This window comes from Gigantopelta aegis, chromosome 9 (genome assembly GCF_016097555.1).
Source record: "Gigantopelta aegis isolate Gae_Host chromosome 9, Gae_host_genome, whole genome shotgun sequence".
NCBI classification, from domain to species: Eukaryota; Metazoa; Mollusca; class Gastropoda; order Neomphalida; family Peltospiridae; genus Gigantopelta; species Gigantopelta aegis.
This window is the reverse complement of record NC_054707.1, coordinates 3146817-3218905: the sequence shown is the minus strand read 5'-3', so window position 1 is coordinate 3218905 and position 72089 is coordinate 3146817. Positions and strand designations below refer to the sequence as shown.

Here is a 72089-nt window from a genome sequence, read left to right as displayed (position 1 = left end):
TTCATTCATTTACCATAGTTTGACACCCAATAGCTCATGTATTTTTCGTGCTTGGGTGTCGTTAAGCATTCATTCATTCATTTACCATAGTTTGACACCTAATAGCTCATGTATTTTTCGTGCTGGAGTGTCGTTAAGCATTCATTCATTCATTTACATGTTCGTTAATAATAGATAACTGTTACTGTTAATTACATTTTTATTTTTATAATTTGTTTGTGGGCTTAACAAGATAACAGTCACCGGTAGGACTGGTGATTATATTACTTAACTTGTCAGTCAGACATTTACCATTGTTCGACACCCAATAGCGGATGTATTGTTCATTCTGGGCTGTTGTTAAACATTCATTCATTTTATTGTCAGTCAGAATTTTCACTATTGAGCTAGTACTTTCTGTATCCCTGTAAACGTTAGGGGATCTATTTTATGTATTTATACAACAAGTACAACTGAAGCATACTATTATTCTTTAAAAATAATTTCACACGCACATTGAACAAGAACAGACATTTTTTATGACTGGCTTGATAATTAAATATACACTTCCAATAAACAATGTATAGCAATTAGTGTAGTTTGTGTGCAGATTAAAATTATGTTTCATGTTCATTAGTAATTTGATACATGTTAACCAGCTCATAAAAGTTTTTTTTTTTTTTTTTTGTCTTCCTTTTTTTTACAGTTAACCCGTGAGCCAAGACCATTTCCAAAACTGATTATTAAAGGGGAGGTGGACAGCATTGATGATTTCACAATGGACAATTTGGAACTCGTGAAATATAACCCTTACCCAAAAATCAAGATGGATATGGCTGTGTAATCAGCAGATGGTTTTTTGTATAAATGACAAAAATCACAACAAATATAGAGCTCTGTAGATCATCACTTGATTGTGTAATGTGGACAAAAATAATCACAAACATTGTGGTTACAGGGTTTGAGCTGCTGCCAATTTCAAATAAGTGTTTGATTTGGTGATGATATTTAACAATTCAGGGATCATTTTGTTTTAAAAATCTTGATTAGCAATATTTCTACTCAATTGAAAATTGATTAGCAACTACTATTTAATATTTTCAAATTGTGTAGCGATCTCTGAAACTTGTGAAGCAAATCGCGACATGATGCTGAACAAAATGTTCCCTGCAATATCATCAATGAAAAATATATTTTCTGATTTTCTGAAGCAATGGCGAACAATCGGACACTTTCCGACAGGTGGCGCTCGTGCACTATACACCATTCCTTTTTCTAAATTTGTATTGTCGTAAAGCACCGATCGGTATATCCCTCTATTATTCCCAACCTAATTGTGAGCATGTATGATGACTAAAGCGTAGAACGGCTAAAAATTAAAGTAAATAATAAAAATCTATGAAATTTCGCAGTTGGTAGTAAAAAAAAAAAAAGGAAGAATAAAAAAGAACAAAATAATGTCCAGTCATTTCGTGGGTTTTCCCCAACCATGTAGGTTACTGCCTACCGTTCTTACAACTTTCTATCATATATCCACCATGCCAAAACCATTAAATGTGTACATATTTGACTGATAATACTTGAGTGTTTGCAATAAAAAAAAACCGGTAACAGCATTTAATAAAGTTTTAATTTGTAAAATGCCACATTCCATTCTTCGCTGTTTACTTCCGGGTTCTATCAATGTTATTTGTTTTCATTTACCATAGTTTGACACCCAGTAGCCGATGTATTTTTCGTGCTGGGGTGTCGTTAAACATTCATTCATTCATTTACTAATCATAGTTTGTTATCGCGATTTAATATGAACATATACGTGTTTAAAACCACAAATTATTCATTTGCAGAGTAGAGTAAATTCAACCAAATTTGTCAACAATTATTTTTAATACATTATTTCAATGAAATAAAAAAAAAAAAAAACCCAACCCAACCCAAACAAAATAAATAAATAAATAAATATATTCAATGTAAAATAAAACATTTAAAAAATGTATATATGTAATAAATTTTAAAAAAATCAATCAATAACATACATATATAATTACAGAAATAAATATAAAATTTTCAAATGATGAAAAATAAATAGGAAATTTAAAATATTAAATATATAGTTTTTTTGTACTTAATTTTCTTTTTCTTTTTCACGAGTAAGTAGAAATATAACAATGCTTTTTCATACACATTTACATGAAATTAGAAATGATAGTGGTATTGTTTTTTAATATTTATAATTTGTTAATGTAAATAATTTAATTTGTGTGTACATAATGACATAATCTGATAGGAATTCTGATTTCACTGAGCCGGTTTTAACATAAATCTATTTGACATACCAGTATCTAAATTTTATACTTTTCAGTACTTATATTAAGAAAAGTCCAATGTAAATAATCTTAATCATGGTTCATACACTTATTTACCAAGAAAATTCATGACTTTCCATGATTTCCACTGATAATGAAATTAACAGCAATTGAAAACTGCTTTAGACATTATACTATTTTTGTCTCTCCAAAGTCTGCAAGAGTAATAAATTATAAATTAAAGAAACAAAATACTGCTATTTTACAAATGTGGATTTCTAAAACCAGATGCAGCAAGAAATAATTATGACTATATATAAAAGTACACTTATGGTTTACTAATAGTTTAAAGTGAATATAGGTACAACACCAGTTAACTTAACACAAATTACATTAATTTCAAGAGATGCATTACATGCAGTATTCACACATGGCTTGTTTCATGTTCAATCTATGATGAGTTACTTGCTTAGCATGTACATGTATTTGATAAGTACATAAACAATACCTATCTGGTATTTATATTTTCAGTACAACAGTCCAACAGTTATATTATATTTATATTAGTCATTTCTTCGTTGCATTCTAATATTCTAATTTCATCAGATATTTGTTTTTCTAATTCATTTTGTTTCTTTTTTCTGTAAGCAGAATATGAAATCGTTTTGCCTTTTATTTCCATTAATAAAGTTTCATAAAAAACTTGGTCATTAAATAATACCATTTATTACGAATTGTATCGCTTCATTGGGTATTGTACTTATACTTTCTCTTAAATAGACAGGAACTGCATATTGCGTTTTAACATTTTCAATTGTATTTTTAATAACTTTTACATATTCTTTAATTAATTAATTAAATAATCGACAACAAACATGATCAATGCCATGGGGGAGGGGGGGGGGGGTAGGACGAACTCACCTAAACCCTCCCCCTCACCAAAAAGCTGAACAAAACACACAAATAAACAAATGTCCACATAGCATACATAAAAGGAAGAAAATATAATATTTCAACTAGATTTTATTCAAATAATATATAAATAATTAATTTTGTTTTAAATCCACACCGAGAATGGATAGGTTTTTGGCAATTACACAAATGCTTTGTTTTTCAGCGATTAACTTTTTGTTTGTTTTTTGGGTTTTTTGTTGTTGTATTTTGTCATATACTAGATCCGTTATGCAGTCCAGACATCATCGTCTGAAAAAATATGACCACTTTTTCTGTTCGTACGGAGGTGGACAAGTAATTTTATACGACCAGTGGCTTCAAATCACACTACCGAACAGCTGTTTAAAGCGAGACTCTAGGGTGTATAGTGACGACGCGACCTCTAAGGGGGAGATAATTTCTGGGTGTTCGCCATTGTATAAATCTTACATTTTTTCTCTCAAATAATATAATATAATATAATTTTTTAACAGCAATGTGGAAGATATGAGATAAATGTAGATAACTTATCATAAGAAATCAGATTCTCAAATGGAATGCAACAGTGAGAGAGGTTGGATCTAACTCAGACGGTAGAGCACTTTCCTGAAGTGTTTTGGTCTAAGGATCAAGGCTGTGGTATGTGCTGTCCTGTCTGGGAAAGTACATAGAAAAGATCTCTTGCTGCTAATAGAAATATGTAGTGGCTTTCCTGAAGACGTGCTTAACATCCAAATCAATGTGCTCTAGTAGTGTCGTTAAACAAAACCAACTACTTTAATTATAAGGGTCTGTTCCAGAATTGATCACAGGAGGCAAGCTTTGTATTTTTTCGTGGTAGAACTATACACCACTTACAGAAAATATACATTTATTTAAACAATGTATGCTTTGAAAAAAAAATTATGGTTTAAAAAAAATGTCAACACGCCCACGTGACCTGTGCAGGAATTTTTGCAGGGTGTGTGTATTTAGACTGGCTAGTGAAATTTATAGAGGTGGTCCAAGCTTTTTCCTTGGGGAAAATATTTTTTAAATTGTTTGAGTAGAGGGATTTTAACCGCCCATGCACATACCTAAATATGGTGCTTTCCCTTACCCATGTGATCAGTTTTGAAACTGGCCTTCCCCGTTGGCATTTTTTCACGCATGTGTGTAAGGGCAGTTTTCAGCGTGCACAGGTTTTGACATGGTGCGGGCAGTTACCAAAAAGTGCGCCGCGCATATATTTGTGCATGAAACCTGAAGCAGGGGTGGCGCAGACCACTTTTTCTTTTTGGGGGATTAAATATTTGTTGTATCTGATAATATCCTTCACATGTGAATTTGAAAGGCACATCGAGCCGTACCACTATTTATTTTACACTCTACGCCCCTGAAATTGCAGGTAAAACCACTTTTTGGTAAAAGAGTAGTGTTTTATTAATTAAAGGTTAATACAAACGATATTTGTGTTGGTTGTGATTATTATTGTGAGGAGGAGGTATGCTTAATTTAAACTTCCATACGTGTGTGCAGGGAGGTATTTAAACTTCCACACGTGTGTGCAGGGAGGTATTTAAACTTCCACACGTGTGTGCAGGGAGGTATTTAAACTTCCACACGTGTGTGCAGGGAGGTATTTAAACTTCCACACGTGTCTGCAGGGAGGTATTTAAACTTCCACACGTGTCTGCAGGGAGGTATTTAAACTTCCACACGTGTGTGTAGGGAGGTATTTAAACTTCCACACGTGTGTGCAGGGAGGTATTTAAACTTCCACACGTGTGTGCAGGGAGGTATTTAAACTTCCATACGTGTGTGCAGGGAGGTATTTAAACTTCCACACGTGTGTGCAGGGAGGTATTTAAACTGGTGAGAGCGATGGTTTTAGTGAGGTCGGGTCATGTCACGGAAAACTATTTTGCTTATGTTTCTACCAACCCCTCTCCACGATAATGTTTTGTTTTGTAGTTTGCAAACAATAGACAATAACCGAATTTAATTGATTTTCGAATGCTATGGGATGGGGAAAAGAGAATATACGAAAAAGGACTGAATCTCCGAGATATGTCAAAAACATCCGATGTTTATGCAAGGTGAGAATACTTAATTGGAGAAGCAGTGGTTGAAAATACAAGTGTTTTAATGGAAATTACTATGAAAATTGAGATAATTTTAGTTGAGTGCGGTGTTTACGTTCTATTGTGTTATTATTATTACATTAGTTTTAGTTATACTGTGGAGGTTTGAGACCAGGCCCGTACGCGGGGGGGGGGGGGGGGGGGGGGGGGGGGTGCGACGGGTGTGTACGCACCCCCCAATTTTTTTTACTAAAGGTCCACTTTTCTCTATTAAATTTAAATAACATTACGTAATCGTTGTTGTTTTGAGGGGTTATTTTTATGTTGATTTAAATATAATTTTAAATTTGACTCATTGCAACGTTCAGCCCACATAATTTTTGCAGCACATGTAGCGTTTACGACTCGCCACAACTTATATTAAGGGAAATTACTCTGTATATCAATGTGAATGCCTTTATTTAGTAAGACGTGAAAATTACTGCGTCGGAAAAAAGATAGCGTCCTATACGAAATGTAAATTCTCTTTGTATTTACTATATTATTTGTTTATTACATTACAGTTGCACTGTAAAAAAATGTAGATTTTCATTTCATACTGTTTTCGGACACCTTTGTTTGTTCATGCTTTTTAATGTGTAAAATGAAGAAATGACGTCAAAAATCGTCCCAATTTGACAGAAATAATCTATGTACGGAATAAGGGAAAATACTGCGTGTAAAAATGTCTTCTTTCAGTAAGGCAATTAAATTTATGATGGATAGCGCAATTTGCCATTGATAACGTTTTGCATAAATAGTAAAAATACCATCATGTTACAAAATCTTTAATACAACATTGCATGGTTACCACCTGCATTTGAGGTGCCGTCTGCTCGGTTTACAACTAAATAAATATGACAATTATACAAGTTATACAAGTCCTCCCAGCTTGAATACCTCAACCAATTTGATTTTAGATATTGATACTTCAATATCCAATATTACATAAGTATAATGGATGTATTGATGAAATAAATACTTACTAAATTTGTGATACTATGGCGGATTATAATGGGGGAAAATGGGCATATGCCCTTGGCATGACATTATCACTGTCCCAAAATGTTGAGGGATACAATTTCGTCAGTGAAACATTGTATATGCAGTTTGCTTTGTTTGTTATATAACACCTAGATATCTTAATAAAGCCCAAAATAGTATTATCCCCTGACCAACGTCCATCCATGGCAGCAGCAGCGATGAAAGAGTATGATGATGACCTGTTCCCTTATATCTCTGTGCTCCTGAGATTGTGCTGCACTATTCCTGCTACAAATTGCGAATGTGAACGAAGTGCAAGTGCTTTACGAAGGCTAAACACCTATCTACGAGCAAGCATGACGCAAGAACGACTTCCAGCTCTCGCGTTAATGCATATCCATTATGACAAGGGCATCGACATCGGTAGAGTGGTGGACATATTCGCTTCAAAATTTGGAACACTATTAAAAGATTAATTCTACCTCCCTTGTTTATTCAAGTGTCCCCGAGTAAACGTAATCTTTTCTTCAGATAAGTACTGCTGGATGGGTCGCTGTCTTTAAAATGTGAAGCCACATAAATAAATAAACACTAGTAATCCATCACTACACTACTCACATTCCAATGATAGTGTTCAGCATGTAACACGCGTGAAATAAACATAAATTGTTCAGTTTCGGTTTTGTGTGTGTGCGTTTATATATATATACTCTTCAAAAGAAGAAACGCAAAACCATTGTAACATTTGGAGAATTGATTTCATTATTGAATGGTGAGTCCGATAATTACCAAATGTTGCAGGATTGTTCACAATTCACTCTAGTCCATTGTGAGTAAGTGATAGGACACACCACCAAGGTCAAGGTCATCTGGAGTCAATACCGGGTGTGGCCTCCGCGTGTGTTGACAACTGCCTGGCACCGCCTGCCCATTGAAGCAACCAGAGTACGGATGACGTCCCGGGGGATGGTGGCCCACTCGGCCTGCAAGGCTGCTGCCAGCTCGGGCAGGGTCTGGGGCTGTGGTTGTCGCTGTCGGAGGCGTCGGTCCAACTCGTCCCATAGATGCTCAATTGGGTTCAAATCCGGTGATATCGATGGCCAAGGAAGGACATTAATGTTGTTGTTCTGTAGGAAAGCCGTTGTGAGACGTGCTGTGTGAGGCCTGGCGTTGTCATGTTGGAACACTGCGTTGGCGTTGGCCATAACTGGAACGATGTGTGGCCGGAGGATCTGGTCAATGTAGCCCTGTGCATTCAGGTTGCCCTGCACGTGGACCAGGTCAGTTCTGCCAGTGTGTGAGATGGCTGCCCACACCATGACACTACCCCCGCCGAATCTGTCCACTTCCTGCACGCAGTTTGCCGCATAACGTTCACCACGACGCCTATACACGCGACATCTTCCATCATGACGTCGGAGCAGAAATCGGGACTCGTCACTGAACCACACCTGTCTCCATCGCAGTTGAGGCCATTGTCGATGAATCTGGCACCACTGCAGTCGGAGTCGACGGTGTTGTGGTGTTAAGATGACACCTCGAACTGGACGTCTGGCACGAATTCCTACCTCACGTAGGCGGTTCCGTACGGTCTGGTCGGATATCCTGCGCAAACCTGGTATTGCTTCGGCTGTGGAGGTGGCAGTAGTCAATCGTTCCCGAAGGTGGCGTACCCGGATGTAGCGGTCCTGCCCGGGGGTAGTGACCCGTGGTCGACCGGATCTAGGGAGGTCACGTGTTGATCCATGTTGCTGGTAACGGTCCCACAGTCTGGAGATGGTGCTTGGGGACACATGGAATGCCCTGGCAACGGCCGTTCTGGATTCGCCTGCGTCTAGTCGGCCGATGGCATTGTTTCTCTGCGGTTCACTGAGACGTGGCATGTCCTGGATTGTCAACTGTCGGCCAGATACAGAGGCCAGGCAAGCGAACACCCTGCACTTTTATACTGTCGGTGTTCATGTTGCACGTGCAGACAACGCACGTGCAGTGGTGACATGGTTTGCACGTGGCTGCGTTTTTGCGAATATTCACATTTTGAAACTTTATTTTACAGTAGCTGCGTTTTATCGAATGTAACCGTGGGAATGTGTTTGGGACATGCAATGACCTTATATTCACAAAGCATGAACCGGTAGGAAACATAAAATCGGAGTTATAACCCATTTGTACCCTTTTGCGTTTCTTTTTTTGAAGAGTATATATATATATATATATGTGTGTGTGTGTGTGCGCTCGTGTGTAATTTCTGGAACATCTGTACTTATTGCGATTTAGTCTGAAAGAAATTTGAGTCTTAGTATACGGCCGTTGTTGGTCCCATCACGAGCAATTCGCACCCACCCATCAAAAATCCTGCGTATGGGCCTGGACCCATATTCACAAAATATCGTAAGCCTAGTTTTACACGTAAACGTAATCTACGACTGAAGAGCTATTCACGAAACAACGAAAACGTAAGTAACGTGTAAAGTTGGACGTAAATATAAGAGTGCCTCAGGTTGCAACTAACGCTGAACGTAAGTTGTGTACACATAATAAATCAAGCACGATCGCCGTTATTTACTATTATTTACGAAAACTAGCAGTATTTCCAATAAATGAAACAGTTTGCGATGGCGAACGCGATATTTTTGTTCGTGATCGAACGGATGTTTTTGACTCTGCCAAATTCTCCTGAGTTATCTTTTCCTTTTTAAGAAATGTCCTCAAGTTCGTACCAAAACGCGGATCCCCACCAATACCAAACTGCCATGGTTCACTGTTCGCAATGTTATTGTTAGCAGACGACAAACAAAATTGCGTTTTGCGCATTTGTTATTTACCCGGTAGCCATCGTTTCTAATGTGTTTTTATTAATTACTCCAGTGAGAGTGTTAAATCGTACGTAAGTGCTAGTCGTAGACGTAAATTTACACTTTTTTGTGAATATGGGTCCTGAGGTCTACAGTCATGCGGAATGAGGTAAGAATCAATGTTGGGCTGCGCACATCACTTGCAAACTCCAGAACCAGGGGCGTAACTACGTGTACGCAATGTACTCATTTGAGTACAAAATGTTTTTGCTTATACACAATTTAGCTATTTGAGTACACTTTTTTTTCAACAATCGCACTAAATTCTCAACGTTATGTATTAACGCTCCACTTTAGGGGAATCCTCATCGTCATTCAAAGCTTGGGTTTTATGAATATATGACAGTCGTAATGACGTCATACGAATTTGACCAATACAAGCGTTTGTAAGAAAATAAGTTTTACAGATTGGAATTACTAGTGACTGAATGGCCCGATTTTGAGTGGTTTCGCTATTTTCTTAATTCTTGAGTACACATTTCAAAAGTCTAGTTACGCCCCTGAGAACCCCTAAAAGCCAGTTTTAACTTGCCGGGTATGGACACAATTTATTTGTAAGGTGCCATACGTAATATCTTGGTCGACGGTGTATTCCAATGAAGACTTCTTTTATTAGTAACCCTATTGTATTTTGGAATACTGTAGGTGCGCTTTTTGAAATGGCACCCCTTCCGTACAACAATCTCGTGACCGCGATCCTGACAATGAAATTACCTTACTGAATTTCAAAATGCATATCTCAAAAGGAAAAGTGCCATTTAACACCCTGTTCTCTAGTACGGTAAAGCTAGATTTATACTTCATCGCCGACTCGTGTCGCCAAGTACTAGTAGTTGACTCGCCCAGTCCTATTGAAACCCAATCCCCATTTTTCAGTCAATTCAATATGATTTCAACACGGTTCATATTAAAGCCGCACACCACATGGGCGGATCCAAGGGGGGGGGGGAACCAGGGGGACGCGTCCCCCCCCCCAAAATTGTTCAAGTGCCCTCAAAATGTCGAAGTGCCCTTTTTGTTTGTAGATTTTTTTTTTTTTTAAGTAAACAATAATTATATTGTAGATAAATGAAATCAAGATTTTCGTGTACATGCGCAAGCTTGCAGATATGTGTCTGTGTTATTGAGTCTCAATGGGGCCCCATTGAGGTTCTAACGCGAGTGACGCCAATTTACTTCATTATTGCTAGTATATTATGACGTAGAACTGTAGGAATTCATATTAATTGTAAATATCAAAACTTGTAGTAAGGTGCCCTTTTGACGAGTCAATGTGCCCTTCTTTTTTGGTCCCCCCCTAAAAATATTTCCTGGATCCGCCCATGCACCATAGTTCCAACCAGCGAAAATAAATTATAATTTGGTTAATCTACAAACCTGTAACACACTTAGATCACGTTTTTATCAAATGGAGTGAAAAAGCAGGTTTTATATCGATAAATACCATGGGAATCCCCATGTCCCAATTGCTTGAAATAAGTTTGAAAGTTAGTATTCTGATGTCACCGGTAGATGTCGCTCGAAGCACAATAATGCCTACGTCACGACAAATTTCACAGAGTGCGCACAGACTTGGGGGTGCGTTCTTTTCACCTCTCCTGGACATGTTCCAACTGTTCTGTCCTGGTTGTATCCCCTCTCCAGATATCGTAAGACTTAGCAAAATTAATGGTTTTAAGGGTTTGTAACGTTTTGTATTGAGACACTTAATTGTCTGAACTTTGTTGTTACTGAAAATGTTCACGAACTGTGAAGAAAAATCTCACAAATGAACAACAACAAATCGGATGTTGATTGCGCGAACCGTGCACGAGAAAACAAACCGAACCAAAATGATAACGGTCACGTGGTATACCAACGTCTGTGACATTGAAATGGAAATATTCCGTCTAAAAATAGATTAGACCTTGTCTGCTCAACGGTTTTTTCTCAAACATGCGGCCGTTTTTAAGAAATAAGAAAAATGCATTTTGTGGTATTACAAAAAACAGGATTACCAGGATTACCAAAAAACACTTAAGGTGAATGGAAATGTATATTCTAAATAATAAACGGTAAGTAAAGTGCAATTTTATTTGTGAAAAAATGGGTTTAATAGCGAAAAACAACGCCGTAATGGTTAACAACTAGCCCGAGTACTCTGACTGTAAGAGAGCTAGACGGACATTTGGACATAAACACGCTCTCATTACAGTCAGAGACCAACCTATGTCTTTTTTTGGCAATTCCTGACTACCAAACGGTAGGCAACGAGTCCCGCTCTAATACCACAACAATCCTATGTTTGACGTCAAATACCTTTACATCAATCATTTTCGAGTTAAGTGATACAAAAAAAATCCACATATTAATCACTAATACACTTACTACAGAAAGAAACCCGACAGCACCCACATTCAGCTACGCTTCGTGACACTCCGTCGCAACAATTGCAAAGCTCGGCGATCTATTTCGAGACGTAGACCACGTGATCGCGCACTGGGCGATTCCGCCTTGTGCAGCAGTTACAGGGGCCGTCTCATATCAAGCGAAGTTACAACATGGAAGAGTTGGCTAATGCCGTTTTGGATGAATTTGGATTTCATTACGTCATTAAACCAAAACAATTACACATTATTGATTCCATTTTGAATTTGAAGGATACATTTGGGGTGTTATCGACAGGATACGGCAAAAGTATGTGCTACGTACTGCCTCCTCTTATGAGACGTCCCCTTAACTGCTGCACAAGGCGGAATCGCCCAGTCTCGAAATAGATCGCCGAGCTTTGTAATTGTTGCGACGGAGTGTCACGAAGCGTAGCTGAATGTGGGTGCTGTCGGGTTTCTTTCTGTAGTATGTGTATTAATGATTAATATGTGGATTTTTTTGTATCACTTAACTCGAAAATGATTGATGTAAAGGTATTTGACGTCAAAGATAGGATTGTTGTGGTATTAGAGCGGGACTCGTTGCCTACCGTTTGGTAGTCAGGAATTGCCAAAAAAAGACATAGGTTGGTCTCTGACTGTAATGAGAGCGTGTTTATGTCCAAATGTCCGTCTAGCTCTCTTACAGTCAGAGTACTCGGGCTAGTTAACAACTAGCCGTAACTAGGGTTTGTCCCTTTAAACTTTAGTGCGCGTTCGTTCAACGCTTTTTAGTTTACCTAATACAAACATGAATTCCAGTTGCGCATGAGGTCGGCAATCAAAGTATGAATTGACCTTTAAGAGTTGAGCAACCGTCAAGAGCAATCTATATAAATGCAGCGCAATCTCTGTTTCTGTCCCGGACAAGCCCCTGGCTATCCAGAGACAGGCTCCGGGACGGACATACTCGAAACTCTAGCGGTAGGCCTATGTGAGCATGTAAAAATTATTCGCACTCGCAATCTCTGTCCACCAAACGGTATTCAAAGACCCCCGCTCCAATACAACAATAATCCTATACTCAAAGGCAAAAGTTATTGTGACACACAAAATGACAAAGATAATTGATGACAAGTTTTTACTGCTGTGTATGAAACGTTATAACATGGAAAGTAATGTATGGAAACAAGCAATAGACCATGGAAAGGGCGCACCTGCCATATGCAAATGAGCCACATCACTAGAGGGGGTCCAGAGTGAAGTTCACACAGTCAGTATAGCGAGTGTGTCCACCTTGAGCATTGATACAGGCCTGGCACCGTCCTCTCATTGAGGCTACTCAACGCTAGAGAAAGGGATGGTACGGGCTGTGAGGGTTGCTGGCTGGAACCTGTTTCGCAGATGCGTGGTTCGGTTCCATGTGTCTTGGCGAGGGGTTGTCACGGTTGGTCGGCCGCTACGGGGACGGTCCCTGACCTGGTTGTTTTATTGATATCGTTGCCATAAGTGCCATATGGTGTTTCTGTGGACATTGAATTGACGTGCGAGGTCCCAGATTCAAGCATCCCTATGACTCGCCATCAGTTATTTTCACTGAGGCATGGCATGACGAAATTGCATAAAACAGTTCACTAATGGTGTTTTTCTGACTTTTGGACTTCTGAAGGCTGCACAGAGTGGCAATGATTTGCAACTGAATGTCTGGCCTGATTCCATGTTTCTTGCACAAAGCATGCAATTGCTGCAACACATGCAATTGCTGCAACAACTGTTTGGTTGCATTTCTTTGAGCTGTTTCATACACATTTTCTCTGGTTTACATCCATAAATCCATTCACAAATTTATTACTGCAAACAATCCATATCACAATAACTTTTGCCTTTGAGTATATATTTGACATTATAAATAGATGTACCTTTATATCGATTATTTACCGTTTGGTAGGCAGAGATTGCGCAGAATTTATATCGATTGGTCTATGGCTGTTAGAGAGCTTTGATAACTGTTCGAATGTCCGTCCCACAGGGATCGCATTTTTTTCATACTATGTAATTTACTACAAGTTATTTATTTCCGAGCCGATTGATTTGTATATTGCACACACAAATTGTATTTCTTTGTTATTTCCAAGACACTTTTACTTTTCTTCTTAAATCAAACCAAAATGACAGTATTTACAAAAAAAACACATTTTAATAGAATATGATAGAACGTTCTATCAGGGCCGTAGCTAGCGGGAGGGGGTGAGGAGCAACTGCCAGAAAAAAATTAATTTTTTTTTAATCTTTTCAACCGTTCAAGGAATTTTAGACTATTAACTACTCAGTTGCCCCCTCCCCCCCTCCCCCCTCCCCCCTCCCCCCTCCCCCCCCAAAAAAACACAAACAAAAAAAACCTAGCTACGGACCTGACTCTTAGCGTCAGAGTAGTCTCGGTTGTCAAAAGTCTAAACTTTACACATTAATGTAAAATGCGTGGCATGACATAAAATTTCATGCAAATAAACTGGTCACTATTTTGTTGAAATTTAATACGCGAGATTTATATTTCAGGAGCGGAAGATATGTGAAACGCTGGTTAAACTGGTGCGGGGAGGGGTTAAGTTGCAACCCCACCTCCCGTTCAAGAAAATATATTTTTGTCAATACTATAGTATATTTTCGTTGGGGAGCATGACTGCACACGCCTGTTGAATTATGTCACCCTAAAAGATAACTGGGTGGGATGCATGGAGTTATGGGGGTGGGGGGGGGGGGGGGACTTTGCCAACTTCTGTGTCACGTGGGCACCGAGATATTCCGAGTGCGAGTGCGAATAATTTTTACATGCTCATATACCACTAGAGTTTCGAGCATGTCCGTCCCGGGGCCTGTCTCTGAATAGCCAGGGGCTTGTCCCGGGACAAAAAAAATAAAAATTAGTGGACAATTTTGAAATTTACATCCAAAAATTAAATAGTGGGCCTTTAAAATTTTGATGCGCATCTCTAATATAATTAATAAAGAAAATTCTACTCATTAAATTTGGTCGCTAGATTAGATCGGGTGGTCAAAAAGAAATTAGATAAGATCGGTGGCCTGACTCGGGATGGAGGGGGGGGGGGGGGGGGGGGGGATATTGGGGGTGGAGAGTTGAAAATGAGCAAAATTTTAAAATAGCAATTAGTAAAAAAATTAATAGAATTTAAAAAAAAGAAGAAAAAAAGGTTACAAGCCAGAAATTAAAAAAATTGATTGCTCGGTCGAATATTTATATAATCTGGAGCATTTTAGAAGGACAGTCCAAAAATAAATAAGAGAAAGAAGAGAGGATCGGACTATTTAATAAAAAAGAAGAAGTAATTTCGACAAACTTTTGAACGAAGGTCTAAAAGTTTAAAGTCCGATCTATATGTCCACGTGAGTGGCCTCGTTAAGGCTGTTAAGGTGCACAGCTTGTAGGGACGAGATGGGTTGCATCCCGTCAAGAAAACCCCAAGATTGACAGTCAATAGACGTTGAAGGTGTAATGCTGTGCTGAAATACAGATCTTGAGAAGCCGGATCCGTCTGAACGAGAGAGAGAATCAGACTAGGGTATAGTCCAGTTGTCATGGGTTGGTATAGTGGTGCGGACGGGCCCGACTCCGAAGGATACGAGATGGTATCACAATAAAACAAAGTAAAGTCTAGAAAAGAGTAGTAGGGGCCGACCCCGCTTCCTATTTCTTCTTAGAGTGGGGCGGTCAATCTTCCAGTGCTGCTAAACGCGAACAACCGTGGCGTTCTGCAGAATGGTCTTCAACGAGTCACGAAAAAAACAAGTCAACATAGTCAGACGGAGAAATGACGTGGAGGCAAGGAATCTCGCTAAAAAAGAATCCAACCTGTCGAAACGAGAAGCGTTCCAGCGTTCAGTCAGTTCCAGTGGCCGCATACATCCCAGTAGAAAACTTCACGTCGTTGACAAAAACAACAAAAGTGAAGGATCCCCAAGTCGAGCCGCGAAAGCACGTGCAGTGTGCATAAACACGTCTTACCGCGACGAGCTGCAGACGAAATATTCCGAATGAAATCGAAATGCTAAAACGAAAATATACGAGGATCTCCGAATGACAGTTAACGAAAATATCCGAACATCTAAATTCTTCATAGAGGGCGCTTACCACCAAGACGAGAATTGTTGATAATTTGTCAGGTAGGGTTCCGTTTTTAATAATTTAGTTCTCATTACTAACACAGCCGAATTTCTTGCTTAATTTTTATTCAAGTTAAATCGTTCGAATTAATATGGACCAAGAATCATACTGGACGAAACTCCGAGAAGGACTTAAATGCAACAGGCCAAGTTTACGTTGAATGTAGTGCGATATTAGTTTTATTATTTGCCGTCAAACTAATATCAGATTCAGTTTGACAGCAGATATATAATTTTATATTGGTCTACGTAGAATGCAGGTCAAGTCGCCACAAAACTGACACACAGCCTACCAACTCGTTCCAATCGTTGCCTAGTTAAGTCTACTCGCCCCATCATTGCTTGGTGAGCTCGCCCGAGCCTCGATCCTACTTTCCTTTCATGACCTATATATTTGTAATCAATAAACAACAACACCGCATTAACTTCAATATTAGGGTTATGCTAGGTTAAAGTTAGTTCACCAAGGCTGGGCTTCTAGAATTTCAATAAAATCCACTGGCACTAACCATGGGATCCATGATTAAAAACAATTAGTAGCCCAACATTATGTAACAATAAATACAAAACCATTCTGTTATAAAAATTATTTAGAAAAGGGAATAATATTTATAAACAATCTTCTTGATGAAGATGGAATTTCTTTACATTTGAGAAATTAAAAAAATATATAACGTAAATTCACACTTTTTAGAATATTCATCGCTTATAAACAGCATTAAGGCATTTATAAATAAAGCAGACAACGTTAGGAATGGCCACTTTACATTGCAAACTAATCCTGTATTTCCGGTAAAATTTAACATTATTCTTAAAAGTCAAACAGGTATTAAAGACATGTATAAATTATTAAATCATGAAATTATTACACCAACATCACAAATAAGATGTAGAAACAAGGGTTTTGCTTTTGACTCAAAAGAATGGGGAAACTATTATAGAGTGCCTTTTATAAGTCTCAAAGATACAACTTTGATATGGTTTCAATACAGAATTATACACCAGATACTAACTACTAATACTTTTTTACATAAAATTAAATACATAGATACTAATGAATGTACGTTCTGTGGCAGTTTACCAGAAACATTAACACATTTATTTTACTATTGTAATAAAGTGACTATCTGTGGCATGCTGTTGTAAATTGGATTTTAAACAAAAAAGGAATTCAAATAAAATTAAATAAAACAATTATTTTATTTGGACAAATAGGCGATATAAAAGACATATTTATAAACTGGCTGTTAATAAAAATTAAATATTATATATACAAGACAAAAATGGAAAAAATTTAAATAAATATAGTAGCTGCTCAAAACTTTTTACAAAACATTTGATCCCCCCAAACAATTCTAAATACGAAATAGGAAAATATATTCTTTTTGAAAACTGTAAATATGAAGAGCATAATACAATCTGGGCACCATGGAAACGACTCTTCAGTCAAGAAAGTAATTTGATGGAAGATAATAGAAACAATTATCAAGCAAGCGGTTGACATGAATTTTGACATTATTACTTGTCACTATAATTACCTACTATCATTTTTCTTTTTAACATCATTTCTTTCTAAACATATATTTATTTTATGTCCCCATTACATCAACCAGCCTATTTAAATATATTTCTATTAACTAGCCATTTATAATACTACTATCTACATGTACGTATGCATTAATATTAAATATATCACCATCTACATTATTTGTACAAGTATTACTATTACTATAATCAGCATACTACCACAAAGTGTATGTACTCCCAGTATTTAGCGTGTATAATCCAATTCATATTCTGTGAGGCGATGAATCAGGGCACCCCAACCCTGGCATTGTCAAAATGAGCTGGGGACAATAAAAAAAAATGAAAAAAAGTTGATATCTACACAATACACTAAACAAATGAAACGAAAGAAAGAAAGAAAAAGTTGATATCTACACAATACACTAAACAAATGAAACGAAAGAAAGAAAAAGTTATATCTACACAATACACGAAACAAATGAAACGAAAGAAAGAAAAAGTTGATATCTACACAATACACTAAACAAATGAAATGAAAAGAAAGAAAGAAAAAGTTGATATCTACACAATACACTAAACAAATGAAACGAAAGAAAGAAAAAGTTGATATCTACACAATACACTAAACAAATGAAACGAAAGAAAGAAAGAAAAAGTTGATATCTACACAATACACTAAACAAATGAAACGAAAAAAAGAAAAGAAAAGTAATTGGATATGTCCCGTAAGAGGGAGATAAAGCTTAAAATACTAACATTTGCAGACCTGTAGCCAGGATTTTTAGAGGGGGTGGGGTCATTTAGGCTTGTGCTTGCGCCCGAGTTGCTTAGGGGGGTCCGGGGGCATATTGAAAACAGTCACCGATGGGGGTGACCGATCCCCCCCATTGGCTATGGGCCTGATTTGGTGGGTGGAGGTGGGGCAGGATATTCATATTTACAAAATAGACTAAACAGAAACATTTGATCCCCCCCCCAAAATTCAATAGCAGTCAGGCATGGCAATAGTAGTTATTTACTAGCCCAACAGAGAATAATACTAGCCATGGGAGTGGGGCTACCATAATCTAGAAGCCCTGTCTGGCATTGCAATAGTAGTTATTTACTAGCCCAACAGAGAATAATACTAGCCATGGGAGTGGGGCTACCATAATCTAGAAGCCCTGTCTGGCATTGCAATAGTAGTTATTTACTAGCCCAACAGAGAATAATACTAGCCATGGGAGTGGGGCTACCATAATCTAGAAGCCCTGTCTGGCATTGCAATAGTAGTTATTTACTAGCCCAACAGAGAATAATACTAGCCATGGGAGTGGGGCTACCATAATCTAGAAGCCCTGTCTGGCATTGCAATAGTAGTTATTTACTAGCCCAACAGAGAATAATACTAGCCATGGGAGTGGGGCTACCATAATCTAGAAGCCTTGCAAGGTAAACTAAATTGTCTACAAATGGTGCATTCTCTCAGTTTTGGGACAAAATGTAAATATTCATGTCTCTTGCTTACGTATTCTTTATCTGTGTGTCATCTGTTACATGACATTTTTAAAGTTAAAATATTTGTCATGCTGAACATGAATATACATGTATATATAGTTTTGTATAGATCTGCACTTTACGACTGTACTGACGACAATTGCTGTCGTTGAGATATAAATTGTTGTAGGTCGGGAGCTTCACCGACGGTACTTTTGTGTTGCTGAATAAAAATTACTGCTGTCATCGACATCAAAATGAATATATCTGGTGTACATCATCTGCCAGTATTTACATCTGAAATACCTGTGTATGTCTACATGTAACAAAATAACCTTTCTATCATATATTTATTTCCTGCAAAAGGTCACTTAAAAACCCCAGAAAGAAAATGCTGACAATGGCCTGTTTTACACACACTGTTTAAAAAAAAAAAATGCAGTGGGTAACAAATTCTTAAGTTCAAGCCCTGTATCTTACCACACAAATAAGTAAATACAGTAGAAGTATACCCGTGTGCAAAAATATAGTCTTGACATGTAATGTAAAACTTTAATTATGTTGTCAGTTGATTATATTAATTTCGTTACTTAGGGTGACCGTGTGCAAGTGGCCAATATTTGAGCATTTTTACCAAAAGGTTGCACAAATTTCAATGTTCAATGATTACATATTTATCGAATACATGTTACAGTATATATACGTATCTCCCAATCTGCGGCAGCATATAATCTCAACATCTTAAATTTACACCCAGAAAGGCAATGTGAGATGAAGTTTTATTTCTGTCACTCAAAAGTTTCTTTTGCCATGTCTAAAGTAGTGTGCTCCTTCAATACTTTGCTGAATACTGCAGTTTGCACTACTGTATTAGGGCACAATATTTCACGCGAACCGCCGTTCTGTTCACGTGTCGGTTACGCAAAATTAAACGTTGTGACCTGTAGATGTTCAGAAATTAAAACTTGCAGACTTCACGATTACAGGAAGTTTTTTCATGCAGACATACTACTAGTATTCTGACCAATGTTTTGGACTGATTTTTTAGATACTTGATGCGCAGAAAACCAGTACACAACGGTATATTGCAACGGTTGTAACTTGTGACTGAAGGCTCAGAATAGAGACGAGCCAAACGTTCCAAAGAAATGTGCACGGACCGCTATGGTGCCTAAATTATCTGCTGCTATTTTATATTTAAAGGAATATATGTAGACATAATATTGGATTGCCTATAATTTTACATAGGTTGAACAAATCCAAAAATGTCGCAAAAGCTGAAAAATACTAACATCGCATAACGTCACTGTAGTATAGAAGTACTATCCATAAAGTGAAAGTAGCATAGCCACTGCAAAATATCAGTGTCAATTTGTGGTCTTTCTTTTTTTATGTTATTATAAGATTTATTTTTATTAATTTAATCTAATCATGCACCAATGAGTAGCCTACAGGGACATTTGTTGTTTGGGTTTTTGGTGGGGGTTTTTTAATCAGCTATATTAAATTTTACATATTATCAGTGACAAATGGTTTTTATATATCTACAATGCTACGATCGTACGAAAACAAAAGAAACATCTGCAAGTCACTTCTTTTGATTTGCAAGTATTAAAGAAACTGTTTTATAAAACGTTTTCTTTTGTATTTTGTTTTAACTTTTATGTTTGAGCTAAAAATTATGTATTTAAAATATAATTTCAACGTAACTTTGAGGTAACCGATCAGGTAATCCACAGGTTACGCAAATATAATTCATGTAACCAAACAATTGGTTACCTAGGCAAAAACCACGTGAACCGACTTCCGGTTACCTCAGATTTCGAAATATTTTCCCCTGTGTATTGAGTCTGTACATGGGTTTATAGTTATTAGTCCCCTAGTGGTCGAACCAGAGAGGACTATAGGTTTCATCTCCGTCCGTCTGTCACACATATAGTTTTCCATATGTTTTTTCTCAATGCCTTCGGGTATTTCAGCGTGACCATTACATAAGATTCTTGTTACTTTGGATAGCTCAGAAAATATAGACACAAACTGAGTGCCACATATAAACACATTTGAAAATGTTTTGCCAGTAATACCACAGCACTTTTGGATTAAACACATTTGTTTTCCTAGTATTCACATGCTTATAATGTTGCTACATACTTAGTGTTTTCTCTAACTTTTTTTTAGCATGGTGCGGTACCATGCCTCAGTAGTCTAGCACCATCTTGCCGTAATCAGCACCATGCTGCCCTGAGATTAAAGAAGCCTTTTTCAGTAATTAATTCTAAAATTGCCTTTATAAAACACCAAAAAAGTTAATATTAATTAATAAAATATGCCTTTTATATCTTTTGCCATTCATTTATTAAAGCAAACACATAAATTACATTAATGTTTATTTTAATTAATTTTTGTCTATTTCTAATGAAATAAAGTGCCCAATTTCTAGGAAAATCACTAATACTGTTTCAGTCCTACGTTTTTGCTGGGCAGCCTGAATGATGTCACATTTGATGTTAGGACATAATGTTTTGAGGCTTATCAAAGGATAACATTCATTTTTTTAGCGACATCGTTCAAACAGAATAAAATAAATTGCATTTATAATAGCAGGAAGTGTGTAATTATACTAGGATGAAATTAACAACAAAATCACTTTTTTAATGAGAAGCACTTACTTAAAGGGACACGCCCTAGTTGTTAACCATACACCGTTGTTTTTCGCTATTAAACCCATTTTTTTACAAATAAAATTGCACTTTACTTACCGTTTATTATTTAGAATATACATTTCCATTCACCTGAAGTGCTTTTTGGTAATCCTGGTAATCCTGGTGTTTGTAATACCACAAAATGCGTTTTTCGTATTTCATAAAATGCCACGGGCCTCTGAGAAAAAAACGTTGAGCAGACAAGGTCTAATCTATTTTTAGAGGGGATATTCCCATTTCAATGTCACAGACGTTGGTATACCACGTGACCGTTATCATTTTGGTTCGGTTTGTTTTCTCATGCACGGTTCGCGCAATCAACATCCGATTTGTTGTCATTTGCCTGTTGTTCATTTGTGAGATTTTTCTTCACAGTTTGTGAACATTTTCAGTAACAATAAAGTTCAGACAAGTAAGTATCTCAATACAAAACGTTACAAACCCTTAAAACCAATAATTTTGCTAAGTCTTACGATATCTGGAGAGGGGACACAACCAGGACAGAACAGTTGGAACATGTCCAGGAGAGGTGAAAGGAACGCACCCCAAGTCTGTGCGCACTCTGTGAAATTTGTCGTGACGTAGGCATTGTTGTGCTTCGTGCGACATCTACCGGTGACATCAGAATACTAACTTTCAAAACCCCACTCCCATGGCTAGTGATATTCAATGCTGGGCTAGTAAATAACTAATAACTACTATTGAAATGCCCAATGGCTAGGAGAAAAAAAGTTGTCAAATGCTGCATTTAAGTGTATTTTGTAAGGTGTTTTTAAGCTCTATCTTCCTCTTTAGGTGATATTGTTACTATTAGAAAAATTGTATTAACTTTTTAAGTAATGTAGGGCTAGTGATTTTTTAATGGTGGCTAGTGGATTTTATAAAAATTCTAGAAGCCCTGGTATGTTCTCTGAGTATACATTTACATGCACACTGACGTCATTGTTTATAATGGAAAAATACTTGTATTAGATGCTCATCAATGTTTTTTTATTATGTTCACAGAATTATTGTTATTCAGAAGAGAATTTTTCACATCATCAAATTGATTGGACTTGATTTTTCAAGATGGGTTTCTTCGCTGGATTTGCTCGACTTTTAGTCATTGTTTTCAACTTCATCTTTTGGGTAAGTTTATTTGTTACACCTGTTGTATATTATGTTAACTGAAATTCTTACCAATCACCATAGGCCTACACTTCAATTCAGTGTGCATTCCACTCTGCTAATGTGGCTTTGTTCAATTTGTTGCAACATATACTGAATACCTAAACAAATGCAAATCAGGTTTATTTTTAGAATTGATGTACTTAACCTTCTGACTACTGGATTAAATTTCGACAAAAACCACGTAGAGGGGATACAAATTAAAAACCTTTACTCACATATTTTCACTTAAAAGTTTTATAAATACGTAAAATAAAGTTTATATTTGAATTGGTAAGTATTACTTTTGTTGGTTTTTCAAATTTTAATGATATTTTAGATCAGTTATTGTTGATTAAAATTAGGAAAAAAATATAAAAAGTTGCATTTACTTATTGGCATTTTCTGGCCAAATGTCCAGTATTTATTTTATATCCATTATTCCCAATAACTGTGTTTCTCAGAACTATGATTCATATATCCCAATATTTCTTGATTTTGGTTGTTGGTAAAATGGTCAAATTTATTATGAAATTAGCTGTCACAATCAGCTATCAATTCCAAAAAATTACTACGACTTTCCACCAGTGTTGTCAAGCTAAAATACTTGACAAAAACCACTTTTTCAACTCAAAATTCCCACATATTTTCCATTGAAAAACAAAAAACAAAAAACTAAATTGGCCATAAATAATAATAAATATATTTCTTGTTCTATTATTATTTTCGATGAGTGCCGTTTGCAAAACGGCGGGAAATATGAATTGGGGAATGCACTCTATACAGGTACAGTATGTCAACTTTCATAATGTTGGGCGAGACATCTCGCCTGCAGTGATCAGACGGTTAATTACAAATGCTTGGTTCTATGAAATGAATCTCAGTGTGTTTAATTTTTACACATTTAAAGATTAATCTATAATGTGATGTGACACCAAGTTAGTTTCGGTGCACCCATTGGGCTATTTTTCGTTCCAGTGGTGTAGTAAAGGTCGTGGTATGTACTATCCTGTCTGTGGGATGGTGCATATAAAAGATTCCTTGCTGCTATTAAAAAAGAGTAGCCCATGAAGTGGCGACAGCAGGTTTCCTCTCTCAATATCTGTGTGGTCCTTAACCATATGTCCGACGCCATATAACCGTAAATAAAACATTTCCTTCCTTCTTCCTTGATATACATTCCTTGCTTTGATATGTACCTTTGGACTTCAAACAATGTTGTCTCATATTCTAGCTTTACAGATGGAACATTCTCAGAGAAAGTTACGTTCTCAATAGCAGTAACTGACATCAATGATGAATGACCTGTTTTGCATGTTTACGACCCACTAGCTATCCCAGAAGAACTTCCAGTTGGAACCATTACTGGGAAACCATATAACCGTATATAAAATGTCGAGTGCGTCATTAAATAAAACATTTCCTTCCTTCCAAATTAGTTTATAGTAGGCAAAGCAATTAATTTCACAGACTTCTTATTCACTTATCCAAACTTTTCAGTCTTAATAATAAAAAAAGAATATCCAAATTAAGGGAACTTATAGTCTGAGAGACTGGGTATGAGATGGACATACCTGAACCTTGATTGGATATAGGCACCAGGGGTGTCGAAAAGCCCTTTTTTCCCGGTCTGGGACCGATTCTCAATCTCCGAGACCGAAATTACTTTTTAAAAACGTGCGTTTGCCGGTCCCACTTTAAACTTTTGTCATTCTAGTCGGTCCAAAGCACCTGTCCATTTCTATTATTGGAACAAATTCCTATCGTCAAGTGGACTGGCCTGCCCTGACATCGGTATCTCGTGCATGATTTAAAATAATAAATAAATAGTTGTCAATATGGCTGGTTTTTCAGACGTTTGTGATTTTAAAGTCTGCCGAAGTATATCGCCAGTCACTGAAGTCTGACCTACAGTAGTGTCAATCGACTGCCACTACTGGGCACTAGGCTACACATTTGTCAAAGTCGCTGAGCTGACGTTAATGATAGCACCATTCTTGGTTTAGAGAGCCATCAAGGTATTACACTCCAATTAAAACAAAGGACCCGGAATTTGCGACTGGTTACAATCAACACCTGCCAACACCTATGTATGGAGCTCTGTCGGGTCGAGTGTCCTAGTCCGAAGCAAGAGGCTTTTGTGCAATACAAACTGCTTAAAATAGCATAAAATATACTGAAATAATCTATAAATGTATTTATTGTTGACTGTTCAATGTAGTGTATCCAATAATTATAAAGGATTTTGAAATTAACAAAAGGTTTCCATCTTTTTTTTTTAATAAGTGGGAGTAAGCAGAACAGCTAAATGTACTGTTATCTCTAGAGCCAGTAGAGGTCAAATTTCATCCAATCAGTGATGATGTTATTACTCTCTTTGTCTAAACATGTGCTAGCTCAGGCTGTCAAACGCTTCAATGGTGCCATCTTTTATTAATTTTTAGGACACAGTACTGAATACTCGTACTTTTTATTCCTTTTTTTAAATTATTTGTTTTCATGTTTATCGTTTCGCGTTCATGATTCAAGATAAAACTATAAATGTCACTGATTTAAAAAAAACAACTATTTGGCAAATATCGTCTTTTAAATGTTCTCTTTTTTTTAATTCCTTTCTCTCTCCCCCCCCCCCCCCCCCCCCCCCCCCCCGGTAGTGACGAAATCAAGTGGGACCGATTGACAATTTTATTTTTCCCCACCCCTGATAGGCACGTATGTAAAATTACTTGGACATGGAACTTACAACATTTTAAAAGAAACATAAAATTCAAGCCAGCAATACATGTCAATCTAATTAAAATTAGCTCCACTATTACATGTGGATCTAACAGCAGCCCGTTGGAGCTCATGTCCAGTTGACCTTTCATTCGACCAATCCAAACCTTACTTGCAAAATCATGCCAGTGATTTGAAAAGAATTTGAAAACATTCAGGATTATGCCGAGGGTATATGAAATGAATCGGGTGAATTATGAAGTATGCCGGAAACTGATTTCAATATAAAATTTTCTATAAAATTCGTTTCAAGACGGGGGGAAAAAACAAAACGTGATGGTATAGCCATAAAATATGTTTATACTAGTATACAATCCAGGGTTTATTACTGCACTTTTTCCCCTGTTTTTTCAATGTTGAAATAGACCAACAAGTTCACCTATTGCATAAATAGTCTCGCCTGATATTTTTAGAATTTGTCTGCTCCCGAATAACGCTATAGAAGGCGAAGTGTATTTGGTCGATATTTAAATTGTTATTTATAGATGAAATGTCACCTAGACATGGGAGTCCACACAATGCTGTTAGATCTACTGGCGAGACCAATAGAACTAATTTTAATCAGATTGCAATACATGTATAATCCATCCGCTGTTTTTCTTACTATGGAATTTACTACAAGTTATTTATTTTTGAGCCAGCTGTCTAAATTGGACATAAAAATATTATTTTGCTGTTGTTTCCAAAACACTTTTACTTTTTTCTTATGTGAAACCAAACTGAAATTATTTACAAAAAACATTTTTGTAGGAGTATGGGACAGATTATAGGTTATTCACTTATTACCAGGCAAATGCAGTCAACATAAATACATGTCCCACCTGGAAATTGCACAGCGTTTAAGGTTTTCTTTTAATCACTGTTACATGTATACAATGTGAACATTAACAGGAACATTCTCATATCATTGTTGCTTTGTAGAAAATCATATGCCATGATTTTTAAATTTCAGCTTTCTGGAGCTGCGATTCTTGGAGTGGGCATCTGGTTCCTGGTGGACCCGAACATGGAGTCTTACCTGGGCATCGTGAAGATCAACGCAGACCAGAGTCTCACGAATGCGGCCTACATTCTCATTGGCTTCGGAAGCTTCATCTTCCTCGTCGGCTTCTGTGGGTGCTGTGGAGCCATCAGGAACAGCAAGTGTCTACTTGGCTTCGTGAGTCATCACCATGTTTAAGCCATCACCATGTCTAAGCCATCACCATGTCTAAGCCATCACCATGTCTAAGCCATCACCATGTCTAAGCCATCACCATGTCTAAGCCATCACCATGTTTAAGCTTATACGAGTACAGTGGCAGGACGTAGCCCAGTGGTAAAATGCTTGCTTGATGTGCTATGGGTTTGGGATCAATCCCCCGTTGGTGGGCCCATTGGTTTTTTTTTTGTTCCATCCAGTGCACTCTGGCTGGTAAATCAAAGGCTGTGTTATGTGCTGTCCTGTCTGGGATGGTGCATATAAGAGATCCCTTGCTACTAATGGAAAAATTGTAGCAGGTTTCATCTCGGAGACTATATGTCAAAATTACCAAATGTTTGACATCCAATAGCCAATGATTAATAAATCAATGTGCTCTAGTGGTGTCGTTAAACAAAACAAACTTTTTTCTTCTTTTTTTGTTGAGTACAGTGTAATGATTCCCTTTGCAAGTTTCAGAGATCGCTGCACAATTCTACAACGTTAACTTCAGGGCTAGCTCTGGGTGAGCAGACAATTTCGCCAAATCATCTATTTAAACTTCAAAAATTACAAACACTAAGTTATTTTCTAATAAACTAACAATTTTCAAATTCATTACCAAATGTTGCTAATACAAAAATTGAAAACAAAATGTTACCTCAAACATTTTGGAAATATGAGTGATAAATCATTCGCCATATACATTGTACGCTTCAGTCAGCGTTCTACAGGAAACATGTTGAGTATATGATACACATTGACAAAAATACATTTTGAACAGTATCAAAGTAAACAAATGTAAATGATCCCAAGTTACAGTAACAATAATAACTTGAGGATGCATCAAATACTGGGGCCGGCTATGGATAAGCCAGCTTCTATTCAATGCACTTTCAACTGACAGGACTGTACATACCACAGCCTTTGATATGTCAGTCGTGGGACATGGGTTGCGACATGATTAAACCATTCTGGTTATAGGTTCACTGAGGAGGTTCGATCTTACGACCCAAGCAACACAGACGAGTGCTCTACTGACTGAACTAGGTCCTGCCCTGGTGTAGGACTAAAGCTCCCTATACCTACATCTTTAAACTGTCCAGCAGTTGTGTGCATTGATTTATATGTTCAGTGAGAACATTTCAGTATTCAGCAAGGATTTGCAAGTGATCATGGCTTTGCCATTCTAGTTTATCTTTCACTGTACATTAAATACATGTGGTAATCTGATCATTTCATAATTTCTATATGTGTTACTGTGAATATTATATATAGGTTAATTAAAATATATTCTTCAAAAAAGTAGGGGAACTCTTAATAAAAATTTACAATTGCAAAAATTGTAAGGTATATTAGCTGTGGGGAATGGATTTATGATAATAGTAAATTAATTGGGCAAACATTACAACCGGTAGTTCATTATTACAGTAGGTTTTATGACCACCAAAGATCTTGAAGGACGATTGGGGTCAGAAGTGAAATTTGAAAGTTGATATTTTTTATCGGTAAATCGCGAACTCAAACAATAAAAATGAATAAAAACAAAACAATAACTATGGTATGATCAGCAGAATGAAAAAGGTTGACAGAAATAATGTTCCACTGTGATTAATGGACCTTCCTGGAAATTGTCAAATTCGAGAATGACACCCCACACACGTGTACTGCGTGATGCATGTGCAAACTACATGTATGGAATGTGTTTCGGTGTGTTGATAAACAGACCTGAACATTCTTTACTAGGATGTCTTTGGTCAAAACATATGTTTTAATATTTCAGGTTCCCCTACTTTTTTTGAAGAGTATATATAACACTTTGTTTTCTTGTTCTATAGGTGAATTACTCAGTCTGTATATTAATTTTGTGTTTTATATCGGTTCCTTTCAGTACATCTTCTTTTTGGTGTTAGTGTTCGCAGGAGAGCTTGGAACTGGAATCCTGGTGATTATTTACAAGTCTGAGGTAAATATATAGATTTTCTCATCATTCATTCTAGTTACTACTTGCTGAAAAATAATCTTTTCATAAGAGTCCATCCTGAAGTATAACATTTATGTTTATTGTTAGAAGTGAGAAGCAATCTTTACTTCTCAAATTCTAATTTGGGAACAAATGTTAGAAATTGAGAAGCAGGAGCCAATTTTACAAAACGTAAAATTTGTCAAAAGCAACATCAAGGCACGCTGTGGACCACTCCTGAAATAAATTAAACTGTTTCACGACATGACTAAAGCACATTGATTTATTAATTAGTGGCTATTGGATATTGGAATCTTTTAAACAACCAATATGTCATTCGTGTGTATTTAGTGTTTACACGAATGATATTCTTCAGTAGTTTATATACAAATGAAAAGGTTAATGGACAATGATAATCAAACAAGAATCAAAGATGAGTGGTTTTCGTAGCTTTTCTCCATCAAATTTCCTATCATAAATACAAAAATATACTTTTTGTGTGCTAGGACTAACTTGAAAACTGCCAGGAGAAAATAAAAATTAAGTTTGCTTGTCCTAACCCGACCGACCCATGAAAATCAGCCCTTGAGGATATGTATTGGCATGCTTTGATAGTCACAAAGTTAATATTAGAGGTCATTTTGTCCGACATGCCATCGCGTTTGCTGTTAATAGACCCGATTCAGTTAGAAAGAAGCTATACAAGTGTCGAACTCATTGGAGAATCCGTAATCAGCCTGTGAGATAGATTTTCATGACACTCATCTATATTTTTTTTTACATATTTTGTTTTTATAAGCATCGTTAAACTGAATTGGTATATAATATAATATTCTAAGAAAGTATCCCATACAAGTTCTCTGACTTTCTTGAAACACCGAATATCGTGGTGTCAAAAGTTTGAGAATTTCATCAAACTTTCATAAATTGTAAGCCCCCTCCCAGCTTTTGCCGTGTCTGTTTTATAATGAAAGTAGACCGTTGTCGTGAAGGAAATAGCTGAACATGTTGAACAATCGAGGAAAAGCTAGTTAGAAAATTACCATCAAGTACATATGACATTCATCTAGGTCAGGGATTTCCCACTGCACGCAGTTTTCCAAAAACATTGATGATATTAGCCAATACACGTTTGTTTTGATTTTTTTGACGAGCAATTACATGTACAGCTTTTGCACAAACGATTCGTTTTTTATGTTGATATTGGTTTTACATAACCGGCAGATGAACAACAAAATCGGACTTGCTAAATTTTATACACTGATATCAAACAGTTGGTAATTTAAAAGTTTAAGTGTCAAGATTTATTTTGTATGTTACTAATTGGTCATCATACTCTATTGTAATTCCTGAAACCATTAAATCATTCACATTTCTTTATTTTGAATGAGTGCTATTGTGTTATATTAAGGCACTTGCAGGCCTGCGCAAATTAAAAATTTGCATAACCTGAAAAGGGGTTATGCCAACAGATTTTGCATAACCTATTTTGGTTTGCATAACCTGGGTTTTTTCTTTATAATTAAAAAAAAAATTACTTAATTTTGAGAAACAAGAGAGTGGCAATGGTAAGTAAAAAAAAAGTATATGTATACAAATGTTTAAGAGATTTAAAAATAATAATAATGATTAGGACTATTGTAATAAATTACCAAAATATAGTGAATGTCAGGCTTGATCTATTATATAAAACACATCATCATGTGTGCATAACTACATGCAAATAAAATAAGAATTCACTGCAAGGCAATCTCTTACCATTAATTTTATAATATTAGTCTTTTATGTGTATATAATGTCATGACATTCAGTCGTGAGTGGGAGACTCGGTGCCATCTTCCTCATCTGAGGAACAGTGGATACTGATACTGTTACTGTCATTATCACTGACACTGTCGTCATAGTCACTGTCACTATCCGATTCGGAATTACAGTTAATAATAGGGTCACTGTGACTCTGGTTTACCCTGGTTGCTGATCCAATTCAAGATTGTAATGACCATCACAATATTGCCATTTTTGATTGGTTAAATGCGGCTATAACACCTAACAAACCAGTGGGAATGCACCTATTTTACAAGATATTTATACAAACTTAACTGGGTACGTTATGCGCTACGAAAAAGCACTGCTTCGGGAACAAGTGTAATGTTTGTACCCGCGATAAAAATATTTTGGTACTTTGCCGGGACTAATCATTAAGTAAATTTTACACAAACGGTAAATCAGTTTTGCCAAAAATAAAATGGCATAACCGATGCACGAATGAAACAGTCGTTCATGCAATTTGTGCAGGCCTGCACTTGTTGAAGTTTGCCTTGCTGCCCTGCTTTCTGGCCATAATCCCCTAAAAATATCTACTTGCCCTCTAATTTGCCAAATTCAGGGCCTGTCACTTGAATTGTCAAATGGGGTTGGACGTAGCCCAGCGGTAAAGCATTTGCTTGATGCGCGGTCGGTCCAGGATCGATCCCCATCGGTGAACCCATTGGGCTATTTCTCGTTCCAGCCAGTGCTTCACAACTGGTGTAACAAAGGCTGTGTTTTGTACTATCCTGTCTGTGGGATGGTGCATATAAAAGATCCCTTGCTGCTAATAAAAAAAAAGTAGCCTATCAAGTGGCGACAGCGGGTTTCCTCTCTCAGTATACGTGGTCCTTGACCATATGTCTGATGCCATATAACCGTAAATAAAAATGTGTTGAGTGCATCGTTAAATAAAACATTTCCTTCCTTCCTTGAATTGTCACATAAAATGTAACTAAATTTCCATGAGAGTGGAGCAAAAGTGATCGGTCGTCTTTCCTGGTTCAGTGGTTGGCAGTCGTGAATACATTTACACGTATTTGGTATAGTTCTGTAACATTCAGAAAACCACGTCAGTGTAGAAGCTGAGTGACGATAAGGGCAATAGAAAGTAACTGATGTATATTTTTAATTATATTATTTGTGCTGCAATTTTAACAACAGGTTATAAAAAGTAATTTTCTGAATCGAGCACACACAGTGACCTACCTGTATAAAGGATTTTTCTTATTATTACAAATTACATTCATAACTATCTGTCAGTTTTACTGTTGTAGGCAGTGGTTTTCAAAGACTGATCCACCGTGCACAACTATAATAATTGTTCACTTGTTATGTTCAGTTTGCAGTGCTATATATGTAGTTATTATATAACATTTAGTGAAATATCTTAAAATGACAGTAAAATAAAAGTGTTAACAGTCACTGAGTGATGATAACACATTTTAGAGTGAAAATTTCACTATTTCACCCTAAAATGTGTTATTGTCACAGGGGTCTCGCTACATGTCATAAGCAATGTCTGGCCCAATACGCCCACCATCCATTGGCAGCGATAGTATTTAGGCCATCATCCAAAATCACAAGTCATGCCATCATCTTGAACTACCAGAGTAATCCGGTTCATCGTCGTTTACAAGACATTTTCGAAGTACTTGTACCCTGCAAGTCTTAGGTACCATCCCTTCCTATAAGTGGAACCAGCTCTACCGATTCCCTCCATCCCTTTCCTGAATACTGGAGAGACCACTGGTCACTGTAGAAAGGGTTATCTTTTGCTGCTGGCAAATATGATTTATACAAATGTATCTCATCTGATGAAGTTTGCAATCATATCATACTCATCATGCAAGTGCGACTCGTGAGATATGAATGCAAACTTCACTCGGTAAGATATAAATCATATTAAAAGTCTTTAATCTCATTGGTTGTTTGCCGTTTGACAAATCCCTTATACCCCTGTGGGCGGAGCCAAATTCTCTTATACCCCAGCCACCCCAGTTAATGCTAAAGCAATAATTAGATTATAAATAACATTGATAATCAATCAAGTATACATAATTAATTTTATTTTTACTATAAAATACACTCTTTCAATACTTTTAAAAGCTGCAATGTTGAACTCGGCCACCTAATTACGGTCGTTGTGTTATTGTATTAATACGCGATTAGCAACAGTTGTTTTTTGTTTTTTATTTTTAATATTTTTTATTTTTTTACTACATACATTTCTGATAAAAAAAAGGACAATTTCGTATTACAAACATTTGAAGTTAAAACCTCGTTTATCGATGGAACTATTTTTCGTCACTGGCAAGTGGTTTCGTTACTGAATTTTGTGTACTTATATGTATATTTGACTCTGCTTACCAGGTTGAAAGTCAACTGCAGGTGGAACTTGTGAAAAGCATTAAAGAAAAATACACAGACCCAGCTACCAAAGAGTCATGGGATAAGGCTCAGAAGGAGGTAATCTTGTGTGCTTAGATCATTGTTTCAGTTGTCATCTGCTTCAATTGGTCATGTCCATAATATTACTAATAGATTTTTGATGACAGTTGATGCATCCACTCAACAAGTATTATGAAGTCTGGATTAATCTGTAAGTTTTTTATTATCATATTAATTTTGAACCAGATTGGTACACTGCTTGAATTTGAGTGTTAAAATCAACTTTAAAAGCACTTGAATTGCATATTCTTGCTGATAAATATTTAAATTTTCCATGCTTAGAATTATTGTGTCTCATAATTTCAGAATATGTCAACAAGTATTGTAATTTGTATTGAATAGGTACTGCCATTTTACCACAGCCATTGGAAATTGTTGAATATGCTTTTATTAAAAGCATATCGAGAGGCAGTTATGCACTACATAGTATGAATAAATAAAGAATAACTGGTTACTGTCGTAAGATATCGGTTTTATCCTGCAAAGTTAGAATGACATTTGACCCAAGTAGGACAAAGCCAATATTTTAAAGCCGCATGCCCTAGTTCCATACAGCGAAAATAAATTATAATTTTGGTTAATCTACAAACCTGTAACACACTTAGATCACGTTTTTATAAAATGGAGTGAAAAAGCAGGTTTTATATTGATAAATACCATGGGAATCCCCATGTCCCAATTGCTTGAAATCATTTTGAAAGTTAGTATTCTGATGTCACCAGTAGATGATACTTGAATCAGAATAAGACGACACTGACCATGTTGACTATACTACAGTGTTTGAAATAATAAATTTTATATATTTTGTATAAACCGCAATTAGCCTACATTTGCTATTCGGAACCGGGTACTAGTGCCTAACCTATTGTTATTAGCAATTAGATGCACCGTTTGTTATTGGTGGTGGGTGGTGGGTGGTAGTGGTGGTGGTGGTGGTGGTGGTGGTAGCAGTAGTAGTAGTAGTAGTAGTTGTCGTCGATGTCGTCAGGGGTGGAGAGGCACTTCCCCTTCCCAGGACGAAAGTGTAAAAAAAAAATGTCCTACTCTATTTAAAGAAAGGTAACAATATAGCTTGTGTCCCCCCACCCCGACCCCCCAAGGTTGTATCCCCTCTCCAGATATCGTACGACTTTGTAACGTTTTGTATTGAGATACTTACTTGTCTAAACTTTATTGTTAATGAAAATGTTCACGAACTGTGAAGAAAAACCTCACAAATGAACAACAACGGTCACGTGGTATACCGTCTGTGACATTGAAATGGGAATATCCCCTCTAAAAATAGATTAGACCTTGTCTGCTCAACGTTTTCTTCTCAGAGGCATGTGCTTCAGGTGAATGGAAATGTATATTCTAAATAATAAACGGTAAGTAAAGTGCAATTTTATTTGTGAAAAAATGGGTTTAATAGCGAAAAACAACGGCGTAATGGTTTACAACTAGGGTGTGTCCCTTTAAGACAGTAACCAGTTATTTTATTGATACTGTTGATAATAAAATGAACTATTTTATTTGACAACTTTAGCAGAAGATAGAAAGTCCACATGTATTGATTGCCTTCTTACTTAGAATATTTAAACACCAAAACAAAATACTCCTTATTCAAATATACTAAATACTGTGTTATATTAAAGCTATTATTATTACATTTTAACACTGCACTGTTTGTTTACATTGTAAGGCTAAAGTAAACATTCCTTTACTGATCATAACTAGGATAAAATAGTTCCATCCCAAAAAGCTATATATATATATATATATATATATATATATATACACAGTCAGACCTCGTTACAACGACCACATTCATTACTGGGTTACTTTGTCATTTTATCGAAATTGTCGTTATATCGATTTATTAATCATCAGCTATTGGGTGTCAATAGTAGCAAGTGATTATTTATATGCACCATCTCACAGACAGGATAACACATACAAAGGCATTTAATATACCAATCGTGGTACACTGGCTCGAAATGAGGAATAGCCAAATGGTCCCACCGACAGAGATGGATCACAGACCATCATTAAATCCTAAGTATATTATTATTAATCCAAGCGCATTTACAGTCAATCTAATCGATTGGTACAAAATCGTTTACAAAATGTCATAAAACTAGTAGACTTGATTGTTTGAAGTTAATCCTATAATTGAAGGACTAAAGGCTTATGTTGAAAAGCAATACAAGTCTACATAGTTAGCCGACATCGGAAACTCAGACATCATGTGACACTGTCGGTCCGCGGCGAGATCAAGGATGCCAAATGGCTGTGTGTACTACCAACGAACTACGGAATCTGTGATTATGTAATGTTGTTGTAAAGAGGTGTGTTTAAATGTTGAGTGCATGTTTGTTCCTGATTTTCTCTGTCGGTGTCTAAAGGTGTGAATTCCATTGTAATGAACAGAATAACATTGGTGTTCCTTCCCAACAATTTGTGGTCGGATGGTGTAAATGTCGTAGTAACGATGGTCATTGTTGCGAGGTCTGACTGTGTAAATATATATATATATATATATATATATATATATATATATATGTGTGTGTGTGTGTGTGTGTGTGTATATATATATGTGTATATATATATATATATATATATATATATATATATATAGATAGATAGATAGATAGATATATATAGATATATATAGTGATTTTAGGATCAAAATGCAAATCTGCCACAATGTCAATAAAGTTTCTTGAACATAATTTTCAAATAATTCTAGATTAGGCCAGGGACAAATGTGTGTTTAATCATGAAGCCTGATGCAAAAAAAAACTTTTCAAAACATGACAGATATTTAGCTCTTTACCATATTATAATGTTGTTGTTTTTTTCAGCTGAAATGTTGTGGCTATGAAGGACCAAATGATTACAACAACAGCGTTTGGCAGAAGGAGAATACTCCTGTGAGTACCTAGCAGCTTATATAACGTTTAGACTGCCCGATGAACTATTGACAAAAGTCATGGTTTGCTATCCTTTATTTTCAATAAATCAATTTCAGCTACATTCATTACAATTGGTCCCATTGGTCCAGCTGTAGCAACAGGAGTTTTTTAATTTCACGACAAATGTAAAAGTTACGATGTCAGGGAATGTCATATGGAATGGAAAATTGTTTTACGTACACATTCAGAGCAAGCTGTTGTAGCGCACGCCTGTCCTGGGCACAAATACGGACCTCAGCTGGTTCTTCCGTCCAGGAGGGAATGTCATATCTGATGATGTAATTTTATATTGGTATTTTTATTTTATTGAGCATTATTGTTTATGGACCAAAAATAATTCAACATAAAATATGAAAATTTAACGGTATGGTTATGTTTTAAATTTAATTATAATGATTGTTATTTGTTTATGTTCATCTGGTTGTGAACAAAACAAAAAACATCCGCAAACTTATGTAAGAACAGCTTCACCAGTTCACACAGTTTTCAGATGATTTTCATGTTCATACCCCGATGAACGTAAAAGAAATAATAGACGGTCCTTAATTAAAAATATTAAGAATAATGAAACTTGTTGAAACTAGCCACCGACGATGTCAAGTAAAATGGGGTATTTGGTTTACATAGGTTCCGTTCTGCACCGGGGGCGGGACCTAGCCCAGTGGTAAAGCACTTTCTTGATGTGTGGTCGGTCTGAGATCGATTCCCGTCGGTGGGCCTATTGGGCTATTTCTTGTTCCAACCAGTGCTCCACAACTGGTGTAAAAAAAAAAAGGCAATGGTATGTGTTATCCTGTCTGTGGGATGATGCATATAAAAGATCCCTTGCTGCTAATCGAAAAGAGTAGCCCATGAAGTGGCAACAGCGGGTTTCCTCTCTCAACATCTGTGTGGTCCTTAATAATATGTCCGACGCCATATAACCATAAATAAAATGTGTTGAGTGTGCGTCGTTCAATAAAACATTTCCTTCCATTCTGTACCAATATTTAAAACTGGTCCAGGAAAAACGTCCAGTTTTTGAGGGGTCTGGTATTGAGGGGTTTCACCATATATATTTTTAATTTTAATATTTTTTATTGAACAAGGATAGAAAATCTGTATGTGCCATTATACCTTTTATGTTAGTTGTAATGATTCTTTAAGCTTTGTTTTAATATTTGTAATAAGAATAAATGCTAGCTAAACTGTATGTGTCATCATATCTTTTGTGTTATATTTAAAAAAATTTTTTAATACATTTGGTGATTTATGTTTTTGCAGAAGAAGATTCCTAAATCTTGCTGTGTTTTGGATGCTCAAGAAAAAATAACTAATGAGGCAGATTGTCAGAGCATGACTGCGGATTTCCATGATACAGTATGTATTATTTATATTTATAAAACATCACTGTCGTTTACAGAATGGTACAACATAGCCCAGTGGTAAAGTGCAGTCGGACTTGGAATCGATCCTCATCGATGGGCCCATTGGATTATTTCTCTCTCTAGCCAGTGCCCTATAACTGGTATATCAAAGGCCATGGTATGTGCTTTTCTGTCTGATGGATGGTGCATATAAAATATCTCTTGCTACTAATGAAAAAAAATGTAGCAGGTTTTCTCTCTTTTATTATATGTCAAAATTACCAACTGCCGATGATTAATAAATCAGTGTGCTCAAGTGGTGTCATTACAGTGTTGTCTTACAGCTTTGTTACATGAGGGAAATGTGTTTCCCAGTGCATATCTGCCAGGTCAGCATTGAATAAATCTCATATCACATTACAGAAAGAGATCAATATCATAATGGCCCTTTACGAGTCATATGGATCAATACTGGTTATGAGTGTTGGACATAAAATGGATGTATCCCTTTAAAAGCAGTAACTATATGAAAGTTTCTGCATTAAATCAATACTTGAACATCTGGATTCCATTTTCACCATTTTCAGTATTTGTGATAAAATCACAATGAAAACTCAGTAATACCAACTGACAAGTTTTTTAATGACAAGAAAATAAACTTGACGAAAATATATATATTTCTTTTTTGCAGAAATATGCAATTCAAGCACTGTTCATGATGTATTTTTCAAATTCAAGCTTTTCATTATGACCACAAAAATTAAAACACTTTTCAAATCTGTATATGAACCTTGGTAACTGGTGAACTGGCCTTACTGACGTGGTGGTTAAGCCATTGACTTTAAGACTGGCCAGTATGTACACCAACTTCTCTATTACTAACCCACTGTCTTGGACAGCTAGCCCAGAAAGCTGAATTGTGGGTCCAGGACAATGCATGAACCTTAATATAATGGATATAAGCACAAAAATAATATTTGAATCAATAAATGCCAGTGGCTGGTGTTTAATCTACAAGGAATTGGTGGTTTATTACAGGGCTGCAAAGAGTCTCTGAAAAGCTGGATCAACAGTAAGAGCATTATTCTCATCGGAATTGGCTGTGGAATGGCTGGGCTACAGGTACAATTTCACATTTATATTTCCAGAGATTGTTAGTATTCATATAACCCTTCACACTGAAAGGAGATTATTCAAATAAGTTGTTATTATTGTTAAAAATGAAATAGATTTACAGGGCTTCTAGAAATTGTACAAAATTCACTAGCCATGGGATCAGTGATTTAAAAAATTTACTAGCCACAATTGAAAATTTACTAGCCCTACTTTACTTAATATCATTTTACTAATAGTAATAATCAGATGTTACCTAAAGATGGAGATAGTGATTAAAAACACTAAGATTGGGGGGTGGGGTTGGAGGCAGGATATTCATATTTACAAAATAGACTTAAATGCATTTAACAACTTTTTTTCACTAGCCACGGGCATGGCAATAGTAGTTATTTACTAGCTCAACATTGAATATCACTAGCCATGGGAGTGGGGCTACCATAATCTAGAAGTAGTAGTTATTTACTAGCTCAATATTGAATATCACTATCCATGGGAGTGGGGCTACCATAATCTAGAAGCCCTGTATTTACTAGCTCAACATTGAATATCACTAGCCATGGGAGTGGGGCTAACATAATCTTGAAGCCCTGGATGTACATAAATCCTCAGATTATTGTCAGGAGGAAATACATTTTAATGGTTTCTAGTGATGCCATGACCTGTCCCTGTATATTGGCATTATAATAATAATTGCATAATGTGTTTTGGGATTCTTGCCCAGTAATACGACGACACATAAACATCAATATTTAAGTCATGATTTACAACTGCAACATCTCATTGACATAAATTAAATGACCATGTGTAAGGCTTTTGGCATTGTTTTTTAAAATATACTATGTAATATTAATTAAATAGATGAATGATAATTTTGTCATTAGTTCTGCAACTGATATGTCCGTTTCGCATATTGCCTCTCCATCAGTTGGGGTGGGTGATAACATAGCCCAATGGTAAAGTGCTTGCCTGAAGTACAATTGATTCCTGTCGGTGGGCCCATTGGGTATTTCTTGTTCCAGCCAGTATTCCACAAGTGGTTTAACAAAGGCCATGACATGCACTGTCCTGACTGGAATGGTGCATACAAAAGAAATATGCAACTAACAAAACAAAAAATGCCCATGGAATGACGTCAGTGGATTTCTTTTCATTAACTGTGTTGTCCTTGGCCATATATCTGGTGCCATATAACTGGAAATAAAAATGTGTTGAATACATTGTGAAATAAAAACATTTCTTTGTTTCGTTTTGACATGTGTTGGTGCTGTGCAATTTTGAAAATAGCTCTTATGATCTGTAACTTGCAATTAACTTCTTTTTCAGATATTTGGACTCCTATTTGCAATTTTCTTGTGCCGGAAAGTTGACAAAGAAGAGTAATACAGGATCTTAATAGGAAGCGAACAACCACAACAACATATGAAGAAGAAACAAGCCCAACACTTTTTAATATGTCCTGAATTGACACTACTATTTGTCTTTTAAATTAATCTGTTACAACTAGAGCTGTCAGTTAATGCTTGTGCAGTATTTCATTTATTACTTACAGAAATACACATATATTTAAATATCATATATATGGCAGTAAATGAATGCTAAAATTATAGTAGTTTGAAAATCCTAGCTTAGTCTAAATTGTCCCCTCTAAAATGTGGTGACTGTCGCTGAACATTGTAAAACGTGCGTCATTCCAAAGCATTTTGGTTGATAGATAATTGGAGATCATATTGTGGCTCCAGGTTTTTGCGAAAAGGTGACGTGTTGACAGACTACATAACACAATCATGAATCATTCAATCACTGAAGTTGGTGTAATACCAGGTCATAGCTGTTGATAGTAAAACTGAGAATGTTTTTAATTGTTACATCATTTTTTAAAAACCCAGTTTTTGTTAATGTATATCAGAGTGGTGAAGGTATCTATACAAGACAGGAAACACGAAGAGCTAAATACATATTTAAAAATACTGGAATTAAGATTTTCCCTAATTTCTTATACATTTCCACTCTTTATTATTCATGCCTTAGTACTTAAGCGAGTTAGTTGGTCTACGTGAATATGACAGTATATTGAATTCATGTTCTAGAATTGTCCAACTTTGATAAGCACCAACAACAAAACAAATTCAAACAAATATATATATATATATATGAGATTTTATATTTAACATTTTGTTAATATCAGAATTATTTTATTCCCCCATTCAAGATAATGATTGCCTTTGTTTTCTTCGAACCAGACATTTTGTTATTGTGTTTGATAGTAACTTTTGAATGTCATTGGATTGACTTGGCAAATCACAGGGTTTACAATTTTGTATACAAAAGGCAAATCGGGCAGGCTGCAAAATGACCGGGTTCGCATCGCAAAAAGCGATGCAAAATCTTGCGATCGCGATGCAATATTGTAACAATGACTAGCAGTTTGCGATGCATGTTTTTTGTAACCAAATTGATCTTTGAATTGAGATCGCGGGAGAAGAACGCACTTAGGGGTGTCGATTTTCCGTGATCGCAGCCAAGGTACATGTAACTGATTCGCCAATGATAAACATTTGTAACATTTATCTCAGTGTACAACCTTTTCGCGTGTGTTAGTATTTCAAATAGAAAATACTGTCGGAATACGCGGAGGATGTTTGACGTTTTAACAACAGTGACGTAACGTACTAGTTTCTACGTCATCGTGGTAACCTAATTTGCAAGCAGCTATGATATTGTACACTGAACTTGTAGCCTACCGTGCACGTAAATATATTATGTTCACGAATTAAATATACCGCGAACATGCTGATAGCTCCGCGAATTTAATTACGCGTTAACTTATTTCCGATTTAGCTTTGAATAATGCCTATAGATACAAAACACATAGCGCATTGCATGCACTTTATTTTTATCGTCAAATTACCTGCCACATGGTTTTATACTACAAGTGACACTTGGTGCTATGCATGATCTGCGTTCAGCGATAGCCAGTAGTCAAAATGTCTGATAATTATTTTGACCGGTTTTCGAAGTGGTCGTTCGGTTTAACTTGTTGCGTAAAAAACCGTGTGACAAACATTAGCGACAAACGACTGGCTGAACTCACGTCTGGTATCTCGTGACTACAAGATTTCAGTTTGTTGTTTTTACACTGATTATTCTTATATTCGATACATACTTGTGGCTTTCGTTATTTGTATACCTAAATGCAACCTATGAATACTACTAATAAATAGTATTTGGTGTAGTTTGTGATTTTTCAAGTTTTCTTCATCATGTATTATCATGCGGACAAGACATACATGCGGACAAGACTAACGGCACACGGACCGCATGGCGAGAATGTCTCGAGTATAATTATATCGTACGTGAAACTGTCATTGAAAGGAGTTCAGTTGATATTGGTCGTTTTTATTTTATTATTGGCAAAAACTATCGTGAAAATGTAAAATGAAAGCTTGATCGCGAATTATTTTAGCCGCGAAAATGTTTGCGTATACATACGGTATTATCGACTAATTAACAGCTTGGCGTTTTTAATTTCGAATTGCCTCGACAAATAATGTTCCGGTAAAATACGTATATATATCGTTTAAGAATTGTCAATTTTCATAACAAAAATGAACACCGAATACGTCGGAATGATCAGCCAAATGAGGAATTTTTCTCGGGCTTCAATCGCACTTTGGATCAGACATACAAATCAACTCAGGAAAGACTAAAAAATCACTTTGAACAAGTTAGATGACCAAGCTGCTTAGCATAACCATTGACAAATATTATTCAGAAATATGTTGTACTATAAAAATTAAACCCTGACATTTCTATGCTATTTTCTATATAGCCAAAAAACCCAAAGTGAGATTCTCTGGGTGTGTGGAGGGGGGAGGCAACTGCCCTCCTTGACCTCCGGAGGATACGGCCTTGTAAACAAGTGACAGTGATGACCCTTCACATGTACTGTTCTGTACTTGTTTTATTTTGGGGTAAGCAACCCACAATACAGATACATGTATAAGAAATATGCAATTTTATTGAAAAGAATGTGTTTTATTCATGTTTACTCATTTTATTAAAGCGCTAATCAAATTCCAATAGTTGCTAATCAATTCTCCATCCAGTAGGAAAAACTGCTAATCAAAATTTTAAAAACAAATTGCACCCTGTCGGGTAATTTTTGGAAACTGGTATAGGTGTCCATGGTTTATACTTGATATCGGTACATTATCATAGCTGTTTTAAGGTTTCCTTTTTTAGTACATAACTGTTACTTATTTCTTCTTTATTATACAAATTTTAAAATAATAAGTTGTAATGATTTTGTATCTTGATAAATATATTAAAGCTAATCAACAAATTTCACTTCCCCCCCCCCCCCCCCCCCCCCCCAAAAAAAAAAAGAGGCTGAAACAAATTTGATCACATGTGAACCAATTAAACTAAATTACTTGTGAAATGTGTTTGACATCTTGGATTTACTAACAGATTGAAGATCCCAAAACGGCTATTGTTGTAAAGAATCTGATAGGAACCTTCAAGGTATTTTGGTCCTAAGAATAATTTAATATTTTTTCCAAATTCTGTTTTTTTATATTGGAGATTTTCTCGTGAATGCGTTTGGATTGTATTGCCCTGAATGTTTTTCATATTTTCTAGTTCTGGACAACTTGTGACTGTTTACTGTGCACTTAGGTGTGAACCATATTGGTAACTGTTGATGTTTAATTGGTCAATATTTGTCAGCTTTGGCTACTTTACTAATTATAACATGTATTCATTTGTTTGGTAAATATTTCAAATGCATAGTGAAATGCTTTTATCTGTAACAAAAGCCCCTTTTATTCTTACAGAATTCAGGATTATTTTTCATCTTCAGATATTTTAGACTACATATAATGCTTGCATATAAATGTATCTGTTAATGGCATGGGTTTTTCGTTTTCACACAATTATTTATAGATCTGTGTTGCAATATTTTGATACAGATCTCTTAGCAATCTTTGGCAGAGAGTTCTTTTTTTTATTCTTTTTTTTTATTTGAGTAAAAATGGCCATGACAGCTTTTTAAATTTTAGGTTAGAACGTTTTATCCTTTTAAGTTATTTTCATTACTGATTTTGTCGATTTTTTATAACTTTGCAATTCAACATTTTGTAACAGTATTGCACTCATTTCAGAGGCAAATCTTTTTCATTTTCTAAAGTGTTAAAGTACTAACACATATTTCTAAAAACACGTAAGACAAGACATATTTTATTACTAGTATGATAGAAGTTTACTATTGTATTTATGGGATCTGTATTATAGATACAGAGTTTGTGGTTTATAACAGTAAGCAGTTATCATTTGTGGTGTAATTCACAGTGAAGCCTTTATGAATTATAAAGTATTTACATGAAAGGGATTTGCCTATGAAGACCATTTGGTCAGTCATCACAAGCTGTTTTACTAGTCATTTGTTTTTGTTTTGCTCATTTGCATATTTGTAAATATTATACATTGATCATCATTTTGTCATCTTTTTACAGCTACTGTAAACTGGCAAACCACAATATACATGTAGTTAAGAAATCCTTATTAATAATAGCTTTACAAGATTATGTTAACTTACAAAAATAATATGAGCAGCATCTTCATGCCCAGGTGTGATATTACGGTTGAAAGGGCCCTAAGCAGATTATTCAGTCCTTAGTCATATGAAGTCAGTAAACACATACAAGTTCAGAAAAGAAGATTTTAAGATGGTAATACTATGTTGAAAACAAACCAAAAAACCAAAACAGTTTCATCCTAAACAACATTTGTTAAAATTTGGTTTGTCATGGGTGAATTGCCCGATTTATGCTTCCCTAATGTCTTCGCTGCCCATTTTGTCCACAGTATAAATGTATATTAATGTTCTTTGTTCAACTAATCATGGAAATGTGAAACTAGGAGCCAATTTCACAAAACATCTAAGTTTATGTTTACAGTAACAGCTGTGGTACGTGTTCATCATGTTTTGGAATCTAATTCATGTAAAATATTACGCTATTATGAAAGACAGATCACAGTAAAGAAAAAAACAATGATTTACATATATTTAGAAGTTTATTATTTGTACTGTTCTTACAGAATTTGTTTTCCAATCAGAGGTTTATGTTTACATGAAAAACTAGGCTTACGATGTTTTCTTTGAAAGTGGTCCCTAACTCTGAAATTAATTTAATCACTAATTACTATTGTTTTGTCAAAAACAAGGGGAAAAAAGACCAGTTTTAAATATATGAAGTTTTATTCATCATATTTCTCATTGATGTGATTACATGTAAATGTTGTATTTATAGAAATATAATCTGTATAAAATTGTGACTTTTTCAAATAGAAATGATGTCTTAACTGTTAATTGTTGGTAGCTATCACTGCATTTTACATTTATCACACAATTGTTTAAACACAAGACATACATGTATTTGCTTATTGGTAGTGGCTGTTATTGGGGGTTTTGTAGTTTTTTTGCTCATTAAATTTTGAAAATATTACATACTGGTTAATGGCATGAGAAAAATAGAGGTTATAAAAATTATATTATTTAAATAACGGAATACAGCAGGTGGACAGGGTTTTGTTTTCTTCAAATAAACATTTTTGTTGCACTTAAGAACTATAAGAGAAATAGGTTCATAACATGGCAATGCCAATACAGAGAAACTGATTTCATTGTAATATTTATCTTTTCTCATATGTATCTGATTTAAAAACTTTTTTTTTTTTGTTAATGTGCTTACATTTTAGTAGATATATCTTTTTAAAATAAATTATTTATTATAATTGTTTATTTTTTAATTATTAAGTTTATTTATTTTTTGTTTGAGCCCTTAGAAAACACTGACTAAGAGAGATTTGAAGTAAAGTGCCTTAATTCTGTTACTAATTCACACTAAACTGGTCTACTTGACCAGATGAATGCGTAACCTGTTTGAGGCCATTTGTAGATCGGTGTACTGGCATTTGCTAGAGACATTTTACTTTTACAATTATGAATAACAAATTTAGATTATTTTTTTAAGAGCATTGAAGATGGAAGGGAAGTTTATGAACCAGTAAGATTTTTCCCAGTTGAATTAATACCAGTGTTTAAAAACAATCAATTTAATTTTTCCAAGCTTCCTATTCTTGATAAGTCTGCTGTTTGTGTGTTAAGTCATTAATTGTATTTAATCTTACATCTAAAAGTCGGTGACAATGTAATTACTGTAGAATTTCTATATAATTTATTGCAATGTGTAACTTACATGTATGTATAAGAAATTACCACATTTTGAAGTGGTAGAAATTAACCTCAAGCAGCCTCAGCTTCCTATATACCTGGGTACTTCCTATAAACATAGGTACTTCCTATATACATGTACATGGGTACTTCCTATAAACATAGGTACTTCCCATATATACATGATACATGGGTACTTCCTATAAACATTGGATACTTCCTATAAACGTGGGTACTTGCTATATATGTGGGTACTTCCTATATACATGTACATGGGTACTTCCTATAAACATTGGTACTTCCCATATATACATGTACATGGGTACTTCCTATAAACATTGGTACTTCCCATATATACATGTACATGGGTACTTCCTATAAACATTGGTACTTCCTATATACATGTACATGGGTACTTCCTATAAACATTGGTACTTCCTATATACATGTACATGGGTACTTCCTATAAACCTTCCCATAAACATGTACATGGGTACTTCCTATAAACATGGGCACTTCCAATAAATATATGGGTACTTGTATATACATGGGTACTTCCTATAAACATTGGTACTTCCTATATACATGTACATGGGTACTTCCTATAAACATTGGTACTTCCCATATATACATGTACATGGGTACTTCCTATAAACATTGGTACTTCCCATATATACATGTACATGGGTACTTCCTATAAACATTGGTACTTCCTATAAACATTGGTACTTCCTATATACATGTACATGGGTACTTCCTATAAACATTGGTACTTCCTATATACATGTACATGGGTACTTCCTATAAACATTGGTACTTCCTATATACATGTACATGGGTACTTCCTATAAACATTGGTACTTCCCATATATACATGGGTACTTCCTATGGGTACTTCCTATAAACATTGGTACTTCCTATATACATGTACATGGGTACTTCCTATAAACATTGGTACTTCCTATATACATGTACATGGGTACTTCCAATAAATATGGGTACTTGCTATATACATGGGTACTTCCTATATATGTGGGTACTTCCTATATACATGGATACTTCCTATAAACATTGGTACTTCCTATATACATGTACATGGGTACTTCCTATAAACATTGGTACTTCCCATATATACATGATACATGGGTACTTCCTATAAATGTGGATACTTCCTATAAACGTGGGTACTTGCTATATATGTGGGTACTTCCTATATACATGGATACTTCCTATAAATGTGGGTACTTCCTATAAATGTGGGTACTTCATATAAACGTGGGCACTTCCAATAAATATATGGGTACTTGCTATATACATGGGTACTTCCTATATATGTGGGTACTTCCTATATACATGGATACTTCCTATAAATGTGGGTACTTCCTATAAACGTGGGCACTTACTATAAACATGTGGGTACTTCCAATAAATATGTGGGTACTTCCTATATACATGGGTACTTCCTATAAACATGGGTACTTCCTATAAACATGTACCTTGTGTGCATGTAGTCCAGAATATAACATTTTCATAATGATAATGTGATCGAACGTGATTTACTCCCCAGTCCTAGCTATTCTGAATTATAATTATGATGTTAGAATATGTTACTTAATAGCGAATGATTGAAATGAGGTTTCGTAATTATTACTATATCCTTGTCAATGAAGTACAGTAAATGATTCTCTACTAAGCAAGATGAAGAACAAAATTGATATATTTTCAAGTGTGATCTTTTACATGCAACAATATAAAACAGTTATTAACCTTTCTTTTTCTAAAAATACATACTTGTTAATAAAAATAAATGTATATGAACCATTTTTTAAAAACCAAATGGGTGTATATATAATTGTTTGGATCCTGTATTTGTACCCTCTCATGGTTGTAAACATTTGTATTAAGTCTATTTTCAAACTGGTTAGTAAAATATATTTTTTCGTATTTCAATAAACCATTAAATTGAGCTTTTACTATTTTTTAATTAGTGTAAAATAACTCTTATGTCAAAATATCTGTTTTATATCGAATATATTTTGGAAACAATCACTGGTAAAAAAAAAAAAAGATTATTTTTCAGGCCATGCTTACGGTATGAATATGATGACTTAAGACATGGTACAGTTTCTCAAACAAATTCTTGTTCGACATTAGACTGGATTGATTTAAGAGTGGGGGCCATACAACAGTTGCATAATGCCAAATACAGCACAGTCTTATTTAGCAATGCTAGTTATCCTTTCCCCGACATTACATCTTTGAAAGCCATTTCTAGCTACTGCATTGAAATGCAATAGTCATATGGAATGGTACCTTCGCTTGTGAATATGTCAACATTATGATTGCTCCAGCATGCAAAGTATAGGGTTCTTTTGGTAATAAATACTTTGTAAAGTTTTAATTTTTTTTTTACCAGTAATGATTAATGTATAGTTGCAGTGACGTTTTGCAAGCTTTAAACAACTCTCAGTAAATGGGTCCCCACCAGCTCCCATGTTCTATAACATATACCAAGATGCTCTCTCTCCACTCCAAGCATTACATAATTGTTGAACCACCCCAGTCCAGACTGTTTGTTACAAGATGGAGAAGCAGAGGCCTGGATTTTAATTCTCAGTCGTTTTGCTCAAAAATACTCAGGAAGGCGGATATAGTGCACTAACCACAATGTCAATTTGTTTTCTATTAGCTCAATCATTAAATGCAGTTCTTCCTTGGTAATATATATATATATTTTTTTGCATTCACACATTTATAACATGATTTTTGTGAAAATATAAAGATTTATTTTACCTCACTTGCCACAATTCAGTAGAAAACCTTGTAACCAGTGTGTACAAATCTAGTCGAGTTCACCTCGTTTTATTTATTATTTTGGTTACCGGTACATATAGAATACTATACGAGTTTTCGCTAGATATTAAATATAGAATACTATACGAGTTTTCGCTAGATATAATTTTTACGAAACGAGTGAACTTCCCAAACGTATCTGACCTCACTTTCGTTCGGTCAGATACGTTTGGGAAGTTCACGAGTTTCGTAAAAATTATATCTAGCGAAAACGAGTGTGGTATTTTATTTATTACCCTCCTTTAAATCACGCAAATTATGAAAAATCAATCAATCAATCAATCAATTTTGTAGCCTATTTCAAGACCGGATGTTGATTTGCATAACTAGCTGGTGCACGACTACGTACCGCCGCATTGAGAAATAGTTCGTTGTACTTACGCTACTTCTCAGTGACGTTTTCAGGGGAGGTGTAGACGTACTTCCCCATAAATTTCCATCGGGTTTCATTTTTTTAATTTAAAGCAAGCTGTAAGGTACATGCATCAATATATGTTTATTTTCATATTGGGTGAAAAATGGGTAAAACTAATGCATAATTCCATATTTTAACAAAACGCCCCCAAAAAAACAAATGTTCCCGTTACCCCACTGGTTATGCTAATAATGATGAATTCACAAATCGCAACTGACAATAACAATTTGTTGACCAAAAATCCAACCAATAAGAGAATAACAAGTGTTTTTGCAGTTAAAAACGTGTAGCTTGCAAAAGAAGCTGAGTTCACGGGAAAACTAGTTATAACTTTAAGGTCGACGACAGTCACTTTTCGCGCCCTTGTTTTGGCTTTCTTTGTACACAATAAATATAGCATATCTTTCCATAATTTCACTTGAAATCAATATTTCGTAAAAGGTACAATTTTTCAATCACAGAATTTTCTTCAAACACATTCAGGTGCTTCAGTAATGTTCGAAAAAAAATAAAATCAATAGGAATTTTGCATTGGATTTTTTCCAGCATTCTTAAAACGGAAACGTCATGTACCCAGTCTGGTTATTCTAAGGAAGTGCAAAGTGACGACATTGGAATTCTGACGTCATTCAAATTCAAAATTAGCTATATTATTACAATGCATCGCCACATTAAAATAAAAACTGGTCTACTAACCTTGACCCCTGTTAAATTTCTACAACAAGCAAACAACGCTGTTTACAGGTCGGCATATTTTACTTTTTCATAATTCTACAAAAAATATTAGGTTTAAGTTTAAAAAACAAACAAACTACCTTTTGTCAAATATATCATATGAAAAAATTAACGTTGGATATGTTTCATTTATTGTGTACGAAGCCAAAACAAGGGTTCAAAAAGTGACTGTCGTAGACCTTAATAATGATGAATTCACAAATCACAACTGACAATAATAATTTGTAGACCAAAAATCCACATAATAAATAAAATGAATATGTTTAGTTATTGTTCTATTCATTCTTTTATTTTTATATTTTATTTAAAAATATTTCTCGCGCGGTCCAGTTTACATCAACTTTTAATGAATGACATTTGTAGTAAAAGTTGTGGATGTTACTGACCTTGACATTAATTATGAATGAAAAAAATAGTCCCGTTATGCTAATAAGGTCGCTGTCCAACCAATTGAAATTGACTCTGTTCCCTGTTGACAAATCAAAATACAGTTTGTAATACGCACCTGGTGGTGCGTACGAAATTTGTACGACACCGCTATATCTTCACCAGGAGGGTAATAAAGGTTTTTTCACACCACACATCATGCATGGTACCAGATATTTTTGTTTTAGAGAATTTTAATTATTTTTGAAAACTTAAACAGACTAAAATATTTGTGTATTACAGTCATACCATCCCATCTGTGACCAAAGATGGTGTTTGTTTGTTTTTTTGTCCCAGGTAATTGAAGATAGTTCCAAGTTTTGTAAATACAATTTGTGTGCATTTTTATGAACAACAAAACATTGAAGATAAAACATCCTCCATGCTATTTAAAAAAAAAAAAATACTTTGTACAAATGTTTGTCAATGACAATTTTGTGCTATCTGATGCTACATTATACAAATTGTGGACCATAATAACTTTTGTTAATTAAACTATGGAATAAAAATACAAAGTTGAGGATAGACATTTTGTTCTGGTTAGGAGGCACACAAACTTGTTGGACGATTGGTACAGCTTACTAGATTGTGAGACATTCCATTGTACACAAACATTTATTATATTCCTTTATTTTGATTTTTAAAATGTTTATTTTGGAATGTAAAGTTTGCTAAACAAGTATTTTTCTACCAAAGTAAAGTTTGTTTTGTTTAATGACATCACTAGAACACTTTAATCACCGGCTATTGGATGTCTTCAGAATAAAGATGCTACTTTTTTTCTTCTATTTTTAGCTAAGGATCTTTTATTTATATAAAAAAAATAGACAATCAAAAATACATTTGGAGATAATTTGTTGGTGTTTTTTTTTGACAAAAACAGTATTATTTAAAAACTACTTTTGGTGAAACATGTTCAAAAATACATTATACGTTGTAGAAGTATCACGAGGGGTATATGGCTTTTTATGTACCCTCTGTGAGCACACTGAGGGTAGATAAAAAGCCATATACCCCGAGAGATGTTAAACCATATGATATAGCCAAATAATCAAAATAACGCCAGACAATAATTGTTAACAATTTATTAACGGAGCCGTACCACGCGGACGCGAACGAAACCACTTGCCAGTGACGAAAAATAGTTCCATCGATAAACGAGTTTTTATCTTCAAATATTTGTAATACGAAATTTAAACAGATATTAATATACTTAATTGATTATCAATGTTATTTATAATCTAATTATTGCTTTAGCATTAACTGGGGTGGCTGGAAACTGTTGGAAATTACAGACAGGGTATAAGAGAATTTGGCTCCGCCCACAGGGATATAAGGGATTTGTCCAACGGCAAACAACCAATGAGATTAAAGAATTTTACATGAAGGCGAAATAAACGTATTTATGTTCCAAATATTCATGTTTTCTGCTGTAGTAAATAATCACGTGATTACTTATTTTCTTGCATGAAATATTACACATTGTATTACATTATTTCATTTAATTTTTTTTAATCCACATATTTGTTGTTATTAATTAATAATTTACAATTTGTTTCATTTAGGTATTATTAGACTACAGGGAGATTTGCTTGCTTCTTATTTTTCAAATACGTTTTATAGCTATGACCGTTGATATCAGACTGGTTACAGGGTATAAATAAAGAACACACTTTTGTTTATTTTGTTTCTCCCAATCTATCCTTATACTTGAATTATATATAATTATTCATACCAGGCATCATGGGATTTCATTGCAGGTGCTATTGTGTTTACATAGAAAGTGCACAATTGGAGTTATTTTATCTTGCTTCTGTGTTATTTTGTGCATTTTAACACATGTATCCGTATGTATTTAATCAGGTTGTTTTTAGATGTACGTATGTTGCTGGGTTAAATACTGCTTGCCAGTTTAATCACTTCTTTTTTTTTTTATGATACTTTATGGCTTCATTAGTCTACACCCAGGCTTTTGAATTAAATGTACTTATATACCAAGGTATAATTTGATGTAATTTAGTCTTCTACACTGGTGTGTACCAGTAGATAAAATGTGCTATTGGGAGGTGGGAGTGGGGAGGAATAATATACAATGACACGCATCACAGCCTCCCCTCTAGGGAGGGGGTTGATCCCCTACCAGTAGATACAATTTTGTGTTGTGAGACGAGGGTTGAATAATATACAATGGCATGGAGCACAGCCTTCCCCCTGGGGAGAGTGTTGATCCTCTGCCCCCGGAGTTTAGGCTACAATCTGCACGTTTTCACATTACACTAACGACCATTTATTTTTAGAAGTGCGATTAAAAGAACCCAAAATATTGTAAATTACATTTTGTATCATTTAGGTAGATTAATGAATCTCATTTCTTCAACCATTTTCTTACATGCAATAAAATTGTGATTCATAGATTCAAACCTGTGTTAAGTCATGGGAACACTGTGCATTAGTTTTTAACATTAGCTAAATATATCCTTACTGTTGTCAAACATTGTGCTGTGCAGGTTTTCTAGATCTGACATTATACCACTTGTTTTATTTTGTTAACATGTTGTATAACTAATATTTTCTTATTTGTGATTGTCATTAAAGAAATAAAGATTAAACAGTTTTGTTGTTTATTTGCATCCATCGGTTTCCATTTTCCATTAGCCCCAGAGCCGGTTTATCTCAGTAGCACGTGCTAACGGGTCCTGTGCTTCATGGGGTCCCACGGTGATGTGTACATCTATTTTCCCTAGATCATTTCCTCTCCCCGAGGGGATTGCAAAATATATATCCTGGGAAGGGGCGATGTGGCTCCTTAAACCAGTTCTGATCAGCCTCCATTTCTCAACTTTATGCAGTTGGTGCTTTTTTCATTGATGGAACACAATTTTATTAACAAGCCACCTGTAAATGATGGGAGTGATCTTGAGCAAAAAGATCCTCTGCAGTCTTCACAGTCCTGGGTCTTTTCCCACAAACCGATATTAATGTTAAGATTACCGTAAGTCACGGTAGTTATGCACCTATGGTGATCTTAGTGCTAAGATGGCTTCCTGGAATACACGGTAGACATGTCCTAGCCCATGTTGTTTCAACATAGATGCTGAACAACAAAAGAAACAAGAATATTTTAATGTGTATAATTTTTCATTACACAATTCAGTAAATTGACATTTTTAATAGACACAAAAACTAAATGGATTCAAACTGATAATTTTAAATATAAATTAATATTGGTGCTCATTTTGTTGCACAGTCTATAAAACTGCTTCTAATTGAAATATACAAAGTTCTGAAGATATAAACTGAAGTTGAAATTTGTTTTGTGTTAGGACACTACTAGAGCAGATTAATTTATTAATCGTAGGCTATTGGATGTTAAAATGTACACCACCCCAGACAGGATAGCACATACCATGGTCTTTGATATACCAGTCGTGGTGCCCTGGTTTGAATAAGAAATAGCCCAATGAGCCCACTGATTGGGTTTGATCCTATACCGACTGCACATCAGGTGAGTGCTTAACCACTGGGCTACGTCCCGCCCCGACAACAAACTCATTTTTAGATTATTTTTAACACTGAACATAATAATTTTTAAGTACACTTTTTGTATTCTCCAAGTGGCTAATTTAAACCAAATATTAAACTACAAAATGTATTGAAGAAATCTGTTTATTGTAGAATGGCATAATAAATTTGTCAATATAACACAAAATATTCTTGCATTTGACAATAGGGTAGTAACTTTAGCCACGAAAAGCTGTTTCTACTTTTCTCCCCACTTTTCTTGCCGGTTCTGGTTTATTTGACATATATGACAATCTGGCATTGCACTGAAACCGATCTATTTAATATCTGACGGACATCAATTTCTCCATTCTTTGTACAACCATCTTGAACAGCTACTGACGTTGCCTCATCACTCATCATCAGTCTGTATTGTTAAATCGTCTTCCACTGCCTGTTCTCCACTTCACCAGAACGGACATCATATTATCCACACTGGTCCAATCAGCTTCTTTTCCCCACTCCAAGGTGCAGTATGGAATCCTACTTCACTGTGGAATTTTCTTGGGATCGATCTTGTCCAGCTGTACTAGTCTAGTATATGGTCAAAGAAAAGAGTCTGTTGTGTTTAATGACATCCCGAGGGCACATTAATCATTCATCAGCCATTAAGTGTTCATTGTTTGGTATTTCTAGTGTGTAGTCTTCAGAGGAAACCTGCCACATTTTTACATTAGCAGCAGGGGACACTGGTTGGGATGAGGAAAAGCCAAAGGTTCTGCCAAGGAAGTACACAGAGAGACAGAGACAGAGAGCAAGAGAGAGACAGAAAAAAACAAGTTAGATACTTTTTGAAACCACAAATAATAGAAATCATCTACAATGGGTACTACTGTATTCATCAATTTGGTACTACCATTCTATTTTTTAAAACCTTAAAGAAGACATTTTGTATTATAGTTTAACAAATGCTAAACAATAAAACCAAACATTAGTCTACAAGCGTGTAAGTTGATGATGCCACAGACACAAATGACATTCTAAAATGAAGATGTGTGTTTATGGTTACTCAGGACACTTGGGACATAACCTCAGAACAAGCTTCAGAAGTGATCCCCAACAAATGATCTGTCATATGGATGTGTATGTTTAAGAAATATACATACTTGGATTTTTTTTTTGAATAACCTATTAAGTTTATAATCAAAGCAAAATAGTTTCCAGGCACGGCAGAAGCAAGTAGACTGACTGAGATCGAAAGCAAAGTGTCTAGCGGGTTCGTGGGTATGCTCTCCCATAACATTTTGAATTCTAGATGTCCTGAAATGCAATTTCCTGCATTCTACAAGTATAATTTATCTCTGCCTTAATATTTACTACCAATATTTTTTATTCAGAATTATTGGGGGGGGATAAGAGCCTACCTAATCCCCCTGCTCTGCTGTGTCTCATTTGCAGTATGTTCTGTGATGGACTACAAAAGGATACGGTTTCAACTGCTCGGCAAAATTCTTCATATCCTCCCCAATCTTGTCCTGCCCGGCGGGCGCCACCACGCTCAGCTCCACCAGGTGAGACGGCGACAACGGCTCCAGGTTCGACATGTCAGTCTTCTCCGGCTGCAGCATCTACAATGGGACCACAGTTTAACAGAGAATACTACGTTAGATACCTTATAAACAAGCATTCTGAGAGTACTGCATTGTGACCACAGTTAAACAGAAAATACTACGTTAGATACCATTAAAACAAGCATTCTGAGAGTACTGCATTGTGATCACAGTTAAACAGAGAATACTACGTTAGATACCATTAAAACAAGCATTGTGAGAGTACTGCATTGTGACCACAGTTAAACAGAGAATACTACGTTAGATACCATTAAAACAAGCATTCTGAGAGTACTGCATTGTGACCACTGTTAAACAGAGAACACTACGTTAGATACCATTAAAACAAGCATTCTGAGAGTACTGCATTGTGACCACTGTTAAACAGAAAACACTACGTTAGATACCATTAAAACAAGCATTCTGAGAGTACTGCATTGTGACCACAGTTAAACAGAATACTACGTTAGATACCATTAAAACAAGCATTCTGAGAGTACTGCATTGTGACCACTGTTAAACAGAGAACACTACGTTAGATACCTTATAAACAAGCATTCTGAGAGTACTGCATTGTGACCACAGTTTAACAGAGAATACTACGTTAGATACCATTAAAACAAGCATTCTGAGAGTACTGCATTGTGACCACTGTTAAACAGAGAATACTACGTTAGATACCATTAAAACAAGCATTCTGAGAGTACTGCATTGTGACCACTGTTAAACAGAGAACACTACGTTAGATACCATTAAAACAAGCATTCTGAGAGTACTGCATTGTGACCACAGTTAAACAGAGAATATTACTTTAGATACCATTAAAACAAGCATTCTGAGACTACTGCATTGTGACCACAGTTTAACAGAGAATACTACGTTAGATACCATTAAAACAAGCATTGTGACCACAGGTAAACAGAGAATACTACGTTAGATACCATTAAAACAAGCATTCTGAGAGTACTGCATTGTGACCACAGTTTAACAGAGAATACTACATTAGATACCATTAAAACAAGCATTGTGACCACAGTTTAACAGAGAATACTACGTTAGATACCATTAAAACAAGCATTCTGAGAGTACTGCATTGTGACCACAGTTAAACAGAGAATACTACGTTAGATACCATATAAACAAGCATTGTGAGAGTACTGCATTGTGACCACAGTTAAACAGAGAATACTACGTTAGATACCATTAAAACAAGCATTCTGAGAGTACTGCATTGTGACCACAGTTAAACAGAGAATACTACGTTAGATACCTTATAAACAAGCATTCTGAGAGTACTGCATTGTGACCACAGTTTAACAGAGAATACTACGTTAGATACCATTAAAACAAGCATTGTGACCACAGTTAAACAGAGAATACTACGTTACATACCATTAAAACAAGCATTGTGACCACAGTTAAACAGAGAATACTACGTTAGATACCTTATAAACAAGCATTGTGAGAGTACTGCATTGTGACCACAGTTAAACAGAAAATACTACGTTAGATACCATTAAAACAAGCATTCTGAGAGTACTGCATTGTGACCACTGTTAAACAGAGAATACTACGTTAGATACCATTAAAACAAGCATTCTGAGAGTACTGCATTGTGACCACTGTTAAACAGAGAATACTACGTTAGATACCATTAAAACAAGCATTCTGAGAGTACTGCATTGTGACCACTGTTAAACAGAGAACACTACGTTAGATACCATTAAAACAAGCATTCTGAGAGTACTGCATTGTGACCACAGTTAAACAGAGAACACTACGTTAGATACCATTAAAACAAGCATTCTGAGAGTACTGCATTGTGACCACAGTTAAACAGAGAATACTACGTTAGATACCATTAAAACAAGCATTCTGAGAGTACTGCATTGTGACCACAGGTAAACAGAGAATACTACGTTAGATACCATTAAAACAAGCATTCTGAGAGTACTGCATTGTGACCACAGTTAAACAGAGAATACTACGTTAGATACCTTATAAACAAGCATTCTGAGAGTACTGCATTGTAACCACAGTTTAACAGAGAATACTACGTTAGATACCATTAAAACAAGCATTCTGAGAGTACTGCATTGTGACCACAGTTAAACAGAGAACACTACGTTAGATACCATTAAAACAAGCATTGTGAGAGTACTGCATTGTGACCACAGTTTAACAGAGAATACTACGTTAGATACCATTAAAACAAGCATTCTGAGAGTACTGCATTGTGACCACAGGTAAACAATTGAATGGAATCGAATGGATGTTTAACGACACCCCAGCACAAATAATACATCGGCTATTGGGTGTCATACAATGGTAATGAAAATAAATAAAGTGATGATCAACATCAATATTAAAATTCAAGACTTAAACAAAAACAGTGTAAAGAACTGTGCAAAAACACAAATATCACAGAATTTTACGGATACTGAATTTTACTCAAAACTTCAATTTTGTGCTGTATTGGCCATTCTCAAAGAGAATGTTACACCCCTGCACCACGGTGAGGTTACAGCACACGCAGGGGCCACAGGTAAACAGAGAACACTATGTTAGATACCATTAAAACAAGCATTCTGAGAGTACTGCATTGTGACCACAGGTAAACAGAGAACACTACGTTAGATACCATTAAAACAAGCATTCTGAGAGTACTGCATTGTGACCACAGGTAAACAGAGAACACTACGTTAGATACCATTAAAACAAGCATTCTGAGAGTACTGCATTGTGACCACAGGTAAACAGAGAACACTACGTATGTGGCCATTAGTTACCATATAAACAAGCATTCTGAGAGTATTGCTAAAGCAATACATGACTCCTACCAGAAAATTGGTTACTGTTTTAAAATTGTATAACAATCTCTGAAACTTCCCGGATTAAACTTCTAAGAAAGTAGAAGCAGGAGTAATCAACGTGAACCAGGATTTAAGAAGCAACAGTATACCCCACATTACTGCTTCAATATACACAATGCTACATTACAATTTTCTACATCCTTCATTAACTTTATAAATTCGCAAATGAAACAATTCTTAAGCACATATTTTTTCGTCTAGTGAAAATATTGTAGACATTCCATACCATAATTTACATGTACATACCCTGAAAATCTTAGAAACTGTTACTTTCATCCGTCCTTTGTGAAAAAAATGTCCCTGAATCACATATTCATGATCTAACCTAAAACAAAAAATTAAACAATAACCATTAACACAATCAATTGATAATTAATGCTTTACCTAACACTAAACTGGTTGTCCTATAATTATTATAATTATGATACAAATAACATTGAAACCAAAAAACAATACCACTTTAATATTCATGATCAAATATCTGATAACAGATGATAGTATTAGATCCTGTATTTCTTCAGTACAAACTAGTTTCACACATTTCATACCTATGGATTCTTTTGTTTACTGGACCCACACACCAGTTCAGGTAATTTTAGGCTAGGTTCAGCCCTGTATCATAGACATTATAAGCAGTTTTTGGTATGGTAACATCCTTTGATTGTTTAATTATCTGTTATTACCTGAATCCCATTTCATTAAGAAACTGGACAACATTGTCTGAACAAGCAACATCAAAGCATGCTCGCACTAGGGTTGGTCTGTTCCCAATTTCTGGTTGTCCTAGATATCGTATGTGGCTGAAAAAAAAGTTTGGTTTGTTTAATGACACCACTGGAGCACATTGATTAATTAATCATCGGCTATTGGACGTCAAACATTTGGTAATTCTGACACATATTCATCAGAGGAAACCCGCTACATTGTTCCTAATGCAATTAGTTGAATGTATCCACTGAGGTGGTTTGATCCTGTGATGCAAGCACCTCAAACGAGCACTCAAACAGAAGAACAGTTGCCATGAAAGACTGTGACCTGTATCAGCTAAACAAACTTACTACGCAGCATCAGGTGTGTCAAGGGCTCGCCTCACACGAAACAATACAAAGTTGGTTGGTTGAGCTACTGGGCCACCTGAAGCAAAAATGAAAAAATGTTAAATTAATGATTACTTTTAAATATCAACATGTCTTATTTCCATAATTAAGGCCCTATTTTAGCTGGCGAAATGGAAGTTTTTTCACTGAATGTCGGCTAAAGTCACTGAGCCATTAGCAGGTAAAGCATTTTGTAGTTCTTGGCCAAATTAATTATAGTAATGCCAAAAAAAGAGACTCCTTATTACTTTCATTTTAACAGAACAATGACATATTAATTATCATTTATTTAATACTATTGTGCTTTAATAAAAAAATATTTAATTGCATTACTTAAATTTTATTACTGGAAGTAGTAGAAATATTACAATTTGAACTAAGTGTCTAATTTGGAACCTTTTTGGAAAAACGTGAAATATGACAAAAAATTAAATGTATCGATAATGGTTCACTACACCTATTTGATCACACTTCTCCACTTTCTTCTGGGAAGGGTGAAGTCACTTCTTCTACTTTTTCAATTCTATAATATACTGAACCGCAAAAGAAACGCGACACATGTGTGGCTGAGAAAATATGTTTCAATTTATTAATATCAAAGATAAATTTTGAAAAATCTGATAAAGTCAATTTATTGGATGCACTTTGACCACAGTCTCTGGGTCGTTTGCCTGTGTTCAGGTAGTGGGGGGATCCAGCACATCGAGATTGTAGGGCGTGACATGTTCAATACCGTGTATGTCCTCCCTGGGTGTTCAAAACGGCCATACACCGTCGGTACATGGAGTGCACGAGGCAGTTCACAAAAGCCATTGGCACCTGTGCCCACACCCTCAAGAAAGCTGCCTCCAGTTGCACACGAGTTGTCGGCCGTGGGACCATCTGGTTAAGCCGTCTCTGGATTTCATCCCACAGGTGTTCAATCGGGTTCAAATCAGGGCTGAGAGCCGGCCACGGCATGGTTCTGATGTTGTGCTGACGCAGGAAGTCCATGGTGATCCTGGCCGTGTGGGGGCGAGCATTATCCTGCTGGAACACGTGGTTATGGTGACGCGTGAAGAAGGGCCCAATTCTCTGATTCAGGCCTATAGCACCCCAAACCATGATGCTTTGGCCACCCCACGGGTCTCTCTCCAGGACACATGCGTCTCTGTAGCGTTCACCCCTCCTACGCCACACCCTCACTCTGCCATCCGAGTTGGAAACGCAGTACCGGCTCTCGTCAGAGAAGACTATCAACCTCCATTGTTGATGCCGCCAATGTTGGTGCTGTGTAGCCCACTGTAGTCGTGTCTGACGGTGGCGGGCGGTGAGGACAGGTCCTCGAGCGGGACGTCGGCAAAACAGGTTGTTGGCGGCCAGTCGACGTCGTACCGTGTCGTCACTAATGGGTCGCTGTCCAGTGCCAATGGTCGCGCGAGCTGTCATGCTGGCCGTTCTGAAGCGATCATGGAGGTGTTGCTGGTTGATGTAGCGGTCCTGCCTGGGCGTGGTCACCCGGGGGCGCCCGCTGCGGTGACTGTCTGCAGTGCTGTTGGTGTTGATGTACCGCTGCTGTAGACGATGGATGGTGCTGACATGGACATTGTAAGCGTTAGCAACAACCAGGGCACGCTGCCCGGCTTGCAATCGGCCGATAGCTTGTTCTCTCTGCGCTGCTGACAATCGGGTCATACCTAATGCGTGCAAATTACGAATGCCAGGAACGCGGTTCAAGTTGGTTTTTATACCCATAATCTCCACGAGATGCACGTGCATTTCGGTTTTCATGACAATTGTTTGCGACTGCCACCCACGGCCTTCGAGACAGGTGCGTTTTGGCGTGTCGTTTCATGGAAAGTTGAAAGGGTACCTGCAATTTGGGTCTCAGTCATAATAATTGTAATATTGACAGTTACATCCCCGAAATAAATTGTTATAATTTACCATATAGAAATGACATTTAAAAATCTCGCGTTTCTTTTGCAGTTCAGTATATTATGACCTGCCATAATTATTTTTAACATTTTCAGTTTCACAACACAAAACGGTTTGCTAATTAATCCAACTGGCGGTTTGATTAAATTTAAATTTACCTAACCTACATGTACATATGAACAGAACGACACTTTGTGTGAAATATTGTGCCATATGATTATAAAATCTTACGCAGTGTGAACACCATCTCATGGTCACTGAAGCTCTGTAGGTTGCTGTCCGTGTTGTCGCACAGTCCCCGTAGTCGATGCAGTAGAATCTCTCGGTGAGAGTCGATGATGGTGCCTTGGAGGAGATACTCTTGATGGGGGGCGATGTTGTACTTCAACCCAATACTAAACGTACTCTCCATCTTCAATCTGTACACAAAGACAGAACAAATCCGATAAATTCATTATAGGTTATTTTGAAATGAACATACTAATGTTTTAAAAATAAATATGCTGATTATATAACTTGTATAACTTGCTACATTAAGGTAATACCCACACATTGTAAACTCTGATTAAGACTAATAATGATTAGTTTTTGTTGAATAATAACTGTAGGTTTTTGCAGGGTTTCTAGAATTTTTATAAAATACACTAGCCATGGGATCAGCGGTTTTTAAAATTTACTAGCCATGATTAAAAATTCACTAGTCCTACTTTACTTTAAGTTAAAGGGACATTCCTGAGTTTGCTGCACTTTTAACGATGTTATCGACTAACTAAGACTTTTTAACGATCGTAATTACATATCAAATATATTTTTCTGCATAAAATATTAATGGCTGTATATTAAATGTGTTTCTGATTGTTCTAATATTTGTACTAGGTTAAATTTCACTTTATTTCAAAAAATATAATTTTTTCATACGTATGAAATTATTTGAAGACAAAATCCAGTTTGGGCTTCTTACAAATATTAAGATGACCAGAAACACATTGAATATACAGACACTGATATTCTAAACCAGAAAATATATTTAATATGTAAGTTTAATCGTAGAAATATTTTATTAGTCGGAAACATCTTACAATGCACCAAACTCAGGAATGTCCCTTTAATATAATTTTACTAAATAATAGTAATAATCGGATATATGTCACCTAAAGAGCGAGATAGAACTTAAAAACACAAACATTGGGAGGTGAGGGTGGGGGCAGGATATTCCTATTTACATAAAAGACTTAAAAGCAACATTTTTCTAAATATTTTCACTAGCCGTTGGGCATGGCAATAGTAGATATTTACTAGCCCAACAATGAATATCACTAGCCATGGGTGTGGGGCTACCATAATTTAGAAGCACTGAGTTGTTGCAATTTTTGACATTCAACAGATAATTTAGCTAATGATGCACTCGACACATTTTATTTACGGTTATATGGCGTCGGATCACAGTCCACACAGACACTGAGAAAGGAAACTTGCTGTCTCCACTTCATGGGCTACTGTAACTCTTTTTGATTAGCAGCAAGGGATCTTTTATATGCACAATCCCAGACAGAATAATACATACCACAGCCTTTGCTACACCAGTTGTGGAGCACTGGCTGGAATGAGAAATAGCCCAATGGGCCCACCGATGGGGATCGATCCTAGACTGACTGCACATCAAGTGAACGCTTTACCACTGAGCTACGTCCTGCCCCACTCTTAGAGGGCATTGATAACTGTTCAAATGTCCGTCTAGCTCTTTTACCAACAAAGTACTTGGGCTTGAGCTAGACATGCACGATAATGCTCATATATATATATATATCTAGGCAACTATGTGACTATAGTCAAATTCAAAGTTTATGTTTGTTCTGTTTAACACCACTACAGCACATTGATTAATTAATCAGATGTCAAACATTTCGTGGAAAGAGTTAGACCCGTACCCCTCTATATCAGTCTCTAAGACTAACCCTAACCACTGAAGGGGGGTATGGGTCGAACTCATTCCCATGTGTTAATTCTGACATGTAGTCATCAGAGGAAACCTGCTACATTTTTTCATTAGGCCATGAGAATGAAAGTTATAGATTTGTGTCCACCGCCCGCATGCCGTGAAAGTACCGCTGAAATTTTTTATTATTTACAAAATGTATCATTATTTGCACAAAAATGGCACTTAATGATCATCACACAAATTCAAGTTCCAAATCGTCAATAGTGGCAATGTCTACGAGGTCCTTTGCGCCAAAACTGCCATCTCCGTCATAAATTCTGAAGTGTAGCCCAGTAGAGCACCGAATCCTCAAGCAGGAAGCAGTATATTCCAAACATTGCCGAACTCCTGATGTGTCGACCTCATTTGGACTTGAATCTACTATGGAAATAATAGATCAATAAAAATAATGAAAAATTAAAAAAAAGCCTCATGTGTTTTTAAAACTGTTCGGACGCAAATCTATAACTTTCATTCTCTTTGCCTTAGTAGCAAGGAATCTTTTATATGCACTTTCCCACGAACAGGAAAGCACATGTGACATACCACGGCCTTTGGAAGTTGTGGTGCACTGGTTGGAACGAGAACAAACCCAATCAGTTGAATGGATCCACCGAGGTGGTTCGATCCTATGACGCTACTAGTGTCGCTAGCACCTCAGCCTCAGGCGAGCACTCAACCGACTGAGCTAAATCCCGCCCTTACGTTTATCGGTCTAGAGCGACTAAATAGAATGAACTTAAATTTACGGAAAGTAGGATTTAGCATTCGTAAAAATATTGATCATATTCTTACAGAAATATGTAGAAGAGAAATCAATATATTTCTCATTAGAAAATGTGCACGCATAAAAACATCTTAAAAATCACCAAAAACAGACCTACCGGAAACGGTGACACTTATTACACTTTTTATTTTAAAAAGCATTGCCAAGTTCGACCACTCTGATAATAATAATAATAATAAATTCTTTATTTAGTGAGTGTAACACAGTTAGCAAAAGCTAATCTTCCCTGAGGCCCTCAGGTACAAACGATACAGAATTACAATACATACATTTATGAACAAATAGAAAATACATATATTGCAATAAACATATGTACAGATGATATTATTTTAGAAAATATTTCTTGAGTCTATATTTAAAAACAGCAGTATTTAGCGATGATCGGATAGCTTTAGGTAATTGATTCCAAAGTACTGGTCCAGAGTAACTGAAAGCATGTTTAAATAAAGACATTTTAGGTTTTGGAATACATATATTAATAAGTTTGAAAGATAGTTTGGGGCTTCATTGTATAGACATTTATAAATTTGTAAACATTTGTGATAGAGGATTCGTGTTTCCATTGTCATCCATTTTAACTGTTTAAATAGTGGGGCAGATGGAGTAATAGGATCTACATCTAATAACATCCTTGCAGCTCTCTTTTGCAGTTTTAGTAAACGTTCTAATCCATCCTGATTACAGTTTCCCCAAATTACACAGCAGTAATCGATGAGTGGTAAAATATACCCATTGTAGAAAAGTTTTCTTGCATCTAAATTTAAATACAGGTATGATTTTCGACAACAGATACAGACGTTTAGGGGTCAAGGAACACACATGTTTAACCTGATTTGTCCATTTTAAATTATTATCAACTTTAATTCCTAAAAGTTTTTCACAATCAGTGTGTTGCAGACGTTCTGAATTTATTATATAAGAAATATCATTTTGGATTGTAACTTTTTGTCTTGTTTCTATAGTCATATATTTGGTCTTTTTTGTATTTATGAACATTTTATTATAGGAACACCATTTTTCTACACTATTCAGATCGGGCTGTAGTTTATCTTGAATATGAGTAACAGTTTTCCCTGACATGAACATTGTTGAATCATCTGCATACATACTTGTGGTTCAATGTATAGTGGAAGATCATTTATGTACAGTATAAAGAGAAGAGGTCCTAGTATGGAACCCTGTGGAACACCATAAATTATGGATTTAGGTTCTGATGTTGCCATTCATATAGTGACTTGCTGAGTGCTGTTACTTAAATAAGATTGGAACAAGTTAAGAGAATTCCCTTTGCCGCCATAAATGTTTAACTTTTGAATCAGAATTGAATGGTCCACAACATCAAAAGCTTTTTTAAAATCAAGAAATATGACTCCATTTAGATTTCCTTCATTCATTTCATGTAACCATTTATCAGTTATATCAATAAGTGCTGTTTGACATGAGTGTTTTGGTCTAAAACCTGATTGAGATGAGTGTAAAAGGTCAAATTTTGTTAAGTAATCATAAAATTGCTTGGAGATATGTTTTTCTATTAATTTGGACAGCGTTGGCAATACAGATATTGGCCTATAATTTATAGCTTCAGTTTTGTCACCAGACTTGAAAATTGGGCTAACTTTAGCATTTTTAAAACATTGTGAATAAATACCACTGTCTATTATTTTGTTAAAAATAAATGTTAACGAAGAAGCAAAATATAGCATGCCCAAAGTAATTAAAGTCATGATGTCGTGATCACAATAAATACAGACAATCAGCTTCGAATTTTAAAATTATTGTAAATGTTATATCTTTAATACGGAAGACAGTAAACCCCAATGTGTTAACTATAATCACACAAATATCATTATAAAACAAGATAGCCAAATTTTAACTTACACATATTTTAAAAAAAACGTTTAAAGGGACATTCCTGAGTTTGCTGCAATTTTTAAGATGTTATCGACTAAAAGATACTTTTTAACGATTGTAATTACATATCAAATATATTTTTCTACATAAAATATTAGTGGCTGTATATTAAACGTGTTTCTGATTGTTCTAATATTTGTACAAGGTTAAATTTCAGTTTATTTCCTAAAATAAGTTTTTTTCGTACGTACGAAATTATTTGAAAACAACATCCAGTTTAGGCTTCTTAGAAATATTAAGACGACCAGAAACACATTGAATATACGGACACTAATATTCTAAACAAGAAAATATATTTAATATGAAAGTTTAATCGTAGAAATATGTTATTTGTCGGAAACATCTTACAATGCAGCAAACTCGGGAATGTCCCTTTAATGTATCGAAAGAAAGAAAGAAATGTTTTATTTAACGACGCACTCAACACATTTTATTTACGGTTATATGGCGTCAAACATATGGTTAAGAACCACACAGATTTTGAGAGGAAAACCCGCTGTCGCCACTACATGGACTACTCTTTCCGATTAGAAGCAAGGGATCTTTTATTTGCGCTTCCCACAGGCAGGATAGCACAAACCATGGCCTTTGTTGAACCAGTTATGGATCACTGGTAGGTGCAAGTGGTTTACACCTACCCATTGAGCCTTGTGGAGCACTCACTCAGGGTTTGGAGTCGGTGTCTGGATTAAAAATCCCATGCCTCGAATGGGATCCGAAGCCAGTACCTACCAGCCTGTAGACCGATGGCCTAACCACGATGCCACCGAGGCCGGTTTTAATGTATCGAAATGCAGACAACGGCATAATCATGACATTACACCACCGAAAAAAGTAATCAGGTTTAATTAATCATCAGCCATTGGATGTCGAACACACACACACACACACACACACACACACACACACACACACACACACACACACACACACACACACACACCATCATCAGTCTCCACCCACGTCCAAATAAATATTGTGCATACAAACATGTATGTAATACAAAATTCAAGGTAAATTACTGGAGAAAAAATCTAGTGGACGAATCGCCCAAGAATATTTTTTTGGTTGTGGACGAATAGTACCGTGCTATAATGGTTGAACAAAACTATAATGGTTAAACAAAACTACATGTATAATGTTTATATATAAAAAAAAACCCCCAAAACCCAGAAACGTTTTTGATGAAGTGACAGTACTCATGACGGGTGCCGAGGGTGGGGAATGATATGCATGTCATCACAACTGTACTTATTCCAATGAATTCTGTCCGGTGCAAGTTTTGACTTCGCAAACTAGTCTGGGAGTGGCAGTCATCTTTGTTGCGGTGCAAAACGGATGAAATCTTGAGTAAATGATCTCCTCGGGAGTGACTATCCCCGTATAGAGGAGGCACTAGATAGAGATTTATAAGACAAGACAAGACAAAGAGATTTACGTGCACATTCAGAGCAAGCTGTTTTGATGGTCGTTCTAATTGAAATAGTGAAGAGAGCCAATAGGTTTTGCTTTTAGTATTCAGAAAGTGGCTCTTTATTATGACCGTCTTGGTGCTGTAGGGTGTCTCCCTAGGTTGCCCATAGGGCCCTTAGAAAGGGCCTGATCTCTTCTGATCGTGGCATGACAACCCAGGATAGACTCGAGCAATTTGTGCATGTTGGACGAGGTAGAGGCGTTGGTGGAGAGCTTGATGTTGGAAGCTTGTTGCCGATGCTGTTGCCGTGGAGGTGGAGTAGGTTCGTCCGTTTTGCCCAAGGTCCTGCCAGCGCCAAGGAAAGTTTTGTTTTGGGTTTGGGGGAAGGGGCTGGTATTCTTTTGTCCAGTCCCTTCTGGGTGCAGTGCAGTGGTGTACTCGGAGCCGGTTTCTTTTGTCCGACTCCTTATTGGAGTACGTGCTGGGCCATTATTTGGTTTTGCGTATGGACGGGTGCATTGTTATCATTAGTCAATGCACCCTATGATATGCTGAGAGTGCCGTGAGTGCCGGGAAAGATACAACCATGCGCTGCTACTCAAGGAGATGGACAACCCGACATTACATCGCGTCCTGAAAACCATAGCGGGGAAAGATTACAGACACATCGCCAAGAGTTTAGTGGCCTCCCCTTACCGGCCTGATCTGCCACATCTGGACACCACCGACTTCATCGGATCGCCTTAGAAGCCAACCTTTGCTAGGAAAGGTATCAACCTCCTTTTTGGGCTAGTTGGACTTTAAACGTTTTCGATCGAGTTGAAAATTCTTATGTTCATTTTTTTATAAATAGTCTGACGCATTTTACTTTGGCGCCCGATCAATTGCTCAAAATCACCCTAAAAACTTTTCGGCCGAGCAGTCTTAACTATTTTTGGGTCTAATTTTAGAGTCCAGACATGTTTTTGGATGCAGTTACTCTTTGTAGACTTAGGTTTTTGACAGGCTTTACCGAGGAATCGAAACTTAGCCAATCAGAGCACGGCTCTTGAGGTCTGCGAAGTGTCTGCTAGTCGGTCCGCGCTCGCGTTTGACCTTACTAAATGGCTTTTTTCCAAATTCTGCCCACTTCAAACTCAATCCCCCCCCCCCCCCCCCCTGCTCCGGAGTTGGTCACTGGCGAAGTCAGAGGCTAAATCCGAAGTGGGCGTGCCTGAACCTTCGTGGATAGGGGCACGTAAATAGAGTTGCCCGTTGCCCGTTACTTGTTTTAACATGGAGAAGGTGGCTATATTTGGTAGCAGCTATGTCAGGCGGTTAGGACAGCACACACGTGGTGACATGTGTGTGTCAGCCGAATGTCGATTTTTTGGTCAAGGTGGTATGCGGTCGGACCGTATCTCGGAGGAGTTATATAAGGCAGTGGTGGATTACCAGCCGTCCCTGGTGATAATACACCTGGGCGGCAATGACAGAGATTTATGGAACCAACCACACATATATAGCGTAGTCGGTTGAGCGCTTGCCTGAGGTGCTTGCGTCACATGTTGGAACCACCTTAGTGGAACCATTCAGCTGATTGGGTTTTTGTTTTTCATTCCAACCAGTGCACCACAACTGGTCAAAGGCCGTGGTATGTGCTTTCCTTTCTTTGGGAAAGTGCATATAAAAGATCCCTTGCTGCTAATAAAAACATGTAACGGGTATCCTCCGATGACTACGAGTCAGAATTACCAAATGTTTGACATCCATTAATTAATCAACGTGCTCTAGTGGTGTCGTTAAACAAAACAAACTGTATTATTATTTATACCGAATATGTAAATACACATGTAATTAATTAGGAGTAATGGTAAAAGTAAATGTAAAATCGAGATAAGTACTTGTATGATTCATACTATTTTGTCTCACTGTCTGAGCCTTGATTATTAACTTACTTAAGATGGTTTAAATTAAAGGTTTAGCGTTAACACATACTTTTGTATTCTATATTCATACTGGATGACAATCTTTCATGTATGGTTACTTTTAATTATTTCGTCTTTTCAATAAGTGTTTCTTAATTCATTAAATTTGCTATTGTAATTCAGTAGAAAGTGTATTCCGGTCTCAATAATATTAAGATAAAACTGTCGGTATCTTTGTTCATTTGTAATTTTGTATGTCCAAGTTTAATATTTAAATTGTATGAAGGTCAATGTCACGTTCAGAACAAGCCGTTGTAGCGCATGTCTGTCATGGACGCAAGTGTTGACTTACGCCAACTATTTCGTCTAGGGCCCCGTTCCACGAAGCGATCTTAGCCCTAAGATTACCTTAAGCGCATAGCTACCCTATACATTTAAGTTGATCTTAGGGCTAAGATCGCTTCGTGGAACAGGGCCCAGGACAGGTTAAATTAGCGAGGTTAGGCTATTCCTAGTTTTGTAATTGCAGAACGTTTATATGCTTTATGGGTATCGAATTTAAATAAGTAGCTCTGGTAAAATTACTATCATATATATTGCTACATATTACTTACTTTGTATCTAGGACTGACGTTATGGAAGATACTTTATTTTCCAATTCTTTGTAATAATATTGTTTAATTTTGTAATCAAATATATATATATATTACAGTTAAAATTAAAGATAATGTATTTTGTAGCCTCAAAAGATTGCCATACACACAATTTTCAACCGTTCGTACTGACTACTGGGTAACATCAGTTTCAAATCTACAATTAATATTTTTTACATTTTCAATGTTCTTCTATTCGTTTGATTAATCTGTCCCAGAAAATTACCGTACCAAGTTTCAGAATCATCTATTCAAACCTGTAGGGTGATGCTTTTCAAAATTTGATTAATACATTTTAGCACCAACTTTAAATTTTGGAAATATACTTATTTGACAACAAGGCAAAAATAATTGCTCAGCAAAACTATTCCCACGTATAATATAAATATATGTCTGTACTATTCCAACTAAAAAAACGTCATCGGTCAAGGCGGTACCTACCCAAGTGATGGTATGAGGATGGGGCAGTTAAAAAGTTTGTTTTGTTTAACGACAAATGGTCTAGTGGTGTCGTTAAACAAAACACGCATTAACTTTACTCGACTAAGCTCAGACGAATACTGAGCATACCAAACCATACGAGCAACACTGTCGCCACCCTAAAAAAAATATAAAAATATTTTAACTGTTTTCTGGTTTGTGTGCACCCCCACCCCCAAAATGTATTAATTCATGAACGAAGAACTTTGCGAGATTCATCTGTAATATTTTATGACACAAACAATACGATTGCCGAAAACAAGCCAAAACGTTATAATTAAATCTGATACAAAAACGTCTTGCATGCTATTTGGTAGCCCGAGTGTCCCCTAGTCCTGTCCTATTTATATGATCCAATGCATAAACAACATTGGGCTAGAGATCACACGAGCTAGTTATTTAGATCACGTTACGCCTAGCGTTCCCTGGTGGTCTCCCCTTTCTTCACGTTTGAAGCATTATCCTGTTGTTGCTCGTTGTGCTTAGCACGCGAGGATATGTTATCTCTCTACAATACCTATTACACCCCCAAAAATAAATGTTATCGTGACAGTGAAAGTAAACAATATTATAAGAAAGGTGTTATGTGCATAATACCTGTAGATATGCTTCAACCGGTCACGACATTTACAGCCGATAAATCAGAAATGGTAGAACCAAGCACTGTATGTTATGCATATCGCGATGAGAAGATTTAGTGTTAAGTTATAGATGGAAAAGAATCACGTTCAGAAAATCTAGAACATTGTTGCTAAGGAAATAAACAAACTGTCCAGAAGGGTAGGATTAAAGGTCATACACAATATAATTATGTTGTTTCAATGACGTCTTCAAAACTCTAGGTGCGTACAGGTATGATATGCATTTATATTACATACCTGCCAGTGATGTATTGAATATGAAAACTTAAGTGCAGATCGAAGTGAATAGACGGTCAAGTACAATATTTGTTTTATATCTGGAATATTTCATGTGAGGGAATTTACAATTTAACTAGCAAACTTTGTAAGTAAAATTAAAATGTGTGTATGCGTGCTGACGTGTGTTTTGAAAACGTTATATAAAATTATATAAATTTCACTTTTTACGATTAACATTGGGGAAAATAAATAAGATTCAAATAAATGAAATAATAAATAAATAAATACAATAACTGAATGCGTGGACAAAGAAATGAATGAATGAAATTAAAGAGGGGACGAATTAACCGTTCAAGATCCTTTCGCAGACGCAGTCACTTTTATTAAATACTGTCCTAAGTTTGTTACCATCGTAACACGTTCCATCATAACCCTTTTAACAGCTAAAATTACATGTTAAATGATTTTTTCCCCTATTCCTATACCTACCTCAGTTTGACACCCAATAGCCGTTGTTCCTTCCTTCCTTCCTTCCTTGGTGTCTGCATATTCAATGTGTTTCTTGTCGTCCTCGGAAATGTTTGCAATAGCCCAAATTGGATTTGACCCGCCAATAATATCATACATACGAAAACCCCCACAAAGTTTTCAAGTGCAACTAAGACATTATAGCCTCTATATAATTATATTATAGTGCCAATAAATTACATTTTCTAGAAACAACAAACAAACAAACAAACAAACAAACAAACAAAAAAAAACAACAACAACAATAGACAAAACAAACAACTAATCTACGGCCAAGCAGCTCAAATGAACATTAATTACGAAGAAAGTAAATATCTAACATGAATTTGTATCTTTGATTTTTGCTATTTAATAAAATATGGCATTATATAATTTGAAAAATGTCATACATCAGAAAGGAATGCTTCAGTGACTTATTGCAGGCTTGAATGCTAGACTCTAAACCTCACATTAATCCTAACCATTATATACAATGTTTAGGTTATCGACTACACCCAATTATACAAAATCAGTCAAATGTGCCATTTGTTCTCATGTCTTGTTACAACTACAAATCGGACTGCTGCATTTTCAATGAGTATATTACTAGCAAAAACAAACTGCAACTCCAGCCCCAAAAATAAAGAAAATAAAATAAAATAAGTATATAGAGATTATTATACGAGCTTGTGTGTCGTACTGATTTTACGATACGAGTGTCAGGATTTTTGTATTGCCCGAGCGAGAGCAAGTGTACCAATTTCTTTATTATCTATATTATTATTGTTCTTTTATTTATGAAT

At 35.9% G+C, this 72089-nt stretch overlaps 3 protein-coding genes across 6 annotated transcripts in view; 2 read left to right on the top strand and 1 right to left on the bottom strand.

The window, feature by feature from the left end:
• Positions 1 to 991, top strand: part of LOC121381055 (thymidylate synthase-like) — a 17680-nt gene extending 16689 nt beyond the window's left edge. For all 3 annotated transcript variants that reach the window (XM_041510136.1, XM_041510135.1, XM_041510137.1), the window contains exon 9: positions 686 to 991. In XM_041510136.1, coding sequence (XP_041366070.1) covers positions 686 to 823 — 138 coding nt within the window. In that variant the 3' untranslated portion in view covers positions 824 to 991. The remainder of the gene's footprint in view (positions 1 to 685) is intronic.
• Positions 992 to 15632: 14641 nt separating this feature from the next.
• LOC121381437 (CD9 antigen-like) lies at positions 15633 to 45577 on the top strand. Its single transcript, XM_041510751.1, has 9 exons — positions 15633 to 15686; positions 22397 to 22519; positions 26265 to 26471; positions 28384 to 28458; positions 32635 to 32730; positions 35556 to 35624; positions 36930 to 37025; positions 38051 to 38134; positions 39452 to 45577. The coding sequence occupies exons 2-9, from the start codon at positions 22460 to 22462 to the stop codon at positions 39506 to 39508; spliced, it is 744 nt and encodes a 247-aa protein (XP_041366685.1). The 5' UTR covers positions 15633 to 15686; positions 22397 to 22459; the 3' UTR covers positions 39509 to 45577.
• A 7866-nt stretch (positions 45578 to 53443) lies between these two features.
• LOC121380879 (mediator of RNA polymerase II transcription subunit 18-like) lies at positions 53444 to 63649 on the bottom strand. 2 transcript variants are annotated; one of them, XM_041509883.1, is made up of 7 exons: positions 63563 to 63649; positions 61021 to 61208; positions 58834 to 58909; positions 58459 to 58575; positions 58022 to 58100; positions 54781 to 54920; positions 53444 to 53886 (listed from the first exon to the last, which is right to left on the bottom strand). In XM_041509883.1, the coding sequence occupies exons 2-7, from the start codon at positions 61199 to 61201 to the stop codon at positions 53841 to 53843; spliced, it is 639 nt and encodes a 212-aa protein (XP_041365817.1). In that variant the 5' UTR covers positions 61202 to 61208; positions 63563 to 63649; the 3' UTR covers positions 53444 to 53840. The 2 variants fall into 2 exon arrangements, with proteins under 2 accessions (XP_041365817.1, XP_041365818.1); XM_041509884.1 differs by lacking the exon at positions 63563 to 63649 and adding an exon at positions 62965 to 63161.
• Positions 63650 to 72089: the final 8440 nt, after the last annotated feature.

Excerpts from the sequence above, each read along its gene's own strand:
- LOC121381437 (XM_041510751.1), top strand. The coding sequence starts at position 22,460 with ATGGGTTTCTTCGCTGGATTTGCTCGACTTTTAGTCATTGTTTTCAAC. Across the intron at positions 26,472-28,383 it reads GCAAGTGTCTACTTGGCTTC|TACATCTTCTTTTTGGTGTT; the intron begins GTGAGTCATCAC and ends GGTTCCTTTCAG. Across the intron at positions 28,459-32,634 it reads TGATTATTTACAAGTCTGAG|GTTGAAAGTCAACTGCAGGT; the intron begins GTAAATATATAG and ends TCTGCTTACCAG.
- LOC121380879 (XM_041509883.1), bottom strand. The coding sequence starts at position 61,201 with ATGGAGAGTACGTTTAGTATTGGGTTGAAGTACAACATCGCCCCCCAT. Across the intron at positions 58,910-61,020 it reads TGAGATGGTGTTCACACTGC|GTGGCCCAGTAGCTCAACCA; the intron begins GTAAGATTTTAT and ends TTTTTGCTTCAG. Across the intron at positions 58,101-58,458 it reads CTTAATGAAATGGGATTCAG|GTTAGATCATGAATATGTGA; the intron begins GTAATAACAGAT and ends TTTTTGTTTTAG.